Source organism: Zonotrichia leucophrys, chromosome 6 (genome assembly GCF_028769735.1).
Source record: "Zonotrichia leucophrys gambelii isolate GWCS_2022_RI chromosome 6, RI_Zleu_2.0, whole genome shotgun sequence".
Classification (NCBI taxonomy): domain Eukaryota; kingdom Metazoa; phylum Chordata; class Aves; order Passeriformes; family Passerellidae; genus Zonotrichia; species Zonotrichia leucophrys.
The window spans coordinates 748,232-804,355 of record NC_088176.1 but is presented as its reverse complement, the minus strand read 5'-3'; the positions used below and the strand labels follow the sequence as shown (position 1 = coordinate 804,355).

At 50.6% G+C, this 56,124-nt stretch overlaps 1 long non-coding RNA gene across 1 annotated transcript; it reads right to left on the bottom strand.

Annotated features, from left to right (window-relative positions):
- Positions 1–24,456: 24,456 nt before the first annotated feature.
- On the bottom strand, positions 24,457–34,904 carry LOC135449907 (uncharacterized). Its single transcript, XR_010440891.1, has 3 exons — positions 34,843–34,904; positions 31,783–31,898; positions 24,457–24,955 (listed from the first exon to the last, which is right to left on the bottom strand). It is a non-coding gene; the product is annotated as an uncharacterized LOC135449907 (long non-coding RNA).
- Between the last annotated feature and the right edge of the window lie 21,220 nt (positions 34,905–56,124).

Sequence of the window (56,124 nt, the reverse complement as noted above, 5' to 3'; positions counted from 1 at the left end):
CCTCCCAACATTAATGCAATTATATCAAAGCTGATTGCAAGTTTTAAACTTCACTTTATCAGCCGAGCAATTAGAGTTTTATGGGCTTTATCCTCTTTGCAGTAACTTTAATACACTTTTGTTTCCTAATTATTTCCCTTCCCAGATTATTGCTCTTAAGTAACATCAGCATTACTGCGGGTTCAGGGCTGGAGACAGAGCCCCAAATCACCCAGACACTTCCTGCAGGAGCCCAGGGTGGCAGTGGCAGTGCCAGGATGCAGAACGAGCTACCAAGAAGCAATTATTCCATCTGGAGCCCTTCCCATTGCATCTCCCCAGCACTAAAGGCACAGAGTGGCTGCACAGCCAGAGCTGGGATGGGCTGGGACACCTGGGGGGGCTCACCTGGGCAGGAGCAGCTCCAGGGAGAGCTCAGAGCCCTGGCAGGGCCTGGAGGGGCTCCAGGAGAGCTGCAGAGGGACTGGGGACAGGGATGGAGGGACAGGACACAGGGAATGGCTCCCAGTGCCAGAGGGCAGGGATGGATGGGATATTGGGAATTGGGAATTGTTCCCTGTCAGGGTGGGCAGCCCTGGCACAGGTGCCCAGAGCAGCTGTGGCTGCCCCTGGATCCCTGGCAGTGCCCAAGGCCAGGCTGGACACTGGGGCTGGGAGCACCTGGGACAGTGGGAGGTGTCCCTGCCATGGCTGGGGTGGGATGGGATTTAAGGGACTGGAATGTGATGATGTTTAAGGTCCATTCCAACCCAAAGCATTCTCTGATTCTGTGATTTTTCAAAAAACATTACTGATGGATTGATTGATTGATTGATTGATTGATTTTGAGGAAATGCCCTCAAAGAAGCCACTGAAAGAGTGACAATCACTGCTCAGCAAGGCCTCCTGCTTGACCTCAAGCATTCCATTCCCCACACCCGAACACTGCAAATTTAAGACAAATCTTTACAACAACAAACCAAAGCCCAATCCAGCCCCAGAATTGCTCCTTCCCCCTGCAGATGGAACAGCTGGGGATGGGATCTGCCTGCTCTGGACTTGGGCTGTAAGGAGCGTTAATAATGACTGAAATCCTCCCTTCCCATTAGGAAATTCCTCTGCTGTTTCATTTAAAAATACCCTCAGCAACTGCTGGAAGTGCCGTTCTACTGGAGAGGAAAAAAACAGCTCAGGTTCTTTTTAGGATATTTTTGAGCAGATGAAAATGGGACGAAAAAAGAAGTGTTTGAATGCAGGCAAAGCTCAATCGACAAGCAAAGTCCTAAAGGGAGCAGGGAATCAATCCAGAGGGTTCTGCTGGCAATGACAATTCCATCTGCCACGGGGATTCTCCTTGGTAATGAATCTCTGGGTCTCTTCTTGTGACTCTTGAGAAATGGGGGGAAGGTCCCTGAGGTACCTCAGCCTTTGTGGGCTCTTTTGGGCTTGGACTGTTTCTTGGTTTCTTTATGGTTTTTCATGTGTTTTTTTCAGAGAAAACTCAATTTAAAAAATACCCAAACATTTAACAACAGCGGGGTTTGGTTCCCAAAATCCCTGAGTTGTAACCATGAGGAGCAGTTCCTGTAATTGCCCCCAGGTCTCTCAGGTGTCACCAGGAGGGGCAGTTTCAGCACTCAGGTGTCTCCCTGAGGGGCAGTTCCTGTCACTCCCCAGATGCCTGAGGTGTCACCATGAGTAGCAGTTCCTGTCACTCAGATCCCTCAATGTCCCCAGGAGGGGCAGTTTCAGCACTCAGGTCTCTCAGGTGTCCCCAGGAGGGGCAGTTCCTGTCACCCAGGTCCCTCAGGTGTCCCCAGGAGCGGCAGTTCCAACACTCAGATCCCCCAGGTGTCACCCTAGGGTCAGTCCCTGTCACTCCCCGGGTGTGGTGAGGCTCAGCCCGCCCTGCAGGGCTTTGTGCCAGGGCTGGCAGTGCAGGTGACACACGGCAGAGACAACCCCAGCACATCACAGGACAGGAGAGCACCCCAGTGCCCCTGAGGCAGCTCCCCTCAAAACCAGTGCCATTGATGCATTCCCAGTTTGCTCAGGCTCTGCAGCGCAAACTGCCAGCAGCACACAACATTTCAGTGCTTTCATCTCCCAGAAATAATTTGACAGTGCTTGAGGATTTGATGGCTCTGATTACATTATTATTGTTTGTTGAATACCAATAAAAGCTTTAAAAAACAACTTCCCACAGCTGCTGCAGCAGCAGATGTGCCGTGCTGGGCCAGCACAGGGGACATGGGGGAATTTTCCTGTCCCATGGGATGGGGATGGATTTCCCAGCAGGTCCCTGAGTCCCCAGGGCTGCTCCCGTGTGTCCCTGGGGCAGCTGATCCTGATGGAGCTGGGATGGAGCACCCCAGAGCAGCCCTGGGCTTCCCACAGTGCACTCTGATCCTGCAGACCTTCAGAACCATACAAATGGAATAATCAGAGTTATGGAATCCCAGCCTGGTTGGGTGGGAAGGGACCCCAAATCCCCCCCAGTGCCACCCCAGCCATGGCAGGGACACCTCCCACTGTCCCAGGTGCTCCCAGCCCCAGTGTCCAGCCTGGCCTTGGGCACTGCCAGGGATCCAGGGGCAGCCACAGCTGCTCTGGGCACCTGTGCCAGGGCTGCCCACCCTGCCAGGGAACAATTCCCAATTCCCAATCTCCCATCCAGCCCTGCCCTCTGGCACTGGGAGCCATTCCCTGTGTCCTGTCCCTCCATCCCTGTCCCCAGTCCCTCTGCAGCTCTCCTGGAGCCCCTTCAGGCCCTGCCAGGGGCTCTGAGCTCTCCCTGGAGCTGCTCCTGGGAGCTGAACCCCACTCTGACAGCACACAGGGCTGGGATGTGCTGGGAAGGTGTGGAAATGTGTCCTGGGGGTCCCCCTGTCCCGGGTGCTCCAAGCAGGGCTGTCCCCAGACACAGAGCTCCAGGAGCTGTTCAGCTCAGAGGGGCTCTGAGAGCAGCCCCAGCCTCTCTGAGGGATCCCCCAGCCCCAGCCCCTGCCCAGCCCGTGTCAGGGTGAGGAGGCTGCAGCAGAGGCACGAGCCGTGGGATCACCCTCATTATTTCCTTCCTGCAGCATTAATTTCTCTCCCTAATCCAGGCAGGGCTGCGTGCAGTTATTAAAGCAGCTTTAATCCAATCACACACAAACAGCACGGATCACAGGAGGCCCCAGAGGCGCGGGGGGCTTGGGTAAAGTTCAGCACAGCAAATGCCAGGGCTGTGCTGAACTCACAAAGCCAAGGTGGGGCTGTGTGCCCTCCAGCCCCTGTGTCCCACTGTCAGTGCCACTGGAGTGCCTGCTAATCACCAGGGAGCCTTGCAATTAATTCACAATTAATTCATTAGCAGGCAATAACGTGCCATCAGAGCTGTAACCTGTGTTCAGATTAAACCCTGTGATGGTGTTTGCAGGGGTCCCAGGACGAGGGAAGAGATGAGGATCTGACTCCATGTTTCAGAAGGCTGATTATATTATATTATATTATATTATATTATATTATATTATATTATATTATATTATATTATATTATATTATATTATATTATATTATATTATATTATATATTTTAATGTCATATCATATCTATACTAAAAGAATAGAAGAAAGGATTTCATCAGAAGGCTGGCTAAGCTAAGAATAGAAAAGGAATGATAACAAAGGTTTGTGACTGACTGAGACAGTCCAGCCAGCTGACTGTGATTGGCCATTAATTAGAAACAACCCCACGAGACCAATCCCAGATGCACCTGTTGCATTCCACAGCAGCAGATAACCATTGTTTGCATTTTGTTCCTGAGGCCTCCCAGCTTCTCAGGAGGAAAACTCCTAAGGAAAGGATTTTCCATAAAAGATGTCTGTGACAAAACCCCAAATGGCTGCAGAGCCCAGGCAGCCCTGGATGGAGCCAGAGGCAGAGCTGCCCTCCCCTCTCCCCTTGCCTTCCCAGCAGCCCAGCCTGGAAATCAGAATTCAGCAGGTGCAGCCATGGATCCAAAGGTGTTGATCAATCCAGGGCTGTGGGCTTCTTGAATCATTGATGGCTGGTGCCAGTGCTTGGAACTGGCCAGGAGAGTCCTCCCCACGCCTCGTTCTGTCCATCCATGCTTCATCCATCCCTGTTTCACCCACCTTTCATGGATGGTCTCACCTGAGCCAAGTCCTAAGGGGGACCACATCCCCAGCACAGCCACCATCCCCACCCCTGCAGCACCTCAGCTCTCATCCACCCAATTATCTGCCATGATGAGCCTCTCTGGGCTCTCTAGGAATGTTCCCTGGCAGGGATGGATGGAGATTGGGAATTGGAATTGTTCCTGGCAGGGATGGATGGGAGATTGGAATGGAATCGTTCCCTGGCAGGTGGGCAGCCCTGGCACAGGTGCCCAGAGCAGCTGTGGCTGCCCCTGGATCCTGCAGTGCCAAGGCCAGGCTGGACATTGGGGCTGGGAGCACCTGGGACAGTGGGAGTGTCCCTGCCATGGCTGGGGTGACACTGGGTGATTCTCAATGTCCCTTCCCACCCAAACCAGTCCATAACTCCAAACCCCCAGCTCTGGAGGAGAGCAGAAAACTGTTCATTCCTCACCCTGAATAACCCCATTTCCTAGTTTTTAAAGAGAAATTCCACCTTTTTTCCCTTTGAATTTTCCTTCTGATCTCTGTGTAGGAATATTTCAGGGGTTGCACTGAACCAAGTGGAAAGTAATCACATAAAGCTCCTGTCAGAATGTCTTAGTGCTCCAGCTAATGAAAGGACAAATAAAATACCAGCATTATTGCCAACCTTTGAAAGTTGCCTTTCTGAGGAGTCCTTTTTAAGTGCTAATTAATCAAATCAGTGATATTTTTCCAGGGTCAGTGACTCATTACTGCTGCACTTGCTGGAAGTGAAGAAGGCTGAAATATTAAACTAAATAGATCATAATTCTTCCATAGATGGCCAGGCTGTGTTTGAGGCAGGAGCAGCATTCTCTTGAGTCAAACCCATTCTGAATCACTTTCTGCTCCCTCTCTCCCTCCTTTTGATGGCACTACAGCAGCAGGAGGTGACATTAGGGGAGTTATTCCATGAACATCTGACTGGCGCAGAGGAGCAGCACTGGGGCCACCCTTCCCTGCTCCAGGGATGTCACCCCACTGCCACCAGGGCTCAGCTCTGGGCTCAAACCCTGCCTGGCACTGACAGAGGGCACAGCTGGACCCCAGGCTGAGGCACAAATTGGATTTTTGCTGGGATGGAGAACAGGCAGGGGAGGAATCCTCATTCCCAGGGCTTCCCTCTGCCCTGGCACTCCCAGCTGCCCAAACTGTGCATCCAGAAAGGAGAGCTGGGAAGGGTGTCACAAGGAGATGCAAAGAGAGCAATGATAGGAAAAGGCAGAGAGAGAGGGCTGATGGGATATTCCAGAATGGTTTGGGTTGGGAGGGACCCCAAATCCACCCAGTGCCACCCCTGCCATGGCAGGGACACCTCCCACTGTCCCAGGTGCTCCAGCCTGGCCTTGGGCACTGCCAGGGGTCCAGGGGCAGCCAGAGCCTGCCCACCCTGCCAGGGAAGGATTTCCTCCTAAAATCCAATCTTGTCCCACCCTCTTCCATTAAAGCAAATCACCTGTGTCCTGTCCTGTCAGCAAGAGGGGTAGAGAAACCAAGAAGGGTTAATAAAGCAGGGGAGAAACAGAGTGATTGATAAAGCATGTGAGGTGATGGAAGGAAAATAATGAAACAAAGATGTCACTACAGGATATGAAAGAACACAAGTACAGACTGCTGCTCTCAAGGTGAAGAAAAGGGAAGTTTATTTTCTGACTCCGTCAGTGACATTGACAGTGCCACCTCTCCAATGACACTGGACAAACCAACAGCCCATCAAATTTCTCCTCCTACATAAAAGAATGCAAAACAATGAGTTATTTACAGAAAGTGTGTGAGAAAGTTCACTACAAGAATGTCAACATCAGAAGGCTTAAAAAATCTTGAAAAATTGGCGGCACTAAGAGAACGAGGAAACTCAATTAAATATGTTTTAAACCATGTCACAGATGAACATTCCTTACATGAGGAGCCAGGCTGGACAGAAGCAGAGAGTTCCAGAGGAATTTCCTATGTCAGGTGAGCGGTGCCAGGAGAGGTGAGTCCCAGGCTGACAGAGGAGCTGAGTTTGAAGGACCCAGAGGATGGAGCCCAGCCTGGGCAAAGGCAGCTCTGAGTTTGAAGGCAGGGATGGATGGATGGATGGATGGATGGATGGATGGATGGATGGATGGATGGATGGATGATGGATGGATGGATGGATGGATGGATGGATGGATGGATGGATGGATGGATGGGGATGGATGGATGGATGGGATGGATGGATGGATGGATGGAATGGATGGATGGATGGAGCCCAGCTGGGCAAGGGAGTTGGTGGTGGGAGCCCAGGGCCCTGCGCATCGAGAGGGCAGCAGCACGCAAGGGAATGCGCTGCACTCAGAGAACACAGCAGCTGGATGGGATGGCTGTCAGCTGACACAGAACACTGCTCTGGATCGTCTGTGACACGAACCTGGCTGACAGCTGCACACTGGGCACCTTTAATTTATCATCATATTGCAGAGGAAACATGCTCAGACATTAACCCACCCCAGCTGAGCACAAGGAGGATTTGTCTTCATCAACAAATGGAATATTCAAGGTCTCCCAGAGCCTCTGGTGGAGGAAAACCTTTGTGTAATCTCAATGCCAATCTCAATGCCACAGAAACATAATTTAGGGCTTGACATTATGAGTTATTACAGGCTATTAGATGGGTTTTTCCATTTCTTTTGTTAACTAATGCCTGTCCTCAAAATGAAAATTATATGCAGCAATATCTCTCCACAATTGCAGGGGGATGATCTAGAGATTGCCACGGAACAAAAAGGCTTGCTGGGGTTTTCAGGGCAGCAAATGCTGCTCAAATTCTCCAGCTTCAACAGCCCTGGTGGCATTCCAGAGCTGCCAGAGGCTGCAGAGCACCACAGGGAGCACACAGGGGACGACCATGGAACCCCAGCCTGGTCTGGGCTGTGAGGGACCCCAAATCCCCCCCAGTGCCATGGCAGGGACACCTTCCCCTGCCCCAGGTGCTCCCGGGATCCAGGGGAATCCACAGTCCCTCAGAAATGTTCTTGTTGTTGTTCAAAGCTACAGCCCAAACACTCAGCGCTTTGGTGTTTCTCCTCCTCAGGGCAGAACTATGTGCTGGAATTTTCACCTGATCAGGAAAGGTCCCAAATCCCAAATCCATGCATTTTTGTGCACTGGGGTTCCCATTATCCCCCGTTTTCAGCCCATGGGAAGGGGCTGAGCAGCTCAGCCTGACAGTGCCCATCTCCCCTCTCCTCCCCTGTGCTGTGCACAATCAGCTTTGGGCAGCCTGAAATGCCAGCGTGGGGCTCCTGGGCAGCAGGGACATCTCACTGCTCAGATAGTCAGGTTATTGGAGAAAAAGAAGCCCCAAGCCTTTACGTGCTGTATTTTTTTAAAGGAAATTTGGAGCCCAAGGTCCAGGAGATCTGGACCCACGTCCATCCAATGGATCTGTGCACCAGCAAGCCACCCATGAAGTCTGCTTGGGTTTGGGGGGGCTTATTTTATATAGTAATATACAAATATAGAGATAATCAAGTGTATAAATATATAAATGTATGTATTAAATAGTTATCTATTATATATAAATGTGTATATATTATACGTATAAAGATATATATGAATAAATAGATAATATATAATCCTAGAAATATAAATAGATAATGTTATATAAATTATATAAAACACATAAATAAATAAACACACAAATAAATAAATAAATAAATTTAGGTTATGGATCAGACCTTTCATTTCCCACCCTGTCCCAGACCTCACTCCCAAGTGCTGAGGAGTCTCCCAGTCTGCCCTGGGTGGTGGGTGCAGCATCCTCCCACAGAAACAGGAATTAAAGGGTTTTCCTTTGCCAGGGACAGTTGAGGAATGACACCCACCTTGTGTGTGTCTGAGTGGCGTCAGTCTTTAAGCAATAAACCTTTAAAATCCGTATAATAAATCAGATAAGCCAAGCGAAAACAGGAAGGGTTTGGGTTTTTTTTTCCAGGAGGGAACACATAAAAGTTTGCTTTCAGTGGAGAGGAAATATTGGCAATGCTAAAGGCCCCCTGAACCCCCTGTGTGGAAGGCAGACTGGATAGGATTGTTAAACTAAAGCAGAATGTACATATCCCCAGTGCCTCTGCCAGGATGATTCAAAGCCCTGGAATTGTTCTTTCTGGGTTTGTTTCTCCCCAGGCCTGTTTGGAGCGGTTTGGCTGCGGGCACTGAGACCTTCCCTCAGCCCCCCGTGCAGACAGAGCTGACGCTTCCCTCCATGGGCACACAGCTCCTCCAGCTCTGCCACTCATGGCTGGTAATTAAAGGATGCAGAAAGCCTCCAGGACTCCACCCACACACCCCAGAGCCACATGGCAACCTGCTGCTGCTGAGCCCTGATAATGGCCTAATTAATTCTCTGTGAGAGAACAAAGCTGAAAAATCACCTCCATCTTTGGAACAAACCTGCTCCATCTTTGCTGCTGCTGCTGCCCCACGTTCCCATGGCTGCAGAGAGGATGGACAGACAGCCAGGGCAGGGCAGATGCCAGGGCTGGGCTCCAGGGGCTGGCTTTGGGCAGGGTTGGTGGAATTGTGACCTGTTCTTTCCCCAGGCCCAGCACCAGCACCATCCAAGCTCAGTCTTGGAATGGTTTGGGGTGGGAGGGACCCCAAATCCCCCCAGTGCCACCCTTGCCATGGCAGGGACCCCTCCCACTGTCCCAGGTGCTCCAGCCCGGCCTTGGGCACTGCCAGGGATGCAGGGGCAGCCACAGCTGCTCTGGGCACCTGTGCCAGGGCTGCCCACCCTGCCAGCCAGGAATAATGGGGATAAATTCCAATGCTCTGGAAAGAGGGACTGACCCTGGCACTGCTGCTCCTGCCCAGGTCTCCCAGGGGTCACCCCCTGGACACATGGCACCCCCAGGTGTGGCACCCCCAGGTGTGGCACCCCCAGGTGTGGCACCCCGAGGCTCCTGGGCAGGTGGCACCAAGGGCTGGGCACCTCACCAGGAGTGATGGAAGAGCCAGGTCCAAATTAACACAAAATGGGAAGAGAAAAGCCAGGCTGGAATGTTGGAATAACTTACAGCAGCCCTTCCCCTGGGCTCACAAATGTCCCTTATCTCCCCCCCAATCTGCAGCGAGAGCAGTGGCAGGGAAGGGATGAGAGCTCAGCTGAGCACTTTAGGCTAATGTTATTCATAAGCAAGGCTTATCTCCCTCGGTACAGCTTGCATATTTTTATAAATAGCTGCATTCCTTAGCACTCTCAGTTTGGGAGCCCAGAGCTCCGTGTCTCACCTGGTTTCCTGGAGGAAATGGATTGATGGCCACCGTGCAGCTGCCTCCACCAGGGCAGGGTTTCAGCTGGATTGTTGGATGAACCCTCACAGCATCTGCAGGTGTGAGAGCAGCAGAGCCAGGCTCTGGCACAGCACCTCCTCACTGCTCACTCTCCCCACGCCAGGATCACACCTGCAAACACAACCCAGAGCTTTTCCTTCCCCACACAGCAGAGGGGAGATCCCAGCACTCCTGGAGGCATTCCTACCACCAGACGTGCCAGCAGCTTCCCAACCCACACCCACAAACAGGGGAGCTTTTAATTAGCTCCAAATGGCAGATTAAAGTTGGCCACTGTCGCTGTGACTTTGTCTACTTCCAAATTTTTCATGGCTGGAAGTAGCAATTTATTGTTCAGTACTGAGAGATTCGGAAAAGTCAAGCTGAGAGTGGTTCCCAGGGAATAAATCATCTCACTGCGATAAACATTTCCCTTAAAATTGCTTCTTCCACAGTTTATTAGGCCTTTTATTTTGGAGGAGGCAGTTCCACAAATTTTTCTCTGCAGTTTCAGTGATTGATAATTAAGCTCATGTGGTTTGACTATTTGTGTGATTTCAAAGGCAAATCTTCATCTCGCCCACCCGACGCTCACCTAAACAACGTGTTCTATTTCAGAATAAGAGAACAATGGGAGCATGGTGAGAACAGGGAAAGGTTCCTCATGGAAAGGGCTGGATCCCTGGCAGTGCCCAAGGTTGGACACTGGGGTTTGGAGGGGACAGAGGGAGGAGTCCCTGCCATGGCATGAGAAGGTCCTGAAGGACCCTTCCAACACAAACCATTCTAGCTTTGACTTCATTTTTTACTTATGTAAGCTGAATTTGATTAAACTTGGCCAATTTTTTGGTATTAACAAAATCACGCCAACAGAGCTTCCTCCCCTGAGTGAGATCTCCCACACTGCAGAAAGGGCAGGTCCGCCCAGGAATTCTCATCAGGAAAGGATTTCTCACACCAAATAGGGAATGGCATCCTTGGTTTATCATGTGGGGGACTCAGGATGGCTGCAGGTCCTGTCCTGGCTGAGGCAGGGAATTTCAGATTCAAAACTCTCAGCTCTGACATCCTTAGCCCTCATTTCATGGAGCTGCTTTGCCACCTCCTGCTCTGTGCTCCTCACTGCCTGGTAGCACTGCAGCCTTTTCATTCTTAGAAACGGGCCACGACCACTGTAATCCAAATAAATCCATCTCACCTCTCAATGAAACTATGAAAAGACATATAAGGAACAAAAGCTAAGGGCTCTTTGTCTCATGTTCATAAATGAATAAAAGTACATGATGGAAAACTCTGAAACAACATCCAATCACTGGTGGAACTTCTGAGAGACACATCACTAATGGTTCATTTAACTTTGCAGTATCTTAAACTCCCTCGCTTTGTGAAGCTGGAATTATTTATGAGCCAGTTTATTCGGAGCAGATTAATATTCATTGGGCAGCTGGCAGAAATGTGTGCTCCCATCTCTGCCTGCAGGAGCACAGAGCCCTCACTCTGGAGCTGTGGCCGGGGCCTGAAAGTCACACAGGTTTAAATAGTATAATGATAAAATGATCACAGGGTGAAAATGCAGATTTCTGGATTTTTGGTATGGGGGTTATGGGGATAAGATTGAGGAGAAGCCTTTCTCCTTCTTCTTCTTGCTCTCCATTTTCTGCAGTGATGTTGGCACTTTGGGATTGGTTTAGAGTAGAAGTGCACTGTCTAACACAGGTGATGGGCATTGGGAATGAAGTGTAAATATGTTATAGGTAGTTTGTAGTACAAAAGGACAACACAGAGTGCCTGTGGCTGCCCTGCTGAGCAGATCTGGGCTGGGCAGAAAGAAAATTTTATAGATAAGAATTGATAAACAACCTCAAGACGGAAAAGTGAAGCACTGCAAAGACCATTCTCATTTGGAACTTTTTTTCCATTAAGCTTAAACACCCAACTTGAGAAGGGACCCTCCTCACCTCACCCCTCTCCCAAAACCAGAGGGGTTTGGAGAGTCAGGAGAAGGCACAGAGCTACAGAAAACAAAAATAAAAACCCACTGCATGCTCAAATTAGCCTCTAATTTCTTAGCATATTAACAATGTGGAAAAAAATTGGGTTTTTTCCACCAGCACCACCACTTGTGACCCCCAGTCTCAGCCCAGCCATAACATTATTCCCTGGGGACCCTGGAAACCAGACAAGTTAATGTATGTTAATACAGGAGAAATCAACTCACCTCTGAATCTCCTAATGAGCTTTTGTAATAAGCCTATTTTAGTCTGGGTATTTATAACTATCCCACCTGAAACTGAAAACAAGGAGCAGTTCATAAACTGATCAGGCATTTGCATAAAAGATGTGGCTGCAGCTGATGCTAATGAGCTGATGGGAGCCTTGGACCCACAAAGAAAAGCAAGCAGCAGCCAAGAGCAGCCAAAACCCCAGAGCCCCAAATGTGAGGAGGGCTTTCCTTCAGCACACAGCAGAGATGTCCCTTCTTGGCACCCCATCCCTTTGGATGGCGCTCACTTTGGCCAAGATTCATTTTTTTTAAGTATCCGTGCCATGTCAGTCATATCTTCCCCTCAAAGCTGCATCTTCCTCCTTGATTTTTCCCCCTGCTTTTGCAGCATCTGTGAGGTCAGTGTTGGCATGTTTTGGTCCTTTGCACGGCACCTCATTTCCCCCCAGACCACTTTCTGGTAGTCACTAAATGTCACTGGTGACACAGGTGACATTAGTGACACGGGGACACTGGTGACAGTGGTCACACGGTGACATGGGGACACTGGTAACATGGTGACACTGGTGACACAGTGACGCTGGTGGCATGGTGACATGGGGACACTGGTGACATGGTGGCACAGTGACATGGTGACACTGGTGACATGGGAGCACTGGTGACATGGTGACACTGGTGGCAGTGGTGACATGGTGACACGGTGACATGGTGACACTGGTGACACTGGTGGCACTGGTTACATGGTGACACAGTGACACAGGTAACACTGGTGACATGGTAACACAGTGACATTGGTGACATGGTGACACTGGTGACATGGTGACATGGGAACACTGGTGACATGGTGACACTGGTGACACTGGTGACATGGTGACACTGGTGACACTGGTGACACTGGTGACATGGTGACACAGGGACACAGGTGACACTGGTGACATGGTGACACAGTGACATTGGTGACACTGGTCACCATGGTGGCTCCAGGGCACAGTGTGACACCAGGCTGTGGCTGTGTGTGCTGCACTTGGTCCCTTTATATCTTTAATTTGAGGTTTCTCAGCTGTTTGCTGCCTCCTGTGATTGCAGCAGCCCCCACATCTCTGAGCACATCTCAGAGCAGCTCGGGGGGTCCCAGCAGTGGGGATGCTCCACGGGGGCCTGGCCTCACCAGGATCCTTCTGCAGGGCTGGGACATTTAAACCTGGGCCCAGAATTAACCCTGCAGCCCCCCAGGCCTGTGCATCCTCCCAGGCTCCTGTCCCATCTCCTGCCTTCCCCATCCCACCCCATGCACGCACATTTTCTCCTTCAACCCGGGCTGCTGCTCTCATTTCCTGCCCTCCCTTCATTCAGCAGCACCACCACTGTTAATCTCTGCAAAATATTTGTAACTTGAATTAAAACTGTAATTTGGAGAGAAGCTGTAATTTGTATAGACATGGTAATTTGTATAAAAACACATTTCCTCCAGCAAATGCTTTGCTTGGCTTTTATGTTTGCTGGCTTTGGAATACAATGAACACCCTCTCTGCAGATCTGCTGTTTCCTTCTGAATTCTTAAAAGGCAGCAAAATGGTTAAGGATCTGTAAACTCTTCTCCTATATTTTCAGAAGTGGAAAACAAATGAAGTGAGCTTCATTTCAGGAGGGTTTGGGTTTTTTTTCAAATATTCTCCAGGGCAAAATCTTGATGCAGCAGCAGCAGCAGCAGCAGCAGCAGAGTCAGGTTGCCTCACGCATGAACAGCATCATATATATAAATATATATAAAACTATCTATCTGGGAGGTTCCATACTTGAAACCATGCCAGCAATGTGTTCTCTGCTGCATGAATTCCCAGATGTGCAGGGGTCAGAGCGTGGAGGGAGGGACATTTCCCTGGCCCTGCCCTCGCTGCCCGCTGCAGTGCCCCAGCCTGGCTGGGATGCGACACTCGGATCCTGCCCTGGATGTGACACCCGGGTCCGACCCCCGGCTCCTGCCCGTGTCCCAGCAGCCCCAGCCCCTCTCCCCGCAGCGGGTGAGTTCATTATCGCCGCCGTTAATTGTCAATGAGCCAGCAGCTGCTCGCTGCTAATGAGCCGCAGCTCCGAGAGTGCTCCTGGTGGCTGCAGCTCCGCGCTTGGCAGCCTGCCTGCAGCTCCTGGAATCACGGGGAATCCACACGGAATCTCGGGGAAGAACCTGTGGAGTATCAGGGAATTTGTGGAGTCTCAGGGAAGAACCCATGGAATCTCAGGAACTCCTGGAATCACAGGGAAGAACCTGTGGAATCACAGGGAATCCATAGAATCACAGAGAATTAATGGAATCACAGGGAAGAACCTGTGGAATAACAGGGAAGAACCTGTGGAATCAGAGGAAATTCATGGAATCTTAGGAACTCCTGGAATCACAGGGAAGAACCTGTGGAATCACAGGGAAGAGCCCATGGAGTCACAGGAATTCATGGAATCACAGGGAAGAACCCATGGAATCTCAGGAACGCCTGGAATCACAGGGAAGAGCCCATGGAGTCACAGGGAACCCATGGAATTAAGGGAACAACCCATGGAATCACAGGAATTCATGGAATCTCAGGGAACCCATGGAATCACAGGGAAGAACCTGTGGAATCTCAGGAACTCCTGGATTCACAGGGAAGAACCTGTGGAATCAGAGGAAATTCATGGAATCTCAGGAACTCCTGGAATCACAGGGAAGAGCCCATGGAGTCACAGGGAACAACCCATGGAATCACAGGAATTCATGGAATCACAGGGAAGAACCTGTGGAATCTCAGGAACTCCTGGATCCACAGGGAAGAACCTGTGGAATCACAGGGAATCCATAGAATCACAGAGAATTAATGGAATCACAGGGAAGAACCTGTGGAATCACAGGGAAGAGCCCATGGAGTCACAGGAATTCATGGAATCACAGGGAAGAACCCACAGAATCCCATGGAACTCATGGAATCACAGGAACCCATGGGATCACAGGGAAGAATCCATGGAATCTCAGGGAAGAATCCATGGAATCTCAGGGAAGAATCCATGGAATCACAAGGAAGAGCCTTGTGATGGTGGGAGGTGTCCCTGCCATGGATGGGCTGTGAGATCCCTGCCAACCCAATTCTTTATCATCTGCAATGGCTTTTTAAACAACTAAAGACTCAGGCCTCCGGTTCACTTTATCTTTGCATCAAATCTCTTTGATGACCTCACAGAACAGGAGATTCCAGCGAGGATGTTTTGGGGTACAGGACAGGAATTTGGTGAAATAAATATTTTGATAGTAAACAAAATTCCAAAATTCTAACTTGGAATATCCTGGTTACTGTGTTGCAAAAGAGCTTTGAAATACCAGCTCCCTTTTAATTTTTTTTAATTAGAAGGTCATCAAATTTGCCAGATAACGTTGAAATGCAAAGTATAGCAGGATTTTTTTTTCTGCTTTTTGGGGAAATAAAGCATCGTGGAATCACTTTCTCCTGTTTAAATACCATGGGGCAATGAGAGCTGGTGCACTCAGAATGCAAAGCAGGGAAACACTTAGATTAGAACAATTAGTGCAGAAAACATCTGCATCCCTTGTTAACCATAGGGACCATCCAGCAAAAGTGTTTTTTTTTTTTTTTTAACGTTAATTGGAATTCATTAAAATAACTTTGCTTCAAAGTAAACATTAAAGCCATTTCTGAGCTTTTTATTTCCATGTTTACCTCGTCAGCTTCCATCTGGTTCCGGCTCTCCTGACTTGGAGGGAGAGCTGGACTTTAAAGGAATTATTGCTGGAGCTGAAAGGCTCCAGCTGCTCCCAAACCCAGCCCTGCCTTCCCCTGCTGCCACTGAGGGGACACACGGAGCCCTTTCCTCCTCACCAGTGAGGCACAGGGGGTGAACAGCTGGAATTTACCAGGAAAGGGCGCTAGAAATGAAATAGGAGCTGAAGGAGGGGAGATTTGGGTGGGATATTGGCAATGAGGAATTGTTCCCTGGCAGGGCTGGATGGGACATTGGGAATTGGGAATTGTTCCCTGGCAGGGCTGGATGGGAGATTGGGAATTGGGAGTTGTTCCCTGGCAGGGTGGGCAGCCCTGGCACAGGTGCCCAGAGCAGCTGTGGCTGCCCCTGGATCCCTGGCAGTGCCCAAGGCCAGGCTGGACACTGGGGCTGGGAGCACCTGGGACAGTGGGAGGGGTCCCTGCCATGGCTGGGTGGGATAGGGTGGGTTTGGGGTCCTTCCATCCCAACCCAGGCTGGGATTCTGTGGTTCCATAAAGAATTGTGGGCCCACCGAGCTGTGCCCATTGAGCTCCTGTGACTCTGGAATGTCCCCGGGAGGAGACCCCAGCCCTCTCTGGGCTCTGCTCAGGGCTGGCACTGCCTCCTGTGCCCATTGAGCTCCAGGGACCCTCTGTGCCCCTCCCAGCCCCGCTGCCAAGCCCTTTCCCAGCACCCAGGAGATATTCAATCCATTTGCCCTGGGAGCAGGGAGGTCCCTGACACCCAGAGAGGCACAGTCACCTCCTGTGCTCCAGCAGAGCCTGTCTGGTGCCACGATTCAACCCCTGAGAGCAGCTCTGCCTGCAGGGAGCCCTCGGGAGGGATTTAGCCTGCATCATTAGAGGGCTCACATTCCGTGGGAGAGGAGGCACTCGGAGCATCCCTCGGATCCACACCTGGCTGAGCCAGGCTGGAACTCACAGGCAGCTCAGATCCCAGGAGTGTGCCTGGGGAGAGCTCTGGGTGTGCAGCTGTGCCTGCAGACAGCAGCCCCACACACCTGCAGCCTGTGCCTGCATCTCCAGTGCTCCCGACCTGGCATTCACTGCACAGGAGCAGGGATGTGGAGGCAAAGCCCTCGCTGTGAGATGAATGCTCAGGAGCTGGGGGATGAGGATTGTTTACCCATAAATCAAATTCCCCTCAAGTCTCTGAGCCTGCAGCAGTGTACAGCCTTCCCTTCCCTTCCCTTCCCTTCCCTTCCCTTCCCTTCCCTTCCCTTCCCTTCCCTTCCCTTCCCTTCCCTTCCCTTCCCTTCCCTCAGAACGGGATCCTGCTGGAGCACTCCCACCGTGGGCTGCTGCCCCTACCAAAGGCTCCTTCCAAAGGCTCCTTCCTGCCCTTCCAAAGGCTTCTGCCCCTTCCAAAGGCTGCTGCTCATCCCAAAGGTTGCTGCCCCTTCCAAAGGCTGCCTGGGAAGCACAGGCACACATTTCACTGAGAGTCAGGTGTGACTCATTATTTCCCAGAAAACCACAGGCAATTCTGGTTGTTTTGGATGGAGGGGTGCCCCAGCCCCAGCCGCTGCTGAGCCCTGCAGCCGTGGTGCCCGGGCAGAGCAGCTCCCCGACCCCAGGGGACAGCAGCAAACAGCCTGGAGCTGTGCCACAGGGGCTTCCATTGGGGGTGGGGGAATTCCTGCACTGGAAGGGTCTCCAGGCCTGGCACAGCCTGTGCAGGGAGTGCCCACCCTGGAGGGACTCCACAGACCTGTGCTGTGGCACGTGGAACCCTGGGCTCTTTGATTTCTGGCACACACCCCTTCATTCTTTGATCTCAAAGCCACTCACCCGGAGCCTCTCATCCCAGATTTCCCCCCAGGGCTGAGGCTGCTCTGCTCATTTCTGTTCCTGGGAATTGAGGGATGCTGGGAGCCGACCACAGCTCCCTGAATGAAACCTCTCTCATTTCTCCTTTGTACTTAAGCTCCTTCAATTCAATATTTTTGTAAGTCTAAAATTTGTTTTGGAATAATAACTGAATACATCTGCAGCTGAGAAGGTTTGGCTGCCAACGCTTACCCAGACTATTAAAGGAAGTTTTTTAAAATAACAGCTTTTTCTGACTTCAGCAGCATAATTACACATATGCTCTTAGCAGAGCTCACCTGCAGTGGCACCTGCTTGCAGCAGATTAAAGCTCTCAGCCATGGATTTGAGAGAAAAGCCAACCTAGCCAGGGGAACGGGCCCTCCTGCTGGAACCAAGGGCATAAAACTGCCTTGCAAGGAGCAGGGGCATGTTTGTGGCTGGGGAAGGGAGAGGAGCAGGCACGGGCTGAGGAGAGGCCACCAGCAAGGTGTCTGCAAGAGGAGTGACCAGAGATTAGACTGAGATGGGAGATTGGGAATTGTTCCCTGGGAGGGTGGGGATGGGGATGGGGATGGGATGGGGATGGGGATGGGGATGGGATGGGATGGGATGGGATGGGATGGGGATGGGGATGGGGATGGGGATGGGGATGGGATGGGATGGGATGGGATTCCCAGAGCAGCTGGGGCTGCCCCTGGATCCCTGGCAGTGCCCAAGGCCAGGCTGGACATTGGGGCTGGAGCACCTGGGACAGTGGGAGGTGTCCCTGCCATGCTGGGGTGGCACTGGGGGGATTTGGGGTCCCTCCCAACCCAACCCATCCCCTGAGTGCAGGAATTCAGGGCTGAGCCCTCCTCCCCAGGGCCCTGCCTGTGTGTGATGATCCCCCAGGTCCTTCCCCAGCTCCCCAATTGCAGGATGCTATTTTTCCCCACAGAGACACCCGGGAGGAGGAGGCTGTGCCAGAACCCTCTGCCTTCTGCTGTGATTTAGTTGTGCAACAGCCCCGGGAGGAGCGAGAGAAATCCTCCCACCGCATTCCAGAGTTCAGAGCGGAGACATGACAACGAGGATAAACAGGTATTCACGGGGAAAAATAGAGCCTCATTTTCCTTATCTGCCTTCAAAGCGGCAGCAGGAGCAGGAGCAGTGAAAGGATGCCCTTTGGAGGCAGCCCAGCCCTCTCCCTGCTCTGTAACCGAGCAGCAGCTGCCCTGACAACCAGCACGATAATGGGCTGGGAGCAGAACGTGCAGCTCCTGCCATTTGTTCATCTGAAGAATGGAAAGAGGTGGTGAAGAATTCTCGTCCCAGTCAGTTCAACAGCTCTGCTCTCCCCCTCAGCAGTTAACTCCTTCCCTGGGAGCCCTGGGAACAGCTCTTCTCAGGGAATTTGTAGATAATGCCGTCATTGCTTGCTTTCCCCCGAAAAGTTCAAAGTTTTCAGACAATTCTCACTGTGTTTTTCTTGGCTGTGACATTTGGGTGTCTGAAGGCAGCTGAGACTGAAGATGTTGACAAACCTCCCCACTCATCACTTGGTACAAATGCTTCAACATAATCCAAGGTGTTTTGAAAGCTCCTTACAGGAAAGCCCCCAAATCCTTGTTTGTCCTGAGTCTCCAATTGCAGCTTTCCTTCCCCTTCTGATGGAAAAGACCCAAATCTTGGGATGTCCTAGCTTGGTATCGCATTTAACCCTCTCACCTCCCTGACCCTTCTCTAGAAAGGACTGGATGTGGCCAATAAAGACAATATTGCAGATTTTCTGCCACCCCACGGGCAGGAGCTCCCCCGGTGCCATCTGGAGCTGCTGTCAGGCTGTGAGGAGCAGTGTCACAGGATGATGGATTACCCATGGCAAACCCAGCTGGCTGCCACGCGTTCAGAGCACTCAGGGTCTGTAAAGCCATGCTGGGGAGCTGGAGCCATGGGGAACAAGGCTGGAGGGAGATGGGTCCCACAGGGGACCAGCCCAGAGCTGCCCCAAAGCCTCTTCCCAGCCCCATCCTGGTGTTGTCAGAGGTGGAAGCTCTGCACTCCCAGACCTGCCCAGGCAGGGTCAGTGCTGGGCTGGCAGCCTGGGGCAGCACCCTGGGCTGGGCTCAGGCTCTGGAAGGGCCACAAAGATGGTCCAGCCCAGGCCAACAAGGCACAGAGGGCCCAAATGGCCTCTCCTGCCCCAGCCAGGGGTCCTGGCACTGTGTCCCTCTGCTGAACCAAGTTCTCAGGTGTTAGGATGAAAAAGGGAGAAGGTTTGGGGTGGATATGAGAAGTTCCTGGGCACTGAGCTGTGACCGTGCTCACAGGGGTCTGAGGATGAGGGAAGAGATGAGGATCTGACTCCATGTTTCACTGATTTATTATTTTATTATATATACTATATTAAAACTATACTAAAAGAATAGAAGAAAGGATTTCATCAGAAGGCTGGCTAAGAATAGAAAAAGAAAGAATGATAACAAAGGTTTGTGTCTCGGACAGAGAGTCCGAGCCAGCTGACTGTGATTGGCCATTAATTAGAAACAACCCCATGAGACCAATCCCAGATGCACCTGTTGCATTCCACAGCAGCAGATAACCATTGTTTGCATTTTGTTCCTGAGGCCTCCCAGCTTCTCAGGAGGAAAAACCCCAAGGAAAGGATTTTCCATAAAAGATGTTTGTGACACTGAGTTGTGAGCAGAGACCCCAGGGCTGCTCTGCCAGCCCTGTCCTGCCCTGTGCTCATTTCTTGTCTCCAGGTCCTGCCTGGCCCACAGACAAGGCTCAGGTCCCTGTCAGGGCAGCACAGATTTGTCCCAATCCTGCTGAAACAAAGGGTGACTCTCTAAAGTGCCCATCCCCTCCCCATCCCTGCCAGGAGCAGTAAATCCCTGTTAGCTGGGCTTGCTGGAGTTCATCCATCAGCCAGGCACAGCCCCGTGCTGCATTATTAAAGATCTGTTATTACACTGCATTTCCGAGCTCAGATAAAGCCCACCAAGCAGCTGGGGCCTGTTTGCTCAGCGTTAGACCTTCTGATAAGCAAAGAAAAAGTGATATTAAAACATCCTGCTAAGAAATTTCTTGTAATAAGGAGATGGAGTAGCAGATAACAGAGCCACCCGTAAAACATTCTCTGTGTATGGCTTTGGAAGTGACTGATAAAGTCGCTGATAGGTGAATCCCACCCTCCCCCTTGCTGTTCCTCCCTCCTGAGCCCCAGGAGAGATTCATGGAGGAGGCTGCAAAGTGCAGAGCAATCCCCCCAAGGAATCACTCAGCTCTGCCAAGCATCTTCAGCACAAACCCTGCGAGCCTATTGATGCAGCATTGCCATCAAATTTCATTTAGCAGAAGTCAGATGGAAGAAATTCTGCATCTCCTCAGGCTGGGCTGCAGAGCAGAAGGAACAGAGCCAGAGGATGGCTTGTGCTGCAAGAGATCCTGTAAGGATCCTTTAAGGTCACCATGGGCAGGGACACCTCCCTGTCCCTCCATCCTTGTCCCCAGCCCCTCTGCAGCTCTCCTGGAGCCCCTTGAGGGCTCTGAGCTCTCCCTGGAGCTGCTGCTCTGCAGCCTGGCTGGGAGTGCAGCTGCACAGCCCAGGACAGGGCATTCACACCTGAACCAGCCCTTGCTTGCTTTGCCAACAGCAGCTCTTGTTATCCTGGGGAGAGCAGAGGAGAGAGCACCAGCTCAGCATCCCTGGGCGCTTTGCCATCCCTCCTGCAGCCCTGCTCCTCCCCTGCTGGCTCCTGAGCATTCCCAGCGTGGGTTCTGGAGCTGGAAAACCCTGGGAGCTGTGAGCACGGGCTGGTGCAGCCCCAGAGGAGCCAGCTCCGAGCTCCACATCCCATCAGCTGTCTGCAAAGGGTGCAAGGAGCAGCAGGCACCTGGCCAGGCTCTGCCTGGAAATGGGCTGTCCTTGGGAACCATGGAGCTGCTGCTGAGGCTGCTGGCACCATCCCAGTGCCCCAAACTGGGGCTGCTGGCACCATCCCAGTGCCCCAAACTGGGGCTGCTGGCACCATCCCAGTGCCCCAAACTGGAGCTGCTGGCACCATCCCAGTGCCCCAAACTGGGGCTGCTGGCACCATCCCAGTGCCCTCAAACTGGGGCTGCTGGCACCATCCCAGTGCCCTCAAACTGGGGCTGCTGGCACCATCCCAGTGCCCCAAAATCAGAGCTGCTGGCACCATCCCAGTGCCCCAAACTGGGGCTGCTGGCACCATCCCAGTGCCCCCAAAGTGTGCCCATCTGCCCAGAGATCTGTTCAAACCCAGCAGTTCTGAGTGCCTGGTGGCTGTTTTCCCCTGGCACAGGTGTGGCATTGATCTGGCTCATCTGAGTGCCTTCAGAGAAGGGAACATTTCTCTTTTTGTGCTGCTCATTTGTGGCTCTCCCTAGCACGAGAGTGTGCTGCCTATTACTTTAATTGACTGAGTTTTAAACAAGTTTCAGCGTAGCTGGAACAAAACTAACTTCAAAAGGCTTGATCAGCTTCAAGTTTCCTCCTCCCCCCATCCCTTGCTCATTCTCACCCCAGGGTGACCTTGGGGTCTTCTCTTGTGAATTTGAGGGTCAGGCAATGAAGCTGCCAACATTTGCACTGCCCTGCTCCAAGCAAAAGCTTATTTAGATTTAAGTTGCCAGTCTCATTATCTCAGAGGATATTTCCCTGCTCCTGGAGCCAACAAAGATGCTGCTGCTGAAGGGAGAGCAAAGTCCAAAGGAGATGGTCACAAGCCTTTTAATCTTCATCGGTTTTTTTTCCTACTCTGATGTATTAAAATGAACTCAAACCTTTGGTGTCCCACAAAGGAGAGCCTGGATGCATTCTCCAAAGGAGCCTTTCCCTGTAATGAGGGGCCCAGAATAACCAACACCAAGAGAACCCAGCCCCATTAAAATCTAAAAGAAGAAGAGACGACTGCGAGTGCTCTCTGAAGAACAGAGCACCCCCAGCTCTGAGGAGTCGGGGATGTGATCAGGGCATCAGGGGTTACCCAGGGAGCTGCTCCCCAGGGAACACCAGACCTGATCTGCTCCTGATTTACACCAGCAGCAAGAAATGATCCCACTCACAGCCCAAACACCATCAGAAGATTTTTTTTTTCCCCCAAATAAATATACTTCAGGAAAGTCTTATCCACTCTCAAGGGTGATTAACTCTGCTTTAGACTCTTACGTCTCAAAAATAGCAAATTTAGCATCAACCTAGCATAGAATGAAGGGAGAACAAAACCTTATGGAAAGACAACTGGCAGCCCGGGGGAAGAGCCCTTCTGAGCAGGATTGCACTTTTCCCTCCCCAGCCAAAGGCTGCTCAGCTCCCCTGAGCTGCTCCCTGGCATCCATCACACACTCTCACCTGTTGGTTCAGAATCCAAGGCCAAACCAGCCCCGACAGCTTCTCTGTGCAAAGGCAAATCAGCCTCAGTCCACACAAAGTGAGACTAATTTATTTTTCCTTAATTAATCACCTTCATCTCCTCCCTCCTCATGCTCAGCCAATGAGGTGTAAATTGCTGGGGCAGATGCACTCTCTGGGCTAAATTCCAAACTGGATGTTGCTCAGAAAGCAGGAGGCATTTAGCACATCGCACTGAGCCCACCCATCCTGAGGGCTTTGATGGGGGCATTCTGCCCATACTCTTTAGCTGATGATGGCAGAATTTGTTCCCAAGAGTGTCAGAACTCAGTGCATCCCTCTGGGTGCCCAGAGATGCCAGGGGGCTCAGAGACCCTGGCACACAGCCCAGAGCACCTGGGGATGTGATTGTGACCCCTGAAGCAAGTTACCAGCTTTGTATGGGGACCTGAAAGTCACACAGGTTTGAATGGTGTAATAACAAATGATCACGGGGTGAAAATGGAGATTTTGGGATTTTTGGTATGGAGGTTATGGGGACAAGATGGAGGAACTTGGGCATGTCCAGCCTTTCTTCTTCTCCTTCTTGTTCTCCATTTTCTGCAGTGATGTTGGCACTTTGGGATTGGTTTAGAGTAGAAGTGCACTGTCTAACACAGGTGATGGGTATTGGGAATGAAGTGTAAATATGTTATAGGTAGTTTGTGGTATAAAAGGACAACACAGAGTGCCTGTGGCTGCCCTGCTGAGCAGATCTGGGCTGGGCAGAAAGAAAATTTTATAGATAAGAATTGATAAACAACCTCAAGACCGAAAAGTGAAGAGTCCAGACTTGTTCTTCAGCTGTGCAGGCTGAAACAGAGACACCCTGCACATCTGGGGCAGCAATTAAAACCAAATACCTGAGATGAGAGCAAAGTGCTGAGCTCAGCCAGGAGCTGAGGGCTCAGAGCACTCAGGAGCACAAACTGGGGCTCCCACTGGCCCAGGTGCTCCAAGGCCTGCCCAGCCTGGCCTTGGGCATTCTGTGCCAATCCCACCCTCACAGGGAGGGATTTTCGTGACACAACCTCTGAACCCTCCTTCAAAGATGTCCCCCCTCATCCCATCCCATTGTGAGCTCTCCCAGGCTCCAGGGATAAATCAGGGGGGGTTTTACTCTCTTCCCTACAGGACTGAGGGGCTCCAAAGTCATTCCCAGGATTATTTTTATAGATAGAACCTCTGGGGATGTAAATTGGGAAATTAGTGTTCAGTCACTCACAGGAACACAGACACAGCACAGGGCTGGAGGTGTGGCCCCAAAGGGACTCTCCTGGTGTGCCACAGCTTCATCACAGGCACTGATTTCCAATGACAGCGCCGAGGGAAGTTCATGGATTGTCATTAATTGCAGAAAAACAGACTCAGAAGGTGTGGAGCCAGGCCAATACTCACAGGCTGAGGCTTTTGGAGAGCCCCATCGTGCTGGAAGCTCCATTGCATTCAGCACAACCCAGATCAATGCCATATATTTGAATTAAACGTGCATTAATACCCCTGTAAAGGACTGGGGCCATCCAGTCAATTTTTGGATTGTAAACACAGCCTTTGTTAATCTAGTAAAAAAGCCCATTTCTCTGTCAGCCCTAACTCTGCCGGAGAAACTGCACCAAGCTCAGCTCTTCAGTCGCTCCCATCCTGTAATTATTCATCAAACTGACAGCATAAAGATCCTTTTTATCCATCTTCTATTTCATCTAGAAACATTCCAGTGGTTTGTGAGCAGCAGCCTCAGCAGGCTCGGGACGTTGCTGATGATATTGGCAATAAATAAACGCTGGCAATCCTGGCTGCAGGGGAGGGCAGAGCCTGTGCTATACATTACCCACTTCTCCTGCTCAGAGGGTGAGGGGGTGTTAATATTAAATAATTCATCTTTTAAATGGATTCCCCAGCCTCACAAACTACACAGGTGAGATCCCCACACTCTACAGTATTTTACTTTTACCCAAGTCTCTCTGAGTGAGAGTTCTTCTCTCTCCCATTGAGTTCTCAGAGTTAGGCAGGGTTTAACCACTCCCAGCCAAGATTTGAGGCCAAACCCAGACTGGGCTGGGGCAGCACTAAGGGAACAGCAGAGCACAGGGATGAGGGATGGGGCTTCCCACACATGGTGGGACCAGGGCAGGAAAGGACTGGAGGTGCTCGTCCTGCTGCAGCTTGATGGGATGTTGGGATGTTGGGATGCTGGTCCTTGGCAGCTGAGCTGTGTCCTCGCTCTGGGAAAGAGCAGCAGCCTGGATCTGAGGCCTGGCCCTGCCAAACCTGGCCAGGTGTTCAGAATGGAGCAGGAATGCACTGCTTGGGAATGCCTGGGGACAAAGAATCAGGGAATGGGTTGGGTGGGAAAGGATCCCAAATCCCACCCCTGCCATGGCAGGGACACCTCCCACTGTCCCAGGTGCTCCCAGCCCCAATGCCCAGCCTGGCCTTGGGCACTGCCAGGGATGCAGGGGCAGCCACAGCTGCTCTGGGCACCTGTGTCACCTCAGGGTGGTCATGGAACCACCCCAGGTCCAAGGAAAACTCTGTGTGGGACATGGAGCAGGCTGGGTGACAGTGACAGCCTGTCCTTCAGGGCAGCCCCGTGAGCAGGGGCAGCCGAGCCCAGCTGGAAGGAGGGAGCCCTGGGTTTATTCCCCTGGAAGGAGGGAGCCCTGGGTTTATTCCCCAGGCCCTGGGGCAGCAGGGGGAGGCAGGAGCTGAGCAGGAAGCAGAGCCAGCTCAGGCCTCAGCATCCCCTGTCACAGACATTTTTAATGAAAAATCCTTTCCTTAGGATTTTTCCTCCTGAGAAGCTGGGAGGCCTCAGGAACAAAATGCAAACAATGGTTATCTGCTGCTGTGGGATGCAACAGGTGCATCTGGGATTGGTCTCATGGGGTTGTTTCTAATTAATGGCCAATCACAGTCAGCTGGCTGGGACAGAGAGCCGAGACACAAATCTTTGTTATTCATTCTTCTTTCTTTTTCTATTCTTAGCCAGCCTTCTGATGAAATCCTTTCTTCTATTCTTCTAGTATAATTTTAATATAATATATATAATAAAATAATAAACCAGCCTTGTGAAACATGGAGTCAGATCCTCGTCCCTCCCCTCATCCTCAGACCCCTGTGAACACGGTCACACATCCCCCATCCCCAGCCCTGACTGCCCAGCCCATCCATCTCGGTAATTGCCAAGGCCATTAGAAACAGCAGGGGCTGCCACCTAACGCAGCGCTGCTTTTATTTACCTGCCTCAGAACGCCAAATTCAAATTACCTTCATTTGAATGGGAATGGGATGAGCGAGGATGGTCGGCAGCCAGCAGCAGGGATGTGTGGCCGGGCTGTAATTATCCTAATTGCTGTTTGCAGAAACAAACGGGATGAACTCTGAGCACTTGGGTGTGAGGGGGCCGGACAGACCCCCAGCTAAAGCTTTTCTGACTCATTTGTCTGAGCCAGCTGGTCCAGCCTCAGCCCCAGGGTGCAATTCCCACAGTTCCCATGGAGCTTTATTCCAGCATCATTCCAGCCCTCTCCTTGCACTAGAAGTCTTTTCCTGGCCTCCAGAGGTTTTACAGGCAGCTGCAAATACCCCTGCACATTTCTGTTCTGCCATTTACCAACCTCTGACCAAGATTTACCAGTATTGCTCCCCTTACAGACACCACTGAAATGGGACACACCAAAACCACCTTTATTCCCACAAACTTGGTGCATTTTAAGGACTTTGTGGCACCACAGTGATGAGTTTTCCTCGCTGTGATTGGGATCTGGCAGCAAATGGTGTTCACCTAAAATTAGTGCCCCGAGCCTCCCAATGGAGCCCTGTTATTGCACTCAGACATCACAGGATTAAATAACATAAAACTCTTTTCAGAATTGCTACAGTAAGGATTTCATGCTATAGAGGAAACACAGAAATAATTGCTCTAGACCAGCTTTAAATGTCAGTACAAACTAAGCACAAAATTTCTGCAAGACCTCCCAGAAAAGGTGTTGGATAACTTGCAGAGCAGCTTTTTGTCAGATCACCTGGGCTGGAAATAACCTAAAACCAGGACCTCCTTCACCTTATTGACTGCCACAGTTCTGGGGATTTAAAAGTGTCATTACCTGAATTTATCCCTTGGCATTGATATTTCCTTTCTATAATTTAGGGCAAGGAGAAGCAAATTTCCTACTCGAAGAACAAATTCCTCTAAGTGGAGGACACTTCTCTGCTGAAACATTTCAGCTCCCAATGTAACTGTTCAGTGCAGCACAATTACTTGTTTGGCAGAAAAATTAAATTTCGGGGTGGTTTCCACACCCTGAGCCACCGGTTTTGGGATAGGGGACAGTGATCCTGCCCAACCCCGAGTTTGTGAGGATGGAGAAGGGAAAACCAGCCTGGGGATACTGACATTGCATTGGGATGGAGCGGGTTAAACCTGCCCGGGGCGCTCAAATTTCACCAGGATGGAGCGGGGATCCCACTATCCCCGAGCAGCTCTCCCATCCCTGACCCCGGCTCTCCCAGACCCCCTGTCCATCCCAGTCTCCCAGGGCTGACCCGAGCAGGATCTGGGCTCCAGGACAGGTGATGTCCATCTCAGGTCACTGCTGGGGCTGCGGATAAGAATAATAATAAAAATAATGATCAATATCAGGCTAAAGGCAATGAATGCCCCGGAGAGCTGGGCTTTGGAAAATATTGTGTGGCGGGATCCTCAAGCTAATCCCCGCACAGAACTGCAGTGCTGGCTTAGGCTGAGCATGGAACAAGTGCTCTGGCTCCTGGAAAATCTCCCTATGAACAGATATTCCCAATATCGATCAGCACAAATTAAATATCAAATTAAAGCCTCCCAGATTACTGAGCTCAGGCTTTAGGAGGCACAGAAGGAAGCCAAGGAAGATTTCCATCAAATCATTCTTCCCATGGCAGCTCTGGGGCTCCTGGCCCTGCACAGCCCCATGAAACCCCCACAGGGATCCAGGGGCAGCCACAGCTGCTCTGGGAATCCCATCCCAGTCCCTTCCACCCTGCCAGGGAACAATTCCCAATACCCAATATCCCATCCAGCCCTGGTCCTGGCAGTGGGAGCCATTCCCTGTGCCCCATCCCTCCATGGCATAGGAATAAACTCCATTACGCAGGAACAAACTCCATTACATAGAAGTGAGCAGACACACCTGGGACAACACCCTCATTTTGGGAACAGAGCTCCCAGTGAGTGCCCCATTCCCACCCTGGGGAACCACAGCTGCTCCTCTCCCTCCTCCTCCCCAGTTCTGGCAGGGACACCTGCAGCAGCCAGCTGGGGAATTTCAACCCAATTACCTCGGCAGGCACAAAGGGGCAGCTGTCATTAAGGTATTGACTAATTGTGTTTCAAGTATTCCGTGTGACATTGAAAACTTCAGCAGCTTTGTCACCAGCACAAACCAAAAGCAAACTCCAGCCCCTCCCAAATCCCCCCATGCTTGTCCTAAGCGTGCTCTGCAGACTTCAGACTGGAAAAATTGGAGTTTGCCTTTTTTGTTGGAGGGCTGTCATAGTGTTGGGCTGTAATGCTGAATTTGAGGCTGGGGGCAGAGTCCCGTGTTCCAAATCCCAGCCCCACTGAGGGATGGGGCTCCTTTGTGCCTTTCCTGAGGCTCTGCCCTCCCCATGGCACAGGGGACAGGCTGGAACTGCCCCAGCCCACCCCATCCTGTGTGAATGTGAGCACAAACACCCCAGCACCTCTCTGCATCCCAGGGGCCAGGACACAAACCCAGCTTTGGCCCTGCTGCTTCTCCCAAACTTTCTGTCCCACGCTGGATTTCAAACCCGGAATTTTCAATTCCAATCTCATTATTTCCATCACCAACCCTCTCATTCTGATGAGGGTTCCCCTCCGTGCCTGCTGACACGTGCCATGCTCTGCAGAGGGATTTGCACAGACACCAGACTGCCCCTGCCTCCTCCTGCAGGTGAGCAGGAGCTGAGGGAGAGGGGGAGGCTGCTCCTCACCCACCTGGTGTGCAGCTCTTGAGCTCAGAACTCAGTGCCAGGGGAGAATTCCTGTTCTCCAGGGAGCGCCTTTTCCTGGGACCACGGAATCCCAGATGGCTTGGGTGGGAAGGGGCCAAAGATCCCCCATTCCCACCCCAAATCCCCCCCAGTGCCACCCCTACCATGGCAGGGACCCCTTACCCTGTCCCAGGTGCTCCAAGCCCCGGTGTCCAACCTGTCCCAGGGCACTGCCAGGGATCCAGGGGCAGACACCAGCATCCTGAAAAAGTGTTGCTGTTTGGATAAAAATGAACTTTAGGGGCTTGTCACAGAACTGTGCTTTGTGAAGCATTGCTGTGGCTGTGCTGAGGAGCAGCTCCCTGGGGAAATCTGCATTTCAGGAAAAATCTGCAACTGTTCCAGCGCATTCTTGCTTTATTCCTGAGATCCAAGCTCCTAGTCTGGATAAGTCACTTAAGGCAGGAGAGTTTAAAGCTGCTGGCAGCAGTTTTGTTTAATGGCCCATTGGGCAATGTCAGCTTAGCCCATGCCGTTCATTGTTAATGAGCTGTCAGCTCCTGCTACCTCTGCCTCAAACACTGAGCTCGCTGGAATCCTTCCCTGAGAGCCAGGAGGAGAGTTCAGCTTCATCCCCACAGAACCTGGGAAGGGCTGCAGTGGGAAGAGCCCTCCCAAGCCAGGGCTCCAGGTGTTCCCAGCTGTGGGTGTTACACCAGCAGGGTTAGCTGGTTCCAAATGCAGGCCTGAGGAATTCTGTGCGTTTCTGACATCCAAACCAAAGTGAGCGAGTCCTTCAGAGCACGGCTCCCAATCAGCACAGTGCCATTCCTAATTAAACTGATCCGTGGCAAACAAATCCCAGGATCGCAGTTCCTTTAAATGCCACTTGTCACACGTCAGGTTTCTCTCATTCTCGGCGGGGCTGGAGCACTCAGCCAGGCAGGAACAGCCCTTCAGGTGTCATTAAATCCATCTGGAAGTGCCCAACACAAAATAGCCTTGAGCAAAACCCGTGCAGCCCCATCACTGGGGCCAGTGTGGGCACACCTCAGGAGACAGCTGGGGAAAAAATGGGGATTTTTGGCCAGGAGGTGAAAGCCAGTTCTTTTCCACCAACCTGTCCTGTTTATGAGGAGGTGGCGGGTCCGTGGTGTGTTGGGGTCCCCAGGAATATCTCCTGTCAGCAATCACAGCCAGAACTGCAGCCCAGGGAGTCTGTGCTGAATCTGGGCACTGCTGGCCTGAGGGCAGAGCTGGAAAATCCCCGTGGTGCCACTCAGAGCTGGGAGCTCAGCAGCAGGACAGGGAGCAGAGGCAGCCCCCAGGCTGTCCTGAGGCTGGGCAGTCACTGCCGAGCACGGACACATGTTCCAGGTTGCAAGGCAAAATGTATTCCATTACCATCTGTATGGCAGCTGTCTTCTGTCCATTGGGCAGTTTGCCTTCTCTCTCTTTGAGTGACCACAGTCACACCTCCCTGGGGAGGGGACATTGCTGATAACAGCTATTGAATGTCCCTGCATGGCTGATAAGAACGACAGCATCCCATTGGGAGATGCTCCGCCCAGGGGAGGAGCCAAGCATTGCTGCCCTGATATAATCCAGAGGGAGGAGCCAAGCATTGCTACCCAGATATAATCCAGAGGGAGGAGCCAAGCATTGCTACCCGGATATAATCCAGAGGGAGGAGCCAAGCATTGCTGCCCAGATATAATCCAGAGGGAGGAGCCAAGCATTGCTACCCGGATATAATCCAGAGGGAGGAGCCAAGCATTGCTACCAGATAAATCTGAGATTCTGGAACACCAGCACGGCTTCTCCACAGGATTCCCAGAGGAACAGCAGCTGTCTCTTCTCCCACTGGATCTTCAGAGGAAGAATCCATCCTTCTCTACAGATCCCCCTGCTCCAGCAGAACCACCCCTGACACTGCAGGAGGGCTGAGCCACAATTCCAATGGCACTGCCGCCAACACCCTGACCCACAGGGTGTCAGGCTGTGTTCTGACTCTGGAAGGCTGGCTAAGAATAGAAAAAGAAGGAGTGATAACAAAAGCTTCTGTGTTGGACAGAGAGCCCGAGCCAGCTGACTGTGATTGGCCATTAATTAGAAACAACCCCATGAGACCAATCCCAGATGCACCTGTTGCATCCCACAGCAGCAGATAACCATTGTTTGCATTTTGTTCCTGAGGCCTCCCAGCTTCTCAGGAGGAAAAATCCTAAGGAAAGGATTTTTCATAAAACACATCTGTGACAGTTTGGGCTGGAAGGGACCTTGGAGATCACCCAGTGCCACGGGCAGGGCCCTTCCCCAATGTCCAACCTGGCCTTGCGTGCTTCCAGACCTCCTTTCCACCCCTCAAGGTCCCTTCCAGCCCAGCCCAAGCTGGGATTGTGTTTCCCCTCTCCCAGGAATGGGACACAGCCCCAGCTGTGCCAGGAAGGAATCCTGGGGGCTCTGGAGTCCAGGGCTGACTCACATACAAGGTGAGTCACTCTCCTCTCAGGTAGGAGCTATTTTTAGGACAATTACTCACTCCAAGTGTTGATGGTTTGTATGAAACAGTAAGGCATCTAAGTTCAGAGCAAAATATTGTAGAAGCCTTGCACAAATACCGTGTTTTCCTACTTTTGAGGCAATTGTCTGAAATTAATTCACATGCGCTCAAAATCTGTAAGCAAGCTTGACAGTTACAAGAATTTAAAGCTAAATTTAAGGGCAGCATTAACAAAATCAGGGAGCATGGAGCATCCACAGGAATATCCAGGCTATGGAAGTGATTTAATAAATGTGGCTCGAGAGGGCAGCTCCAGGGCCTCCTGTCCTCACACTGCCCCCATGGCTCTGGCCACCCAAGGATTACAATCTCCTGTTTTAGCTGCAGCTGCCTCCCTGGTTTTCATAATAATAATTTTCCATAGCTGGATCTGATTCCATCACTTGGAGATAGCAAGGGAGCACCCCAGCCCTGGCCTTGAAACACCCTAAAAATGCATTGAAAATATCCTAAAATGCACTGAAATACCCTAATAAATGCTTTGAAATGCCCTGAAAAATGCATTATTCCCATCATGCTCTCCAGAAAAATGCAGCCATCCCAAAAGGAATTTTTCTCAGGAAATAAAGCAACAACACAAGGGATTACCTGGATGAAGTTTCCCAGAGCAGCACATCCATTGCCAAGTGCCAATCCCCATCCCAGGGCTTGGCTCCAGCAGCTCCACCTGGGTTTGTGCTCCTTCCGGGTGAGCATCCAACAGGCTGAAACACACAAGGGATTCATTTCAAAGTGAGGAGAGGAAAAAAAGAAAGAACCCAAATCCTGGAGCAACTTTTGGGCAGATAGGAAATAAAACAAGCAGCAAAATCAGGCAGGAAATCCTGGGACTCAATGCCTTAAAATTAATGACTCAGAATGACTTTCAACATTTTTATCAATAATAGACTAGGGAGGAGTTAATGACATTGTTGGCCTCTTCTCCCAATCTAGCCAAATGAGAAGAGGAAATGGCTTCAAGTTGTGCCAGGAGAGGCTCAGGCTGGATATTGGGGAAATTCATTTTTTCTAGAACAAGGAAGAGGGGGAGCTTTGAGATGGGGTATATTGGGCATGAGGGGATTTGGGTGCAGAGAGGGAGCTTTGAGATGGGGTTTATTGTCATGGTGGGATTTGGGTGCAGTTTGGGATGATGAGCTGGGGTGTTTTCTCCACCCTGGTGATGCTGTGGCTCCATGAAGCTCCCCCTGCTCAGGTGTGAGATGGTGCCAAGGACAGGCTCAGAACCTGTCCCCATGCCCAGGGACACCAGGGCAGGCTCAGAGCTGGCTGAGGGCACCTCTGCCAGGTGGAGAAAGCAGCCCCAGGCATGGCCAAGCCCCTGTGACAGGGCTGTGTGAGGACAGCTGGCCTGGAACATAAAAAGAAAAGCAGCTGTAGTCCCACTTTTGTCCTTTCTCCCTGCCTTGAAAAGCCTCCACACATCCCACACCTTCATTAGGGCTGCAGCTCATGGGACCTGAGGCCCCACTTCAGCTTTCAACCATTCCAGACACAAATAATAGAAAATTTCTAACTCAAAAGGATAATCTCCTGTCAGAAAGAGAACAGCAGGCGCGGTGAACACTTTAAAAGCTTTGGAGATATAAAGATTTATTGTATTTCCAACAAGCCAGAAGCTTTGATTAAAGGTTAAAAATAGAAAATAGGGATAGAATTAAGTTGTAAAAGATCCCCCTCAAAAAATAATTTTTACACTGTTGCTATGGTTTGAAATGCTTTCACAGTAAGCCTCATTTTTCCTTTTAAAATTGATCAGAATTAATTTTTTAATCGACTCATTTAGAATTATTTCCTAGATTCAGGGCAGATTGTGCAAAAAACAGGAGGGTTTTGCAATATGACACAGAATCACAAACCAGGGTCCAATCCCAGCTCCAGGGATGCAGTCCCACCCTCCATCCCCTGCTGGTGGCACTTTTGGGGCTGAAGCTGCAGCGCTGTCCTTGGTTCTGGGGCATTAAAGCATTTTTGTGTGTGCTGGGCTGTGGGCAGAGCTGCTGGCACTGGGTGTGGGGTGCAGGGTTGTGATGGTGTTCACAGGGGTCTTATGCTGAGGGAAGAGACGAGGATCAGACTCCATGTTTCACAAGGCTGATTTATTATTTTATGATATATATTATATTAAAACTATACTAAAAGAATAGAAAAAAAGGTTTCGTCAGGAGGCTAGCTAAGCTAAGAATAGAATAGAAAGGAAAGAATGATAACAAAGGTTTGTGGCTCAGCTCTCTGTCCGAGCCAGCTGACTGTGATTGGCCATGAATTAGAATCAACCCCATGAGACCAATCCCAGATGCACCTGTTGCATTCCACAGCAGCAGATAACCATTGTTTGCATTTTGTCCCTGAGGCCTCCCAGCTTCTCAAGAAGAAAAATCCTAAAAAAAGGAATTTTCATAAAAGATGTCTGCAACACACGATTCTCTGACTCTGCCTGCCCAGCCTTCCCTGAGGGTTTGGAGCACTTAGGCAAGCACTCAAACCCTGTTTGTGTGCACAGCCCCTTACTGTGCCCACCTGACCCCAGGCAGGAGCTCATTTCCCTGAGATTCCTGCAGAATAATTGGGGATAGAAGCCCTTACTGTGCCCACCTGACTCCGGGTAGGAGTTCATTTCCCTGGGATTATATATGTGTACATATATATATATTTATATATATAGCTCCTTTCCCTGGGATTATATATATATATTTCCCAGAATAAATGGGAATAGAAGCCGGTGGGTGGCCCCTGAGGGCAGCACTGCAGCGAGGGTGTGTGCAGGGCCCTGAGCTGGCACAGAACATCGCTCACCAAAGCTGCTAACACAGCCTGTTTTCTGCTCAGGCGAGCAAGATATCCTCACAGGAGGGCTGGGGTAGCTTGGAAATAGCAGATTCTTATGCATGATGTAATTCGCTGGAAGCTTCACCGAGCTGGAAGCGCCTGACCTTTTGATCTTTGCCAAATAAATGAGCAGCCCTGAGGAAGCTCAGGAGCTCTGTGCCCTCCGTGCAGGACAGGGCACCTGAAGGGATGAGGAGTTAAAGCATTGCTTTTTGTTATTTTCACTTTAATGAGCAAAGACTTGGGGGGAAAAACATGTGAGAACATATTTAAAGTGTTGGTCAAAAATCCCGTTCAAAACACATTTGCCCAAAGGTTCAAAGAGGTGTCTGTGCAAGGTGGGAAATTCCACATGAACTGTGCTCAGCTATTAACTGAGATTGGAGAGAGGGGGAGAGGGGTTTTTAGCCATCACATCTGCTTTCATTGGCCATCTAAAAAAGGTAACTCTGCTTTCAGAGTGATGCTGTGTGAGGATCTCTCTTCTTCCCAGGAGAATTCCTCCTAAAAGGAGTTGTGTAAGTGCTCCTGCCTCCCCTCCAGGTCTATTCCAAGCTTCTAATCTGACATCTAATACTGATTGGTGCCTCTTTCCCTCTCATGCATTTGAATTCGTGCCAGATATAAAAGAAAATGGAAATGAAAAAAAAAATCTGGTTCTGTCTAGTCAGTCTGAGGAATTACCTGAAACATAACCCTGGTTGTGTCTGCAGGACTGAGGGCTGCATTTGAAGTGTGGGCAAAGCCATTATCCCAAACCCTATCCCATGGGATCATCCAGTTCTGTCCCACTGGCACAGTAACACCTGAGTTCCAAACCTTCTGGGTGTTCCTCATGGGCAGCTCCTCAAGCACTGACTCTTCCTCCTTCACAAAGCTCCCAACTGACCCCAGTTCCCTTCTCAACACCACCCCCACTCTTTTATAGACTCTTCTTCTCACTGGGTACAGCTGTGGCCTGTTAAAGTCAGGCCTGCTCCTAATCTTTGATAATTGGTCCAGCTGCAGCTCCTTAGGGGTGAGATTACTTTCTACACTATTTTTATTTTCCTATGTTTTCTTTAGGGGTGAGATTACTTTCTACACTATCTTTATTTTGTTATATTCTATGCCCCTACAAGCCAGCAATCAAAACCAGGGTCTGCCACCCTTTCTGCTGGACACCAGGTCCTGCTCACGGGTAAAATCCACATTACTGAGAGAGCTCAGCCTCGTGGTTTGGAAGGAAAAGTGAGATGGGAATGTGGGCTCAGCCTTCTGTGGGTGCTGCTGACCCACCATGGCCCTGCACACCAAACCTGGGGCAAGAACCTCCCCACCAACAGGCATGGACCACGGAAAAGAGGGATGAAGGGAAAACCAAACAGATCTGAGACAACAGGAGAGGAAAGCACGGGGACAGCAAATACAGCTGAGGATTCTGCCTCCTGATGATCACCCTCCCTTCCTCCCTCCTTAGCAACACACAAAGGGCTCTTAAACATCAGCCAAGGCACTTTGGTGCTTATTGCTGAATTCTTCCTATGGTTATTTAAGTTACAAACAGGGCTACTGATTCTAAACCTGAAGTGCTAAAATGATTCCAAGAAATGCATGTCCAGCTCTGAAATCCTGAAGTTAATTTTAACCGTCGCTTTCAGAAATAGGCTGCCTTGTCCTGACAAATCTATGTGGGCCATATTGTGAGGAGAACTATCAATATTTGAATAAATTTTACATGCAAGCAAACTAAAATTATCTTTACATTGATTCGGCAGCAAGTGCTCCAGCAGGGGCTGGATGGAATGGCCAATAAATTGACAAATCCACAAAACAGCATGGGAGGAACATTAAAAAAAACGGGCATCTGGCTGCTCCCTGCCATCTCCCATTTCCTGTTTAATGCACTCAGGCTGTGTGTGAGCAGCAGCAGCCGTGGTTATTGCATCCCTGGGCTCGCCCAGCCCTGCCCTGGCGCCAGGCTCAGCCCAGCCCCACGGATCTGCAGCTTCCAAAACTCCCCAGCCTGCTGCTCCCTGGGCACCCTGTGCTGGGAACTCTGCTCGTCTTGGGCTGGGAATATTGCATGCTTTGAGCTGGGAACAAATCCATGCCTTGAGCTGGGAATATTGCATGCTTTGAGCTGGGAACAAATCCATGCCTTGGGCTGGGAATAAATCCATGCCTTGGGCTGGGAATATTGCATGCTTTCAGCTGGGAATATTGCATGCCTTGAGCTGGGAATAAATCCATGCCTTGGGCTGGGAATAAATCCATACCTTGAGCTGGGAATATTGCATGCTTTGAGCTGGGAATATTGCATGCTTTGAGCTGGGAACAAATCCATGCCTTGAGCTGGGAATAAATCCACGCCTTGAGCTGGGAATATTGCATGCTTTGAGCTGGGAATATTGCACATCTTGGGCTGGGAATATTGCATGCTTTGAGCTGGGAATATTGCATACCTTGAGCTGGGAATATTGCATGCTTTCAGCTGGGAATAAATCCATGCCTTGAGCTGGGAACAGTGCATGCCTTGAGCTGGGAATATTGCATGCCTTGAGCTGGGAATATTGCATGCCTTGAGCTGGGAATAAATCCATGCTTTGAGCTGGGAATATTATATGCTTTGAGCTGGGAATATTGCACATCTTGAGCTGGAATAATTCCACGCTTTGAGGTGGGAATATCCCACATTTTGAGCTGGGAGCATTGCACACTTTGAGCTGGGAACACCGCACATCTTGAGCTGGAATAATTCCACACTCTGAGCTGGGAATAAATTCCTGCTTTGAGCCAGGAATATCCCACACTTTGAGCTGGGAACATTGCACGTCTTGAGCTGGGAATATTGCATGCTTTGAGCTGGAATAATTCCACACTTTGAGCTGGGAATAATTCCATGTTTTGAGCTGGGAACACTGCACATCTTGAGAGCTGGGAATGTTGCACACTTTGAGCTGGGAATAATTCCACATTTTGAGCTGGGAATATTCTACACTTTGAGCTAGAATAATTCCACACTTGAGCTGGGAATATCCCACACTGTCAGCTGGGAACATTGCACATTTTGAGCTAGGAATGATGCCATGTATTGAGCTAGGAGCATTCTACACTTGGAGCTGGGAATAATTCCATGCTTTGAGCTGGGCATTATTCTACACTTTGAGCTGGGAATTATTCCATGTTTTGAGCTGGGAATACCCCACGCTTTGAGCTGGGAATAATTCCACACTTTGAGCTGGGAACTGCATTTTGATTTTTATTTATTTACACAGACCAGTATTTCTAAATATTCAATCCAAACATACCTTTGATGAGCAAAGCTCTCCATGCTAATAATCTCCAAAATATCCCAGGCTCCCTAAAACCCGAGCTTCAGGGAGAACAAACAGCACTGCTGCAACCTGCAAAAAGTTAATTTTTTCACGCTGCTGCCTCTTCCATTTTCCAGCCCTATTTCTATTCCTAATTAAGCAAACTTGAGTGTGATCCAGAAATACAAAGAGGAGCGGTTGAATTTGGGAGACATTAAGAGAATTTTAAATGTCGTGCTTTTAGCCTCAAAACTGAACTCAGGTGAGGAAAAGTAAAGTAAGTAAAATATATATTTTTAATCCTCCTCATACCCCTCTATTAACCACAATTACAACACTTCAAAGCACATTAATTTCCTGCTTTCAAGTTCTCTATAGCAACAGTTTGTTGAAAGAGTTTGATTTCATTATATTATGCCAATACTACCCTGGTAGAAATTTCAATCTCTTTAGACAGAAAGAAGTGCAAAAAATTACATTAACAACGAGCATAAAGAACTGGAAGCTCTCAATGCCTCTTAATTTATGCCATTTTCCTGCGGGTTTTTTTAAACCTTTTTTTTCCCACCGGCTTGGTGCCGCCTCCTGAGTGCGGTTTGTGTTTCACAGGGCAGCAGCTGAGAGCAGGGAGGGAAATACAGGAGTGAGCATCAGGAGCTGGGATCCAGGGGGGATCCAGGGATCCAGCCATACCTGGGGGGATTCGGGGTTCCAGTCACACCTGGGGATCCAGGGGGGATCCAGGGCTCCCACCTGTCACACACATCTTTTATGGAAAATCCTTTCCTTAGGATTTTTTCCTCCTGAGAAGCTGGGAGGCCTCAGGAACAAAATGCAAACAATGGTTATCTGCTGCTGTGGGATGCAACAGGTGCATCTGGGATTGGTCTCATGTGGTTGTTTCTAATTCATGGCCAATCACAGTCAGCTGGCTCGGACAGAGAGCTGAGCCACAAACCTTTGTTATCATTCTTTGCTATTCTATTCTTAGCTGGCCTTGTGATGAAATCCTTTCTTCTATTCTTTTAGTATAGTTTTAATACAATATATATAATAAAATAATAAATCAGCCTTGTGAAACAGGGAGTCAGATTTACATCTCTTCCCTCATCCTCAGACCCCTGTGAACACAGGGGGTGCCCTGCAGAGCCTGGGAGACCAACAAAGACCTGCAGCACTCAGTGCCACCCTAACTCAGCAGATTAATTGGCAATGAGTTCTGCTTAACCACTTCTCCTAAGACAAGCTGGAAAAAAATTCAATAAAACTTGTGTTAAGCTGATTCCACGCTGCCGTACAAACAAAGTGTGAGCAGCCTAATCCTCTTACACCAGGGAACAGGCTCCTAAAGTCATTATTTAATACGATTAAATACTGCAGGTCATAAAAATTAATTTATACAGCTGCCATGGTTTAAAAACGACTTGTCTGCAGAGTGGGACAGATTTCCTTGCCTTGGAGAGGCACAGGTGAGCACAAGGTGTGGCTGCCCCTGGATCCCTGGCAGTGCCCAGGGCCAGGCTGGGCACTGGGGCTGGAGCACCTGGGACAGTGAGAGGTGTCCCTGCCATGGCACAGCACTGGAACCTCCTCTTTGAATGCAAACATTCACCTAAAATGGTTCCAAAATTATTTTTAAAAGTCCCTTTCAGGCACAGAGGTCTTGAACTCCTCCCAGCCACACTGATTGCACCAAAAAGGAGGAAATTGAAGGTTTGGACTTCACAAAGCCTTTTCTCCACTTTACCCAAACCTCGCTTAACCTTTTTATTCCTTACCCCAATTTACCACATTTTGCTCCTGAGAGCTAAAAGAGGGAGGGAAGAGAGGATAAATGCACCCATCAGCACACTGCTGCTCACTCATGGAACTTCAGGTACTACTGTGTTAGTCTTTGAATCCAGAAAGAAAAAAAGCATTTCTTACATGAAAAAAGGAAGCAATACAAATACATACAAATATACAATTATATATATAAAATATTTAATCATATATAATTATACAATAGCTCTGTTTTCAGAGCTATTGCATAATTATATAAAATTAAATATGTTATATATATATAATTGTAAAATATATATATATCTTATATATTATTGACTAAAATATATATTATATATATTTTTATATATTATATATATTTTTATATATATAATATATATTATATATACATATATAATATATATATATATATGTTATAGAGATATATATATATATATTATATATATATACCCAGCCTAAGGCTGCCCAGTGCTGTTACCTGGGAACATCCCCCAGCACAGGCAGTGCCCTGGCTGCTGCTGTGTTCCATGGAATCACATGGGAGGCTGGATAAGCCCTCCCAACCACCCAATCCAGCCATTCCCAGCCCTGCCAAGGCCAGCACTGTCCCTGTCCCCAAGTGCCACATCCCCAAAGCTGTGAAATCCCCCAGGGAAGCGCACTCCAGCCATGCCCTGGGCAGCCATTCCCACAGGTAAATAATTCCAAATATCCAACCCAGACCTCTCCTGGCCCAGCCTGAGGCCGTGTCCACCCTCTGAGCCACCCCAAAGAGAAATGCAGCTCTGTCCCCAATTAAAACAATCCATCATTGTTTGGGCGCCGTACATGGAAGAGCAGAGGCTGCAGGCACAGGCAGGATTCTCAGCACTGGCATTTTCTGAAGCAATATTTCAACCAGAGGAAAAAGCCTTCCATCACCTCCTGGAAACGCCAGCTCGCAGAGAAATAAATATCTCTTTTGTATCAAAGCGATTCCCAATCCCTTTGATAAATCTTACCACTGTGCAGTTGAAACAACCCCATGAAGGGCTGGAAGGATCATCTAAATGCATCTGAACAACTCTGTTTATTTTGTATTCTGGAGCACATCGTGCCAGCCCGCAGAGCTCCTCCATTAGTCTTTAAAAATAGTATTAAAGGACATTTCCGTCTATTTAAATTATGTCTATTTTCATTTAAATGAGTTGCTAAATAACAAGCTCCACGCCAGCGTTATGCTGGAGTGTGTGACTGTGAGAAATACACTTCAAACAAAACAAATTAGGGAACCTGGAAATTGCTACAGCAGAGCAAGGGCATATTTTTGGGCAAAAGTAAACAGAGAACAACGGCAAGTCATCAAAAATATGGTAATGAACCCCCCGTGCTCCATGTGTGAGGAACAGCACATAAGGAGTGGCTCACTGCGCTCCTGTGAGGGCTTTATTTATAAAACAATGCACAGAGATGGCAGTTTGCTTCCTGAACTGGAGAGGGGCTGAGTCCTCAGCCTCGGCTGGTCGCTGGAAATTCCGAGCTGTCCCACCCCATCCATCCATCCATCCATCCATCCATCCATCCATCCATCCCCAGGGTTCAGAGTGGCCCAGCAGAGCTCCCCTGGCCAGCTCAGGACAGGAGGGACAGTTCTCCAAGAGCTCCCCACCCTGGAGGTGTGGGATTTATGGGAGCTGAGTGGAGTAAAACAGAACCAGCAAACCCCAAGGAACCTTGGCATGAAGGCTGGGACGCCCAGAGCTCACCGCCTCTGCTGCCATCACTTTTCTCCAGCTGGTAAAAAATATTGGGATTGAGCTCTGTAGGACTCAAAGCTCATGGGAATAAAGTCTGGCTCTGCTGGTTTAGGATCAGATTCAGGGAACCACAGAATAATGGAACCAGAGTTATGGAATCCCAGACTGATTTGGGTGGGAAAGGACCCCAAATCCCCCCAGTGCCACCCCAGCCATGGCAGGGACACCTCCCACTGTCCCAGGTGCTCCAGCCCCAATGTCCAGCCTGGCCTTGGGCACTGCCAGGGATCCAGGGGCAGCCCCAGCTGCTCTGGGCACCTGTGCCAAGGAACAATTCCTTCACTTCCCCAAGCTAAAGAAGCACCAAAGTTTCCCTTAAACTAAAAACCCCACTATTATACATCAGGAATTGGGAGATTATCAAGCACATCAAGAGCAGGTTAGAGGAGGAGCGCTTCACGTGAGGCACAGCTCAAACACCTCCCAAGGCACAGACCATCAAACAGCAGCTCTGGGAAGCTCCCAGGGAATCGTGCCTGGAATGTGGAGCTGCCAGAGCAGCTGGGCACAGCCACCCACCCCAGCAAGGAGCCCTGGCCCTGCCACTGCCACTTGGATTTCCATGGTGCCAAACCACACAGCTCCTCCAGCTCTGCAGCAAGTTCAGGCCAGGGCCTCGTTCAGCCACCTACTATGTGTTGCTTGGATATGGATTATTATTTCCCGAGCAGGATGTGGAATATTTTATTTTTGTACCAACGGATCTTGCTCACACGCAATCATTTGCATTCTTAAGGAGCCAACCCAGTCTGCTTTGTAACTCCTGCGAGCCCAGAAAAAGCATCCCCCCACTCCCTCTGTCTTGGGAACGGAATTTTCACAGCACACTAAGTATCTTCTGATTAGAATCTTGGGGTTTTTATAAAAATACAGCTCTGGCATGCCGAGGCACATTAGGCAAGACAAGGAACAAAGTCACACAGTAACAATGAGCATCATAAATAATTAATAAATCTATGAACTGAGAGCAGGGATCAGAGCATGTGTGAGTGTCTGGGCTCAGGACAACACAAAAAGTGACTCACACATAAAACCATCCTCTGCCATGGCTGTAAAGCTGCCCCTCTTCCCTGGCAAAAAAATTCCTCCTAAAACACATAAAGGTTTTTTAACTCTGGAAGGGTTTTTACAATCTGGAAAGGTTTGGGTCTATTTTGCTGATATATTTCCAAAGGAATAAATCCATCCTCTGTAAACGGAAAGTGTAGGAAGTTTCCTCAATATAGTTAATTTGCATATATATTTACCCTCTAGAATACTGCCAGCTCTGGTGAGATGTAAAGAAACAATTCAATGTATGCATTTGGTGCTCTAGCCATGCCACAAATCATGTGCACTTAATTCAGCAGGGCCATAAACCCCAGAAGTACAGGAGTAATCAAGAACCTACTTAACCTTTCCCCAGCAACCCTGCAAAAAGTTAGTGTGAAATATGTGACAATCCCCTAAAATTATAACGAAAGGGCAGCGAGAGAGGTGTGCTGTAAAGCACAATCGGCGTGAAGGCGAGGAAAAACTGGGAAAATAGAGGAAAAATTAGTTCTGGAGTCATGCTCAGTAATGGCTGATGTATGCTCACAATAAAATGAGATGCAGAATGCAAAACTCCTCGAAAATAAAAGCATAATTTCAACAGGATTCAGCCAGCAGGTCTGAGAGTTACAGGATTCCCGTGGGTTGGAGGAAAAAAGAAATGGAACTGTAACACAGAATCCCAGAACCTTTAAGGCTGGAAAAGCCCTCCCAGCCCTGGAGTCCCAGCTGTGCCCATGCCCACCGTGTGCCCAGCCCAGAGCTCTGGGCAGCCCCTGCCAAGGCCTGAGCCCCCTTTCCATGGGGAAAAAATTCCTCCTAAAACACATAAAGGTTTTTTAAACCCAAAGTTTAAAAAAATTAAACCCAAGGTCATAAAAAAATCCCGAATTAATCCTCAGGTATATTCCGTTAGATTGATGGAATTGCAAGGCAGAGAAAGGAAGCCCAGGGCAATTGGGAGGAGTTTTCAGCCAGATATGGAAGCTCAGATGGACATAGCTATATTTCAGTACTTATACATATATTTATATATAATATCTCTATATCCGGATTCTTGCAGAAAGCTCAGAAGTTTTAATTTCTCCAAGATAACCTGGAGCCAAGTGCAGACTCTCCCCACACAAAGTCCTGAAGGCTTTCACCAGCAGCGTGGTGCTGTCCCTGCATGCACTTTTAAAATAAAGAAATAATGTAATATTTAAAACTTCAGCTCCTCAAAGTCAGACCTCGAATCTACACTTGGAAAATTAAATAGTTTGCCTCATCACAGAAGTCCCAAATGGTGAATAATTTCTGTCAGCCCACACGTCTCTTTTGTAGAAGAGGAGAATTAAAACATTCAAAGGTATTTGTAAAGTGAAATACAGATTGACTTCCAGAAAATCCATGGCACAGCATGGTTGCAGGTGGCACTTGGAGGTAATTACTGCAATTTCTTCTGCAATTGCACAGCCAGGTCAGGGAACCTGTGCATTATTTGGTACATTTAGTGTGGGGAATGTGTCCTGCTCTCAGGGCTGGGGGATCCTGGGACAATTCTGCAGCCAAGGCAGAGCCCAGGGCTGAGATCCCAGAGCACCCCAAAGCAGCCGAGGGCACCCCAGAGCATCCCAGGGCATCCCAGGGCACCCCAGAGCACCCCAAAGCATCCCAGAGCATCCCAAACATCCAAGCACCCAAAGATCCAGGCACCAGGGCCCCCAAGCATCCAGAGCACCCCAAAGCATCCCAGGACACCCCAGGGCACCCCAAAGCATCTCAGGGCACCCAGCCCCAGTGCCAGGAGCAAGATGTGCCACGGGAAGGGTGGGAAGATGGGAACAGTCACACTCAGGACAGCACCTGCCCATGGGGTTTGGCTGCCCAAGCACTCAGTGATGGAACCAGGGCACACCCTGAGCCTCCAGGAGCACCCAGGCCAGCCCCTGTCAGTTCCTCTGAGCCAATTCACTGACAGGCTTAACCTGGAATGGGCTGGAGAATGACAGAAAACTGTTTAAAAAATAAATAAATCAGTCTGGTGGTTGCATCTCACCTTTGAGATACTTCTCTTCTGAGAAATCTTCTAATTTCCCAGCCTTTCAAATTTTATCTCTGCAAATCTCCTCCAAACCTTGAACGGCAACAATTAAAATCTACTTGTTAGAAGTACATTAGGAACAAAGGGAAATAGGAAAGGTCAGGGCTGAGGAGCTCGTGAGCCTCCCCCGGAGCAGGTAAGGAGCTGCTTTGACAGGAGGCTTCATCTGAGCTAAATAATGCGTTCTGTTCTGGAGTGGGGCACAAATGGAAGCATGCAGAGCTCAGAGTCTGGAGGTGGGTGGCTTTGGGCTGTAATTTTAATTAAGTGCTCATCCCCGTATGCAGTGCTTGGTATTTCTGTGCTGTTAGAGGCAGATTTGGGGTGGTTTTGCTGCCATGCCAACCCTGCCGCTGGGAAGGGCTGGCAGGAACAGAACACAGGCAGGGAGCACCTGGAGCCAGCACTGACCTCCTGTGCCAGTGACCAGCGTGCTCCATGGATGCACCTTGGGCAGCACCAGAGCCCAGCCAGGGCTGCACCCAAGATGAACCAAAATGGCCCCAAAATGCACGAGGGGCACGGGCTCTGTCCCTGGGATCAGTTCTGCTCCATTTGCACCTTGCAGTTCATTGTCCCATCCCAGCTTTAGCCCAGGCAGTCCCACCCTGCTTGTTTTTCTCTCTCCAGCCCACGGGGTTTGTGCTCCTGGGCTGGGATTGGGATCATTTGTCCTTGGTGCCCAGCTGGAGCAGGAATTGTTTTGTCTCCCTGCTCTGTGCACAGAGCTCAGCATCCCTGATGTGAGCCCAGACCCACACACTAAAGCAGCACAGAATGGGAAACACAGAAAAGCCAAACCTGAGCAGCCCTGTGTGTGCAGCCCCACCCCAGGAGGGGCAGGACGTGCCACATGTCACTGTGCTGACCCAGCAGCTCTCAGTAACTCACAGCCACAGCGCAGGGATGGGCACAGCCAGGAGGGTGCCCCGGTGCTGCAGCACGCTGCACTGACAGCAGAGCTGGAGAGCCTGTAAATAAATGGATTTTATCCTCTCCTATCAGTCTCCCAGGGACAACATGGGCTATTTCAGGAACACCTGCAGCATCAAGGACCACTCAGAGGGACGGGAGGTGCTCAGAGCAGAGCAGGAGCTGCCACGCTGCTCCTCATGAATGAATGGATCCAAGAGCTCCCCAGCCTCAGGGAGAGCAGCCCAGCCCCTGCCCTGAGCCACAAACTGTGACAACAACAACACTGTCACAGACACATTTCATGGAAAATCCTTTCCTTGGGATTTTTCCTCCTGAGAAGCTGGGAGGCCTCAGGAACAAAATGCAAACAATGGTTATCTGCTGCTGTGGAATGCAACAGGTGCATCTGGGATTGGTCTCATGTGGTTGTTTCTAATTAATGGCCAATCACAGCCAGCTGGCTCGGACAGAGAGCCTGAGCCACAAACCTTTGTTATCATTCTTTGCTATTCTATTCTTAGCCAGCCTTCTGATGAAATCCTTTCTTCTATTCTTTTAGTATAGTTTTAATGTAATATATATCATAAAATAATAAATCAGCCTTGTGAAACATGGAGTCAGATCCTCGTCTCTCCCCTCACCCTCAGACCCCTGTGAACACGGTCACACAGCACAATTATTTCTATAGTGCACACAGCCTTTCCCCTTCAAAGATACCCAGAAAAATCCCCACTTTGTTCTCTCCTCACAGAAACCACTCATTTCCCAGCTCCAGAGACATGAATATTCATGGCTATTGTTTGCAGGGGGGGCTCCCCTCCACTCCATCCCAGTTTCTGAAGTGAAATCTAAACTTCTGCTAAATTGCAGAACTCCAATGGATAGTTTGCTTTTAATTACTTTCCAAAGTGCTCGCTGTCTGACACTGAGGGATGCATTCTTCAGCTGGGTGATGCATTTATTTACTGCGCTGTGCTTTTGGAATGTGCAGAATGTTTATAATTAGGCTGTGTAACCATGCGAGCCTTCAGCTGGTGTTTGCTGGGTTTAAAGCAGGTTTGTTCTGCATTTCCAGAGCAGGAGACGCCGCCACGCACCGCGAACGTTGTGCACTAATCTCTGTGCTTCCAGGCTAGGGGAAAATAAAACACTTGAAAATTCCAATTGTGGCACTGGCACGCTGCCCAGGTGCGGGGCAGAGATGCCAGCTCCAGCCAGGGAGCTGGGGCATGGCAGAGCTGTGACAAACAGTGACACCAGCATGGCTCAGAGGGACCCGGCTGCTCCAGCTCCTCCTGAAATGGGGTGGGAGATGGGGAAAGATCTCTGTGGCGCCAGGAGCAGGACCTGGGCTGCAGAAGGCGTCCCTGCAGTGGCCTCTGAGCTTCTTTTCAAGGCAAACACCCTGGGGTTCCAAAGGGGAGCCTCCCCTTCCTTCCCCTTTCCTTGGCTGAGCCTGGCTGGTGGCAGCAGTGTCCAGCGGTGACAGCAGTGACAGTGCCCCAGCCCAGGGACAGGGCTCTCTCTGCTCCCACCTCTGAGGTCCCTTCCCAACACCCTGGGATTCCAAAGGGGAGCCTTCCTTTCCTCCCCTTCCCTACCCTGGGGTGAGCTGGGCTGGTGACAGCAGTGGCCAGCAGTGACAGCAGTGGCCAGCAGTGTCCAGCAGTGACAGCAGTGGCCAGCAGTGACAGTGCCCCAGGCAGCCCTGCCCCAGTTTAGGGATAAGGCTCTCTTTGCTCCCAGCTCTGAGGTCCTTTTCAAGGCAAACACCCTGAAATTCCAAAGGGGAGCCTCCCCTTCCCTCCCTTGGGCTGAGCCTGGCTGGTGACAGCAGTGACCAGAGGTGACAGCAGTGGCCAGAGGTGACAGCAGTGGCCCAGCCCAGGGATAAGGTTTTCCCTGCTCTCACAGGCACAGCCCAGCTCAGTTATCTCACCCAGCCCTGCCAAAGCCATTTCAGGCACACAGAGCCCTCCTGCCTGCTGTCCTGCCCAGCAGAGGCACTGACACCCTTGGGACCAGCCTGTGCAGCTCCTGCAGTCACAGCACCCCACAACGGGCTAATTCCTTGCAGCTAGGTAATTTATAATTTATATAAAGGATGGGGTCGTTTTCCTCATTATTTCACACGCCCATTATTTTTAAATTGTTCTTGTTGGTTTCTGCTCTAAGAAATCCACATTTGGTGTCAGGTTGGACCATCTGTTAACACACATGTGATTTCAAAATTCTCCCTCATGTCATCCTGCAGCAGAGTCCCCACCCATATGTGATTATCTCAGCACACAAATGTTCACTTACACCTCCCCAGCTCCCCGTGCCAGTGTCCTGGTGAGTGCTCAGGCTCTGTGTGATCTCCCCTTAGAACGCAGGCTAAAGTGAACCCAGGCCACAGATATAACACACAAATCAAAGCTTTGCCACCTTCCCATGCTGCTCTTACAGCTGGAGCCAAACAGAGTTATGCAATATGGGACTTTTCTGCTCAGGAACTCAAAAATTAATAATGGAATACTATCTTCATTAAAAATCACTTTTTTCTCCTTTTTTTTCCTCCAAAACAACCTCACAAACCCCCTCCAACACCTCCACAATCCAGCAGGACCCTTCCTTTGCTGGGGCAGCAGCTTTGCCCCTCCTGGGACAGAGCTACTGCTTTGAGCATCCTCCTGTGAATGTCCCACAGCTGCAGAATCCCAAATGCTTTGGGTGGGAAAGGACCCCAAATCCCCCCCAGTGCCACCCCAGCATGGCAGGGACACCTCCCCCTGTCCCAGGTGCTCCAGCCCCAGTGTCCAGCCTGGCCTTGGGCACTGCCAGGGATCCAGGGGCAGCCACAGCTGCTCTGGGCACCTGTGCCAGGGAACAATTCCCAATATCCCATCAATATCCCATGGATCCCTCCTTTCCTGCCCCATCCCATTGCAGCTCCAATTTACCCAAATACAGCTCTGGGGCTCTCCAGGATTCTCCCCTGAGCAGCTGGCAGCAGATGGGGGAGCTGCAGAGCCCAAGGGCTTTGGCTCCCAGAGCTCCCCATGGCAGGGACAAGGTGAGCCCAGGTCCCTGTGCCAGCCCTGGGGAGCAGCCCCAGCCAGGAGCAGTTTCTGCAAGCCTGCAAGTTCCAGGTGCAGGCAACGACACTCCATCATTTTCCTTCTCTCCTTCTGAGATTTAAATAGGTCAAGTCCCTCGCTCAGCGCGGCGCAGGAAATTGTACATCGCCACAATTGCGTTGCAGAATGGATAATGGGCCCATTTAAGTGTTATCATTAGAGAAACGACAGCAAAATACAGCTGGGCAAGTCCTCCCCCTTCCCCACGCACTCCTGTGCTCTGATGCCTGTGAGTTATTCCAATCTGCAGCTCTTTGCTTCCCATCACTGCCTCTCAAACACACAGACGAGAAATTGGATTAGATGACGTGCTGGAGAGAGCACTGTGCCCGTGCAGCCGTGCTGAGCCTGCCACTGAGCTGCACGTGTGCCCAGGTGAGGCACAGAGCCTGCTTGGGGTGTGCAGGAACAAACCCTGCACAGGTGAGGCACAGAGCCTGCCCAGGTGTGCAGGGCACAAACCCTGCACAGGTGAGGCACAGAGCCTGCCCAGGTGTGCAGGGCACAAACCCTGCACAGGTGAGGCACAGAGCCTGCCCAGGTGTGCAGGAACAAACCCTGCACAGGTGAGGCACAGAGCCTGCCCAGGTGTGCAGGGCACAAACCCTGCACAGGTGAGGCACAGAGCTGCCGGGGTGCAGGGCACAAACCCTGCACAGGTGAGGCACAGAGCCTGCCCAGGTGTGACTGCAGGGACAAACCGCTTGGCAACAAGAGTGAGGCACAGAGCCTGCCCAGGTGTGCAGGAACAAACCCTGCACAGGTGAGGCACAGAGCCTGCCCAGGTGTGCAGGGCACAAACCCTGCACAGGTGAGGCACAGAGCCTGCTTGGGGTGTGCAGGAACAAACCCTGCACAGGTGAGGCACAGAGCCTGCTCAGGTGTGCAGGGACAAACCCTGAGCCTGCCACAGGGGACAGAACCTGAGCCTGCAGCAGCTTTACAGCAGCACCACGGTGAGCAAAAACCCACAGAGCAGTGGGGTCCTCTCACAAAAATAACGAGACAGGGAAAGGAGGCAGTAAAAGAGAAGCAAGCCCACATCCTCACATCACTTGGTCTGAGGCAATAACCCCCTCTTAAACTGCACATCTGTACCCTGCCCAAAGCAGCTGCTCACACACAGCTCTGTCACAGATGAGGCAGGAGGGAGAGGGAGATCACATTAATGAGAGCTGAGAATGTTTTACCAGAAAGTGTTAAACAGAAAAAATGAAAGGCAGAGCTGTCACCACAGGGCCTGGCAGGCAAAGAGCAGAGCCACGGGCTGGAAGGGCTGGGGATGGAAACAGCTCTGAGCCACAGGGTGGGGGGCTCTGGGACCCCAAATCCCACTGTCCCAGGGACACCTCCCACTGTCCCAGGTGCTCCAGCCCCAGTGTCCAGCCTGGCCTTGGGCACTGCCAGGGATCCAGGGGCAGCCACAGCTGCTCTGGGCACCTGTGCCAGGGCTGCCCACCCTGCCAGAGAACAATTCCCAATATCCCGTCCAGCCCTGCCCTCTGGCACTGGGAGCCATTCCCTGTGTCCTGTCCCTCCATCCCTGTCCCCAGTCCCTCTGCAGCTCTTCTGGAGCCCCTTCAGGCCCTGGAACAGCTCTGAGCTCTCCCTGGAGCTGCTCCTGCCCAGGTGAGCACCCCCAGGTGTCCCAGGCTGAGGCACCAAGGCCAGCAGGTGTCCAGCCCCATGGCAAACACAAACCCCAGGACAGCAGAGCTGAGCCCCCACCCTGCTGCTCCTCCCCAGCACAGGGAGCACACCTGCCCAGGTGTTCCCTCAGTGGGAGCAGCTCTGGGGCTCCCCCAGGGACGGTGCCAGGCCAGGAATTCACCCCTGCGGGTGCTGGGGCTGTGGGGAGCTGCCCCCACCCTGCAGCCCTGGCAGATGCACACGGAGCTGCAGCAAAGTGTGAAATGAACTGTCAGTCAGCAGGGCTCAGCTCTGGATCCTGCCTGCTGCTAATACCCACCAGCTCCAAAAACAAAACCCTGCTCAGAACCAATAGGGCTGCTGGGAAATTTAATTGTGGAGCAGGTTTGGGAAGCAGCGGATTTGACTTTGCCACTCCTTGCCAAAGAGGTGTCCACGAGTGCTCCAGTCAAATCCTCTGCACTGATCCTAATGGAAAATGCTAAAAGAGAGAAAATGAGAATGTTAAACCCTACTAAAAGGATCCAGCTGATTTGCCACGCAATGGGGTTTATTCTTTAGTGATACTTTTCCTGACTGAATAAATTAGGATGCTTAAAGGCTGCATCCCAATGATCCTGATTAGCTGTGTGACTCGAGGGATGTCTGAAGGATTCAGATAACCAGCACTTGGGATTACACCGAATTTCTGGGTGAATTTGGGATTCAGGAGGAATTTCAGATGATCCCCAACGTGGATAACGAGGCAGCACATGTTCAAGGCTTGCCTACATCAAGGAGCTGCCCAGGAGCCAATTCTGCATTTTCTGTGTGATGCACCCACAACAGAGAGTGAGGGCGAGTTAATAATGCTGGAGAGAAGCACAGAGCACCTCTGGGGAAGGGTTTGGTTTGTAATTCAGGGACAGCAGCAGCACACAGCCCTGCTGTGGGTAGGGGGGTCCCCAGAGCCCCCAGATGGGGTCACCCCACAGCATCCAGGGCTCACTGCATCCAGGGAGGAGATGGATAGGAAATGATGGAGCTGGGGGAGCTCCTGCCCCTCACAACCCCCAGAGGGCCCTGAGTGCCCAGACGGGCTCAGCCCTGGGTGCAGGTGAGGGGCCAGGGCAGCCTCAGCCTGGGGCTCCAGGGGAAAAGGAGCCAAACCCGCTCCAAGAGCTGGGGAGCATCACAGAGCAGGGACCCAGGGGCTGGAAAAGCCCTCAGGCCACGGGGCCCATCCCTGCCCCAGCACTGCAGACACATTCTGACCTCCAAATCCTGGGCATTGCTGGCATCTTATTGCAGGGGTTCCATGCTGCTGTCTCCTTATCACAAAGGTTTCATACCTGCTTGGTGCTTCTCATGGGCAGCTCCCCAAGCACGGACTCTTTCTCCTTCACACAGCAGCCACTAACCCCAGTTCCCCTCTCAACACCACCCCACTCTTCTATAGCATCTTCTTCTCATTGCTTACAGCTGTGGCCTGGTAAAGTCAGGCCTGTTCCTAATCTTTGATAATTGGCCCAGCTGCAGCTCCTTAGGGGTGAGATTACTTTCTGCACCATCTTTATTTTCTTATTTTGTACCCCCCTACAGGGCATTGTGGTAAAAATAACAGAGAGCAGGTCCCAGAACTCTAAACCACAAAGCAGGGAATTACAGAGCCAGGCCAGAGCAGAGAGGGGGGCACCCAGGCTGGCAGGGACACCCCCGGGTGACACAGCACTGCCACCCCACCTGTGTGACACCAGCGACACAGCACTGCCACCAGGGCAGGGCCAGCACCCCCTGTCACCCAGGCTGGGCAGGGACACTCAGGAGAGCCCCCAAACCCAGGCTGAGGGCATTTGGAGCAGTTTGAATAAAACCCAGCCCGGGTACACACAAGGACAGCTCATTCCCACCAGCCAAAGCCCTGGAGCTGCCGCTGCTGCTTCTCACAGCAAGAAAAGGCAATCCCTGTCGGGACTCAGTGCATCCCTCTGGGTGTCCAGAGATGCCAGGGGGCTCAGAGACCCTGGCACACAGCCCAGAGCACCTGGGGATGTGATTGTGACCCCTGGAGCAAGTTACCAGCTTTGTATGGGGACCTGAAAGTCACACAGGTTTGAATGGTGTAATAATAAAATATGCACTGGGTGAAAATGGAGATTTTGGGATTTCTGCTATGGGGGTTATGGGGACAAGATGAAGGAACTTGGGTATGTCCAGCCTTTCTTCTTCTTGTTCTCCATTTTCTGCAGTGATGTTGGCACTTTGGGATTGGTTTAGAGTAGAAGTGCACTGTCTAACACAGGTGATGGGTATTGGGAATGAAGTGTAAATATGTTATAGGTAGTTTGTAGTATAAAAGGACAACACAGAGTGCCTGTGGCTGCCCTGCTGAGCAGATCTGGGCTGGGCAGAAAGAAAATTTTATAGATAAGAATTGATAAACAACCTCAAGAGCGAAAAGTGAAGAGCCCAGACTCGTTCTTCATTCACATGGGCCGGAACAGAGACACCCTGCACATCTGGGGCAGCAATTAACAACCAAATACCTGGGAAATCCCAAGGGAGCAGCCCAGAGCAGAATCCAGGTCAATGTTGATAAAACCACTGGCTTTCAGTACACCTGGGAGATCCCCCCTCACTCCCAGAGTTTCCTTTCCAAGGGGTACAATAGCATTCAATTCCACTGCTGGCAATCACCCTATTTCAGAGGTTAAAGTGCCATTTATGTCAGCATTTGCTTACTCCAAGTGGTGCCAGCTTTTGATATTTTTATCAACTTATAATTTACATGTTTTCACCTCTCGCTATCAAACAAATGCATCATCTTCAACACCATCACTTCCCACTCCACCACAGCACCCCAGACCCTGCAGGCCACATGGAAACCTGTTAAATCCCCTCAGGAAGGAAAGGGAGCAAAGGAGAAGGCGGTTTTAAATAGCAGGAAATTATTTTCTCATTAAGCAAATAGATGGGGCGTGCCAAGCCAAGAGTAATCGTGGTTCTATGGGATGGAGGTTGAGCTTGAGTGGCTGAAAAATCGGCCTTGAGGAGGAGCTGAAGCCCGGTCCCTGCTTGCCCTGCAGGCAAGAACAACACTGAAGGTACAGCCAGGTGAGTGCAGCCAGGTGGGAGGGCAGGAGAAGGTGACTGCACAGCCCAGCCCTGAGTGGGACAGGACAGTGAGCCCCAAACAGAGATCCTGGCCCTAAGGGCACCTGAACCACAGTCAGAGTGCCAAAACCTGGCACACAGGGACAGTGAGCCCCAAACAGAGATCCTGGCCCTAAAGGGAGTTAAACAAACACCAGGACGTTCAGGGAGAGGTGTGAGCAGGGCAGGGGCTGCTCAGCTCAGGAGATTTTCCAGAGTCCTGTGGCACACTGGACAGGGATCCTGCCAGGGTTTGGGAGCCAGGGCAATATTGAGCACAGACCTTCAGCACATGGCCAGCAACAATTAACCTAAACAAATCAAGCTGCAGTGTCACAGACATCTTTTCATAAAAAATCCTTTCCTTAGGATTTTTCCTCCTGAGAAGCTGGGAGGCCTCAGGAACAAAATGTAAACAATGGTTATCTGCCGCTGTGGAATGCAATAAGTAAATCTATGATTAGTCTCAAGGAGTTGTTTCTAATTAATGGCCGATCGCAGTCAGCTGGCTCAGACTCTGTCTGAGACACAAGATTTTGTTATTCATTCTTTCTTTTTCTATTCTTAGCCAGCCTTCTGATGAAATCCTCTCTTCTATTCTTTTAGTATGGTTTTAATGTAATATATATCATAAAATAATAAATCAGCCTTGTGAAACATGGAGTCAGATCCTCGTCTCTTCCCTCATCCTGGGACCCTGTGAACACCATCACAGGGCAGAGTCCCAGGGAACAACAGAACTGTCTGGAAAAGCCTCTCAGAGCCCTGAGCCCATCCATGCCATCCTATCCATGCCATCCCAGCCCATCCATGCCATCCCATCCATGCCATCCCAGCCCTGCCCGTGTCCCCAGTGCCACCTGCCCAGGGCTGTGACATCCCCAGGGTGGGCACCAGGCCCCTCACAGGGGGCACAGCCTCGCTCCCCCCACACCAAAACCCCGCCTGTATCCCCAGACCAGGAAAGGCTCTGCTCAGAAAGGTAATTTAAAGGTAATTCAGGTCAGTCTGATGGATTCATGTCACAGCACAGATCGGTTTCCAAAGGCTGCATCCAAAAGCCAAAGTATAAATGGAATGCTTGAGGAAATATTATTTACACGTTGTGTTTTCAGAGAGCAGCACAGCATTGTTTTAAAATGATGTTTCTAAGCCCTTTTGATAAACTGTGTATACAAAGAATAAATTTAAAGTCAGGTCCGTGACGGCTGTCAGACCCACAGCATTTATTTACAGGAAAGAGGAACAGTGTTTTGACTTCTCCTGAGCAGCCTTTCAGGAAGGGGAGCTTTCTGCGACTTAAATGCACCCAGAAATGCCACATTAGTCAAAGGTCTATTTCCCCACCACGGCAGGAGCATTATTTGGCAGTGACCTCCTATTGGCCTCTATATTTCAGCAGGGTGGCACCAAGGGCAGAGCTGAAGGCACCGCAGCCCTGCCCAAACTGCATTTCGGAGGGGTTTTCTCTGCTGGGAGATGGAGGAGCCACCCCTGGGGCCCTGCAATCACACATTTCCCTGCCCTGGGGGGCACAGAGCCCCTCGTGTGCATGGGGAGAGTTTCTGCCCTGGAAATCCAGCGAGGGAGAGGACGCAGACCCCAAAGGAGCCAGGCAGGAGGTGCCTGCTGCAGCAGGGATGTAACGGCACCAACAACTCACAGCACAAAGCCTCCAGGGCCAGCAAGGGCCATCCCATCCAGCAGCACAAACCCACACTCGAGAGCCAGCAGAGCTCTCCAGAGTGAATGGAGCACTCCTGCTGCCTCAGGGACACTCCACAGAACAAGGCTGGGCTCAGAATCCTGCTCACCAAGCACACAGAAACCAGAGCAGGGAGCACCTGCCTGCAGGGAGACTGCACGTGCTGCTGGTGCTCAGGAGGAAAAATCCCAAGGAAAGGATTTTCCATAAAAGTTGTCGGCAACACCAGAGTGATTTATTACCCCAGAGGGTGCAGGGAGGGGGCAGGAGGGGCAGAGGAGCTCTGGGGCCAGCTGCCCTGACTGGATGCAGGTGCCAGAAATGGCAGAAATTGAATTCTCACTCATTTGGAGCCACCTCTGAACACCCTCCAAAGGCAAATGCAGCAGCCAAGCATCCTTTATCAGGATTGTTAATGCATTTTGTACGTACCTGTCACAGACATCCCTTATGGAAAATCCTTTCCTTAGGGTCTTTCCTCCTGAGAAGCTGGGAGGCCTCAGGAACAAAATGCAAACAATGGTTATCTGCTGCTGTGGAATGCAACAGGTGCATCTGGGATTGGTCTCATGTGGTTGTTTCTAATTAATGGCCAATCACAGTCAGCTGGCTCAGACTCAGAACACAAGTTTTGTCATCATTCTTTTCTTTCTATTCTTAGCTTAGCTAGCCTTCTGATGAGAACCGTTTTTTCTATTCTTTTAGTATAGTTTTAATGTAATATATATCATAAAATAATAAATCAGCCTTGTGAAACATGGAGTCAGATCCTCATGTCTTCGCTCACCCTGGGACCCCTGTGAACACGGTCACACATACCCAAACCCCAAAGTGCCTGCTCCCCACCCCAGGGCCATCTCCTCCTTCTCTCCTGAGCCCAGGGCTCTGCCCCTTCCCCACAGCAGGGTGGGCGAGGGGGGTCCCTGTCCCAGCCCCAGGAACTCAGGCAGGCCCCAAGGGAGGGAGCTGTGCTCAGCTCCATCTCCTGAGGCAGAAGGGATTTAAACCCTGCCCTTCCGTGTTCCATCCCAGCAATTTGCCACCAAACTGTTTTGCAATGGAGAGAAGGAACTGAAGGGAAATAAGCAGCACATGCTCTCTCGGGGTCATGGTTTCTGGGTCACATCTCGCAGGTTTGATGGAATACGCTTTGAGAACAGTTCATGCTCGAGCCTGGTGGGTAAGGGGCTGTTTGCTGGGTCAGTCTGTTCAAAGTGCAGCTCGGGAGCTGGGAGAAGAAAAGCCAAAGCAGCAGAGACCTCTCTGCAGTTTAATGGGGCTGCTCCAGGCAGAGGCTTCCAGAATACAAATATATAAATACATTAAAGGTGTGCACTGCAGCCCAGGCTGGCTCCCCAAACCCCTGCAGGTGGGGTCGTCCCTGGAGAGGAGCTGCCCCAGCCCCACTGGGGCTCTCCCTGCTCATCCTAAATCCAGGAGCACTCAGAGCCAGCCCAGCCCTGCTGAGCATCCCAGCACTGTGCCACTGCTCCCAGCTGGCATGTGAAAAACACCAATCACTTGGGTTTTCTTCAAATTTTAAAAGTTTTATAGTAATAATATGGTTATAAAATTAGTAATACGATTAGAG